At 31.9% G+C, this 72,089-nt stretch overlaps 4 protein-coding genes and 1 pseudogene across 4 annotated transcripts; 1 reads left to right on the forward strand and 4 right to left on the reverse strand.

Moving 5' to 3' along the window:
- Positions 1 to 10,744: 10,744 nt before the first annotated feature.
- LOC123685715 lies at positions 10,745 to 14,757 on the reverse strand (annotated as a pseudogene).
- Positions 14,758 to 34,772: 20,015 nt separating this feature from the next.
- Positions 34,773 to 35,277, reverse strand: LOC123686252 (histone H2A). The gene has a single exon (XM_045626269.1). The coding sequence runs from the start codon at positions 35,235 to 35,237 to the stop codon at positions 34,863 to 34,865; it is 375 nt and encodes a 124-aa protein (XP_045482225.1). The 5' UTR covers positions 35,238 to 35,277; the 3' UTR covers positions 34,773 to 34,862.
- Positions 35,278 to 41,535: 6,258 nt separating this feature from the next.
- On the reverse strand, positions 41,536 to 41,997 carry LOC123685867 (histone H2B-like). The gene has a single exon (XM_045625727.1). It carries the CDS (start codon positions 41,953 to 41,955, stop codon positions 41,584 to 41,586), a length of 372 nt encoding a protein of 123 aa, XP_045481683.1. The 5' UTR covers positions 41,956 to 41,997; the 3' UTR covers positions 41,536 to 41,583.
- Positions 41,998 to 43,643: 1,646 nt separating this feature from the next.
- On the reverse strand, positions 43,644 to 44,054 carry LOC123686655 (histone H3). Its single transcript, XM_045626868.1, has one exon. It carries the CDS (start codon positions 44,052 to 44,054, stop codon positions 43,644 to 43,646), a length of 411 nt encoding a protein of 136 aa, XP_045482824.1.
- Positions 44,055 to 44,222: 168 nt separating this feature from the next.
- Positions 44,223 to 44,617, forward strand: LOC123685696 (histone H4). The gene has a single exon (XM_045625500.1). The coding sequence runs from the start codon at positions 44,260 to 44,262 to the stop codon at positions 44,569 to 44,571; it is 312 nt and encodes a 103-aa protein (XP_045481456.1). The 5' UTR covers positions 44,223 to 44,259; the 3' UTR covers positions 44,572 to 44,617.
- The last annotated feature ends 27,472 nt before the right edge of the window (positions 44,618 to 72,089 follow it).

Genomic DNA, 72,089 nt, shown 5'->3' on the forward strand with positions numbered 1-72,089 from the left:
AGGATTTTCATAAAATTCGAGTAATTTTTGAAAATTTTATATAAATGCTTAAAAGGAAATCGCTCATAAAAAAAAAATCTATATTTTTTTGTTAGAAATTTAAATTTAAATAATTTTTAAAAATTGTGATATGGAAATTATCTAATAATTTTTTTTGAAAAAATTATTTGTTAGTGTAATAAAGTTATTTCGTTTAAAAATTTTGTGAAAAATTGTTAAAAATTTATCAAAATTTATGGATTTTTGAAAATTTTGATGATTAGGGGAGGAATTTTTTTTTTCATTTTTCATAAATTTGATTTTTATATAATTTTGAAAATTTTTAGAATAGGTTAATTTAAATATTTTAATAAAAATAGAAAATGTTTAGTTTCGGGGGGAACTAAATTAATAAATTTAAATTTAAATTTATTTTGAATTTTAAAAAATTTAATTTTTGATTATTTTATTTTATAATAAAATTATAATTTATTTTTTTAAAATTATTGTATTTATCAAGAATTTTTTAAATCCGATAATTTAAAATATTTTTGATATTTGGTAGGCTTCAGTTTATTACAAAATTTATTTTATTAAAATTAAATTTGAATAAAGCTATAACAGTCGGCAATAAGAATTGTTACAATTTATATTGTTTAGTATTGGATTTAGTGAGTAGGGTAGCACTAAATTTAAGGGTATAACTTGTAAATCCTTGGGGGAAAATTTTTTAATTTAGAGTTAAAAAGTTTAAGGTTTGGTTATTATCTAAGGGGACGTTTTTGACGGGAGGAAGTTACAAAGATTTGTTAACATAAAGTTTTTATAATTATAATTTATTTTTTAAAAATTATTGTATTTATTAAGAATTTTTTAAATCCGATAATTTAAAATATTTTTGATATTTGGTAGGCTTCAGTTTATTACAAAATTTATTTTATTAAAATTAAATTTGAATAAAGCTATAACAGTCGGCAATAAGAATTGTTACAATTTAAATTGTTTAGTATTGGATTTAGTGAGTAGGGTAGCACTAAATTTAAGGGTATAACTTGTAAATCCTTGGGGGAAAATTTTTTAATTTAGAGTTAAAAAGTTTAAGGTTTGGTTATTATCTAAGGGGACGTTTTTGACGGGAGGAAGTTACAAAGATTTGTTAACATAAAGTTTTTATAATTATAATTTATTTTTTAAAAATTATTGTATTTATTAAGAATTTTTTAAATCCGATAATTTAAAATATTTTTGATATTTGGTAGGCTTCAGTTTATTACAAAATTTATTTTATTAAAATTAAATTTGAATAAAGCTATAACAGTCGGCAATAAGAATTGTTACAATTTAAATTGTTTAGTATTGGATTTAGTGAGTAGGGTAGTACTAAATTTAAGGGTATAACTTGTAAATCCTTGGGGGAAAATTTTTTAATTTAGAGTTAAAAAGTTTAAGGTTTGGTTATTATCTAAGGGGACGCTTTTGACGGGAGGAAGTTACAAAGATTTGTTAACATAAAGTTTTTAAAATTATTAGTTTTAATAATTTAATTTTTTAAATTTAATTTAATTATTATTATTTCTAAATAAAGTTAATTTTTTTTTGTTTGAAATAAATTTTAACTAAATGTAGTCTTTTTTGGGTTTTAGTTAATTAGATATTTGATTATGGTATTAGATATATATATTCATTCGAAATTTATATGAATATTGTTTTAAATTTAATAAATTAGTAGTGTATATTTTTAATTATTAAAAAAATTTAGAATTAGTGATAAGATTTAGTATTTGCAATTTTTGTGCCAGCAGCAGCGGTTATACAAAAAATATAATATATATTTATTAGCTTTAATTAATAGAATTAAAAATTAAAAAAGAAATTTTAAGTTTTAAGGTGAAATTTTAATTTATTAATATTTTTAATTATGTTTTTATGAGGTTAAGAAATTATTATAATAAACTAGGATTAGATACCCTATTATTAATTAAGTAAATTATAAAGTTAAGTGATTAATAGTTAAGTTTTTTAAAGCTAAATGATTTGGCGGTATTTTTACTTTTCAGAGGAACCTGTTCTATAAACGATAATCCACGATTAAAATTACTTTAGTTAGAAACTTTTATATCGTCGTTGTTAAATATTTTTTTAGAAATTAATATTTAGATATTTTTTAAAAATTTAAATCAGATCAAGGTGAAGTTTATATTAAAGTAGAAATGGGTTACATTAAATTATATTTATGGATTTATATATTTTAAAAGTTTTATGAAATTGGATTTGATTGTAATTAAATATTTTTATTTTTAATGATTTAGTACTAAAATATGCACATATTGCCCGTCGCTTTCATCTAATATGGAATAAGTCGTAACATAGTAGATTTACTGGAAAGTGATTCTAGAATGTCAGTTTAGAGCTTGAATAAGCATCTTATTTACATTAAGAAGATAATTAATAATTTAAATTGAATTTTAAAATTTATTTAATTAATATATATATATATATATATATATATAATTTTATTAAATAATTAGTATTTTTATTAGATTAAGAAAAATTTTATTTTATGATAGATTAATAGTACTGAAAAGGAAAATTATATAAATTTATAAAAGAAACAATATTGTGTACCTTGTGTATCAGGGTTTATTAAAAATTTAATATTTATATATTTATCTCGAATTTAAAAGAGCTATATAGTTATAAATATTATTGTTTAATAAATATTTATAATAATTATATAGTAATGAAACGTTATTCGTTTTTAAATATATCTAGTTTTTTAAGAAAAGAATTTAATTCATTATAAAAATTATAAAAATTTAATTTTTAATTTTTTGAATTTTTATTTTAATAGTTTTAGGGATAAGCTTAAAATTAAATTATTATAATTAAATATTATAAATTAATAATTTATAGAATTAGAAATTTTTACTATTTGAAGTTTGTTAAAATTTGTTATTTAATTAAAAATATTTATATATTAATTTAATTTTTTTATTAAAGTAAATTTAATAATAAAAATTATATTGAAATAATGATAAAATTAGTATTAATTATTTTGTAAAAATATAAGTAATTACGAAAGGTATAATTAAGTAATTAGGCAAAAATATCTTTCACCTGTTTAATAAAAACATCTCTTTTTGATTATAATTTAAAGTAGGACCTGCCCACTGAATAAAATTTGAAGGGCCGCAGTATTTTGACTGTGCAAAGGTAGCATAATCATTAGTTTTTTAATTGAAAGCTTGTATGAATGGTTTGATGAGAAGATAACTTTCTAAATTTTATTATTTAAAAATTTTATTTTTAAGTTAAAAAGCTTAAATTTTTTTAAAAGACGAGAAGACCCTATAGAGTTTAATTTATAAAAGATTTTTAATTTAAAGAATTATAAAATTTAAAATTTTTGTTAAATTTGATTGGGGTGATAAAAAAATTAGATTAACTTTTTTAATTTTAACCATTAATTTATGAAAAATTGATCCATTTTTATGATTAAAAGAATAAATTACCTTAGGGATAACAGCGTTATTTTTTTTTAGAGTTCAAATCGAAAGAAAAGATTGCGACCTCGATGTTGGATTAAAGTTAAATTTAGGTGTAGAAGCTTAAATATTTGGTCTGTTCGACCATTAAAACTTTACATGATCTGAGTTTAAACCGGTGTAAGCCAGGTTGGTTTCTATCTTTAATAATTTAATAAATTTTAGTACGAAAGGACCAAGTTTATGATTTAAAATTTTATAAATGAATAAAATTATTATTTTGGCAGATTAGTGCGTTAGATTTAGAATCTTTATAAGTATTTTATACAAATAATAATTGATATAATTTTAATTTTGATAATTTTTATTTTAATAATTATTTGTATTTTAGTTAGAGTAGCTTTTTTAACTTTATTAGAACGTAAGTTATTAGGGTATATTCAAATTCGAAAAGGCCCTAATAAAGTAGGTTTTTTAGGAATTTTACAGCCTTTTAGTGATGCAATTAAATTATTTAGAAAAGAAATAATTTTTCCTTATATGGCTAATATTTTAATTTATATTATATCACCAGTTTTTAATTTAATTTTAGCATTAATATTATGAATTAGAATACCTTTTTATTGTTATTTATTTAAGTTTAATTTTTCTGTATTGTTTTTTTTTGTAATTTCTAGTTTTAGTGTGTATACAATTATATTATCGGGTTGATCTTCAAATTCGATTTATTCTTTATTAGGAAGGCTTCGTTCTGTTGCTCAAGTAATTTCTTATGAAGTAAGAATATTTTTAATTTTATTATCATTTTTAGTGTTAATTATATCTTTAAATTTAATAGATTTTATTTTTTATCAAAAATATGTTTGATTTGTTATATTTAATTTTCCTCTAAGAATAATATGATTTATTTCAAGATTAGCTGAAACTAATCGAACTCCTTTTGATTTTTCTGAGGGTGAATCAGAGTTAGTTTCAGGATTTAACGTTGAATATAGAAGTTTTGGATTTGCTTTTATTTTTATGGCTGAATATTCTAATATTATTTTTATAAGAATAATAAGAAGGTTGATTTTTATAGGAGGAGATTTTTATTCTATTATATTTTTTTTAAAATTATTATTTTTTTCTTTTATATGAATTTGGGTTCGAGGGACTTTACCTCGTTATCGATATGATAAATTAATATATTTATCTTGAAAGGTTTTTTTGCCTGTTTCTTTGAATATACTTATATTAAATTTTAGATTAAGATTATTATTTATAGTATTAATTATATAGTTAATTAAATTTTGTATAAATCAATAGAAATTTAAATTCTTTTTTATATTTTCAAAATATATGCTTTTCAAGCTCATTGATTAATTAAATATTCATCAGTCTCAAATTTTATAAATAATTGAGTTTAATATAAAGTATATGAAATAGATTAAGGTAAAAATTTGTCCTATGAAAATAAAAGGATTTTCAACTGGTTTAGCTCCGATTCATGTTAAAATTATAACTGTAACGATAAAATTTCAAAATATAATTTTATTAATATAATAAAAGCTGTTTCTTTTCATTATTTTGAAATTAATAAAAGGTATAAAATAAAGAATAGCAATTGATATTACTAAAGCAATTACACCTCCAAGTTTATTGGGAATAGAGCGAAGAATTGCATAAGCAAATAAAAAATATCATTCTGGTTGAATATGAGGAGGGGTGGAAAGAGGATTAGCTGGGATAAAATTATCAGGATCTCTTAATATATAAGGATATAGAATAATAATATTTAAAATAAAAAATATTATAATGAGAAAACCTAAAATATCTTTAAAGGAGAAATATGGATGAAAACTAATTTTATCTAGATTAGAATTAGATCCTAAAGGATTACTAGAGCCAGAGTTATGTAAAAATAGTAAATGAATTATAATTAAAGCTGAAATAATGAAAGGTAAAATAAAATGAAATGAATAAAATCGGTTTAATGTAGCATTGTCAACAGCAAAACCTCCTCATAGTCAAATAACGATAGAATTTCCTAGGTAAGGGATTGCAGAAACTAAATTTGTAATTACAGTTGCTCCTCAAAAAGATATTTGCCCTCAGGGAAGAACATAACCTAAAAAGGCTGTAGCTATAGATATAAATAAAATAGTAGTTCCTGTCATTCAAGTTTCTGTAAGTTTGTAAGAACCAAAATATAAGCCTCGCCTAATATGTAAATATAAACATATAAAAAATAAAGAGGCTCCATTTGCATGAATAGTTCGTATTAACCATCCTATATTTACGTCTCGACAAATATGAGTCACTCTATTAAAAGCTAAATCTACGTTTGCACAATAATGTATAGATAAAAATAATCCTGTAATAATTTGTATTATTAAACACAAGCCTAATAAAGATCCAAAATTTCATAAATATGAAATATTTCTTGGTGTAGGTAGATCGATTAAAGAGTTGTTAATAATTTTCGTTAAAGAATTAATTTTTCGTATTGGTATTTTCATATTTAAATTGACGTAACGGTCCAAATTTTACTTTAGTAATTTTTACAACTGCAATTATTGAAATTAATAAATAAAAAATCAAAATTAAAAATATGTTAGAATTTGGGTAATTTAAAAATTTATTTAAATTTAAATAAAAATTTCTAATTAAATCTATTTTATGTAAAATTTCATTATTAATATTTTGATTTATTAAATATAGATTTATATTATTTATAAATATAGTAATTATAAATAAACTAATTATAATAAATATAATATATTTATTAAATTTAAATTTTTCATTAGAGGCAGTTCTTGTTATATAAATAAATAAAATTAGTAAACCTCCAATTATAATTAATATTAAAATATATGAAAATCAAAAGTTTGATCTTATTAATCCTATAATGATACAAGTTATAATTGTATAAGTTAAAATAAGTAGTCCTAAGGATAGGGGGTGGGTAAGAAAAATTGCCAAAAAATTTAAAAATGTTAAAATTAAGATTTCAGAGGGTAGTTTAATAAAAAATATTAATTTTGGAGATTAAAGATATATTTGTTTTCCTCTGATATTTTAAAAGATTAAATCTTAAAGCTGGTTTACAAGACCAGTATTTATTTTAAATTATTAAAATATGGAAATAATTTTTTTAAGTATGTTTATTTTTAGAATTTTAAATTTTTTTATTAATCGAAAACATTTATTAATTAACATTATTAACATTACTTAGATTAGAATTAGTAATTTTAACTTTATTTATAATAATATATTTTTATTTATCTTATTTTAGTTATGAATTTTATTTTGTAGTAGTTTTTTTAACTATAAGTGTTTGTGAAAGAGTTTTGGGATTATCTTTATTAGTGTCAATAATTCGTTCTTATGGAAATGATTATTTTAATTCATTAAATATTTTATGATAATATTAATAATATTAGTATTTATGATTCCTTTATGTTTTATAAATAAATTTTGATTAATTAAAAATTATTTAATTTTAATAAGAATTTGATTTTTTTCAAAAATTTCTTTTTTATTTTTTAGTTCATTAAATTTTTTTATAGGTATAGATTTTTTATCATATTTTTTGTTATTATTAAGGTTTTGAATTTCTTTTTTAATATTTATAGCTAGAGAAAAACTTTTTAATTTAAAAGATTTCAGTGAGTTATTTAGTATTTTATTATTATTATTATTGCTTTTTTTATTATTAACTTTTTCTTCTATAAATATATTTTTATTTTATATATTTTTTGAGGCTAGGTTAATTCCAATTTTGATTTTGATTTTAGGTTGAGGATATCAGCCTGAACGTATTCAAGCTGGAATATATATATTTTTTTATACAATTATAGCTTCTTTACCAATAATATTGTTTATTTTTATTTATTATTCAAAGTTTAAAACATTAGATTTGACTTATATTAATGTAAATTTATTTAGTTTTATTTTATATTTTATAATAATAATAGTATTTTTAGTTAAAATGCCGATATTTTTATTTCATTTATGATTGCCTAAAGCACATGTAGAAGCTTCAGTTGCTGGGTCTATAATATTAGCAGGAGTGATATTAAAGTTAGGAAGATATGGACTTATTCGATTTTTAACTATATTTATATATCTAGGAGTTAAGGTTAATTTTTTTTTAATTAATTTATCTTTAATAGGAGGGATTTTAGTTTCTTTAAGTTGTTTACGTCAAAGAGATATAAAATCTTTAATTGCTTATTCTTCAGTTGTTCATATAGGACTTTTATTGTCAGGTTTATTAACATTTAATTCTTGAGGAATTACTGGATCTTTAATAATAATATTAGCTCATGGCTGTTGTTCTTCAGGATTATTTGTTTTAGTAAATATAAATTATGAACGTATTGTTAGTCGAAGTATTTTTATTAATAAAGGTTTAATTAATATTGTACCTTTTTTATCTTTATGGTGATTTTTGTTAGTAATTAGAAATATAGCTGCACCACCTTCTTTAAATTTGTTAAGAGAAATTTTGTTAATTAATAGTTTAATTAATTATTCTCATATTTGTATATTTATATTAATAATTATAACTTTTTTGAGAGCTTCTTATAGTTTGTATTTATATTCTTTTAGTCAACATGGAAAATTTTACAGAAGATTATATTTTTTTGAATTAATTTCTTATCGAGAATTAATTTTATTACTCATACATTGGGTTCCTTTAAATTTAATTTTATTAAAAAGAGATTTATTTTTCTTTTACTTAAATAGTTTATATAAAATATTGATTTGTGGAGTCAATGAAGTTACTTTAACTTTAAGTAATATCTTTTTGTGTAATTTTTTCTAGATTAATACTTAGGTTTTTTTTTTTTTTTTTTTGTTTTAGATTATTTTTACTTAATACAGGAAAGGTTTATTTTATTGAGTGAAGAATTTTTAATTTAAATTCAATAGAAGTAGAAATATTAATTCTTTTAGATTGAATATCTTTATTATTTGTTTCTTTTGTTTTATTTATTTCTACCATAGTAATTTTTTATAGAAAATCTTATATATCTAAGGATTTATCTATTAATCGTTTTATTATACTAGTTTTTATATTTGTTCTATCTATATTATTAATAATTTTAAGTCCAAATTTAATTTCAATTTTATTGGGTTGAGATGGGTTAGGATTAGTTTCTTATTGTTTAGTAATTTATTATCAAAATGTAAAATCTTATTCAGCTGGTATATTAACAGCTTTATCTAATCGAGTAGGAGATGCAATATTAATAATTTCTATTGCTTGGATAATAAATTTTGGAAGATGAAATTTTATATTATATATTGATTATTATTATAGAGATAAAAGAATAATAATTGTAGGTTTGTTAATTATTATTGCTGCTTTAACTAAAAGTGCACAAATTCCTTTTTCAGCTTGATTACCAGCAGCTATAGCTGCTCCTACTCCTGTTTCAGCATTAGTACATTCTTCAACTTTAGTAACAGCAGGGGTTTATTTATTAATTCGATTTCATTTATTATTGGAAAATTATTCTTTTGTGTTAATATTCATTGGATTGATAACAATATTAATCTCAGGTTTAGCAGCTAATTTTGAATATGATTTAAAAAAAATTATTGCTTTATCAACTTTAAGTCAGTTAGGTTTAATAGTTACTATTTTAAGATTAGGTTTATATGAATTAGCTTTTTTTCATTTATTAATTCATGCTTTATTTAAAGCCTTATTATTTATATGTGCAGGTAATTTTATTCATTTAATAGGAGAATGTCAAGATATTCGTTTTATAGGAGGTTTAGTTTATAAAACTCCTATAACTGTAATATATTTTAATGTAAGAAATTTATCATTATGTGGTATTCCCTTTTTTTCTGGATTTTACTCAAAAGATTTAATTATAGAGGTTTATTCTATGACAAGATTAAATATTGTAATTTATTTAATTATATTAATTTCTTTAACATTAACAGTTTCTTATACAGTGCGTTTATTAAATTATTTAATATTTACAGATTATTGTGGGTTTAGAATAAATAGAACTGAAGAATTAAGAGATGAAATAGTTTATAGAATAGGATTTATATTTATTATTGTATTATTTTCAGGAACGGTTCTTATATGATTTATATTTAAGGATATCAATTTAGTTGTATTACCTTTTTTTATGAAAATTTTAATTTTAATTATAGTAATAATTGGGGTAATTATAGGTTTTGAGATTTCTTTATTAAAATTAAATTATAATTTAATTTTTTCTAATTTAATAAAAATTTTAATTTTTTTAGTATTAATATGGAATTTGCCTTATATTTCAACTTTTGGAATAAATTATTTTTTTATTAATTTAGGAATACTAAATTATAAATTTTTAGATCAGGGTTGATCAGAGTTCTTAGGAAGTCAGGGTTTATTTAAATTTTTTAAAAAAATTTCTGTTTTATTTCAGTATATTTTTAAAAATAGTTTAAAGATTTATATAATCATATTTTTAATTTGAATTATTTTGTTATTGATTTATATATTCTACTTAAATAGCTTAATAGAGCGCAATATTGAAGATATTGAGGTAAATTAAAATATTTTTTAAGTATTTATAAGAATTAATCTTTTTTTATAATGAAAATATAATGTTTTAGATAAACTATATAAATAGAAATATTAACAAATTGCTATATATTAAGTTAGAAGCTTAAATTTTTATATTTCTTTAATTGGAGAGTTTCTCATTGGAATCATTAACAGTGACTTACCTCTAGTTTGGTTTCAATTAAATAAGGAATTTAAATTCAAATTTTTAGGTCGAAACTAAAAGCAATATTTTGCTTCTTATTTAAGATAAACTGAAAAACAGTATTTTTTAAATGCAAATTAAATGTTAATTTAACTATTATCCTATAAAGATCAGTTTAAGGCTCCTTGTTTTCATTCATGGTATAAACCTAAAATTAAGATTGCTATGAATATAAAAAATATAATGCTAATAATTATAATATTAGAATATTTTATTCTATAAATAAAAGGGATAATAAGGGTAATTTCTACATCAAAAATTAAAAAAATTAAAGCGATTAAAAAAAAGTGAATTGAGAATAGTAGGCGTGCAGAATTTTTAGGGTCAAATCCGCATTCAAAGGGAGAACTTTTTTCTCGATCTTTAAATGTTTTTATTGAGATATAATTTGCAGTAATTATTAAAATTATTATAATTCTAAGAATTATTAAAATTAAAGATGAAATTAAGAATATTATCTATACTTTTGAAAGATTTTTTGATTGGAAATCAAATGTAATATTTATACTATATAGATATCTACCTCATCAATAAATAGATATATATAGGAATAGTCATACTACGTCTACAAAATGTCAATATCATGCTGCTGCTTCAAATCCAAAATGGTGATTGTTTCTAAAATGATTAAAGTTTAATCGAGTTAAACAAACTAAAAGAAAAATAGAACCAATAATAACATGTAAACCATGGAATCCTGTAGCTATAAAGAATGTTCTTCCATAAACTGAATCGGCTATAGAAAATGGGGCTTCTAAATATTCAATTCCTTGTAGTAAAGAAAAATATATTCCTAGAAAAACAGTAATAATTAATCTTTGAAATGTTTGATTAAAATTATTTTCTATTAATCTATGGTGGGCTCAAGTTACTCTTAGGCCTGATCTTAATAGAATAATAGTGTTTAATAATGGGATTTCATTAGGATTAAAGGTATTAATTCCTTTTGGAGGTCAAGCTATTCCTAGTTCGATAGAAGGAGATAATCTTATATGATAAAATCTTCAAAAAAAACTAACAAAGAAAAAAATCTCTGAGGTAATAAATAAAATTATTCCTCATCGTAAACCAAAAGATACTAAAAGAGTGTGGTTTCCTTGAAAGGTTCTTTCTCGAATTACATCTCGTCATCATTGAAATATAATTAGTAAAAGAATTATATTTCTTAAAATAAATAAATTAGAGTTAAAAAGATGGAATCATTTAATTATTCCTATTATTGCAGTTATAGCTCTAAAAGCTCCTAAAATTGGTCAAGGACTATAATCTACTAAATGAAATGGGTGATTTTTTATCATAATTATTTTCTCTAGAATAAAGAGTTCTAAGGATAGCAAAAACATAAGATTGAATTAAAGCTACTGCTGATTCTAATAAAATTAGTATAAATTGAATTATAATAATTAATAAAATAAGCAAATTTACTATAGGACCAGTGTTTCCTAAAAGAGTTAATAAAAGGTGTCCTGCAATTATATTAGCTGATAAACGAATAGCGAGAGTTCCAGGACGAATAATATTTCTAATTGTTTCAATACATACTATAAAAGGTATTAAAATAGAAGGAGTTCCTTGAGGCATTAGATGGGCAAATGAGTGATAAGTGTGACTAATTCAACTATTTAATATAAATCTTAACCATAAAGGTAAAGCTAGGGATAGAGTAAAAATTATATGACTTGAGGCTGTAAAAATGTAAGGAAATAACCCTATTAAGTTATTAATTATAATGAAGTAAAATAATACAATAAATATTAAAGTATTATTTTTTTTTGTAATGATTTTGAATTCTTTATGTAGAGTAATTAATATATTTTGAATTAAAAAGTTAAATCGATTAGGAATTAGTCAGAATATAGAAGGAATAAATAAAAAACTAATAATTATTCTTAGTCAATTTAAAGGTAATATAAAATAAGATGAAGGATCAAAAGAAGAAAAAAGATTTATTATCATTTTCAAGAAAGTTTTTTATTTAATAATTTAAAATTTTTTAAAGGAGATTTTTTATGAGAATAAAATATTTTAATGTTTAAAATAATAAATAAAAGTGTTATAAAAATATATAAGGAAAACCAATCCATAGGTATAGTTTGAGGAATTAAAAATTATTCTGAGAATGATTTTAGTTTGACAAACTAATGTTATAGGTTAACTAAATTTTTCATTAGAAGTAGTCGTTAATTACTATAAAGTGGTTTAAGAGACCAATACTTATCTTTCAGTCATCTAATGAAAAATTTTCTACCCATTTAATGAAATTTTGGGGAGAAATTCTTTCAATAGAAATAGGTATAAATCTATGGTTTGCTCCACAAATTTCTGAACATTGACCAAAAAAAATTCCAGTTCGATTTAAATTAAATCTAAGTTGATTTAATCGCCCTGGGGAGGCATCGACTTTTACTCCTGTTGAAGGAACTGTTCAAGAATGAATTACGTCAGAAGATGAAGTTAGAATTCGAATATGAGAAAGATATGGTAAAATAGTTCGATTATCAACTTCTAGTAATCGAAAATTAAAAAGTTGATTATTATTAATTAAATATGAATCAAATTCAAGATTTTTAAAATCTGTATATTCATAGGTTCAATATCATTGATGACCAATAGTTTTAATAGTAACTAAAGGGTTACGGATTTCATCAATTAAGTAAATTAATTTTAAAGAAGGAAAAGCAATAAAAATTAAAGTTAATGCTGGTATGATAGTTCAAATTGTTTCAATATTGTGTCCTTCTAATATAAAACGATGGTTATAATTATTTAATGTTAGTCTCATTATGGTATATGTTACAATACAAGTGATTATTATTAAGATCAAAAGGGCGTGATCATGAAAAAATCTTAATTGTTCCAGTAAATATGAAGCTCTGTCTAAAAATATATATGATTTTCAAGTCGCTATTTCTAAAAAAAGGTAAATCTTTATAATTGGGGTTTAAATCCAATGCACTAATCTGCCATATTAGAATTTTTGAGCTAAGATTGGTACTTCTGAATAAGAATGTTCATTAGGGGGAGAAAGTTGGAGTCATTCAATTAAAGAGGGTACATTAGAATTAAACTTTCTTAAACGTATTGAATAAAATCTTTCTCAAATAATTAAGATTATAAAGATTATTCTAAGAGAGGAAATTATAGATCCAATAGAAGAAATTTTATTTCATTTGTAATAAGCATCAGGATAATCAGAGTATCGTCGAGGTATTCCTCTTAGTCCTAAGAAGTGTTGAGGAAAAAATGTTAAGTTTACCCCAATAAATATAATTAAAAATTGGATTTGTAATAATTTATTGTTAAGATTGAATCCTGTAATTAAAGGGAATCAATGGATAAATCCTGCTATAATGGCAAATACAGCTCCTATAGATAAAACGTAATGGAAATGAGCTACAACATAATAGGTATCATGTAAAATAATATCTATGGAAGAGTTAGCTAAAATTACTCCTGTTAATCCACCAATTGTAAATAAAAATAAAAATCCCAGGGTTCATAAAATTGAAGGTGTATAGTAAAATTGTATTCCATGTAAAGTTGCTAATCAAGAAAAAATTTTAATTCCAGTGGGTACTGCAATAATTATAGTAGCTGAAGTAAAATAAGCTCGAGTATCAACATCTATTCCCACTGTAAATATGTGATGAGCTCATACTACAAATCCTAGAAGTCCAATAGCTAATATAGCATAAATTATTCCTAAAGAACCAAAGGCAATTTTTTTCCCTCTTTCTTGTGTAATAATATGGGAAATTATACCAAATCCTGGGAGAATTAAAATATAAACTTCAGGATGGCCAAAAAATCAAAATAAATGTTGGTATAAAATTGGGTCTCCCCCACCGGTTGGATCAAAAAAAGAAGAATTTAAGTTTCGGTCAGTTAATAGTATAGTAATTGCTCCTGCAAGAACTGGTAGTGATAGTAATAAAAGAATTGCTGTAATAAGAACAGATCATACAAATAAAGGAGTTTTATCAAGTATTATACCAAATGGACGTATATTTATAATAGTTGAAATGAAATTTACTGCACCTAAAATTGAGGAAATTCCTGCTAAATGTAAACTAAAAATCACTAAATCTACTGAAGGCCCGTTATGTGTTAAATTAGAAGAAAGAGGAGGGTAAACAGTTCATCCTGTTCCTGCCCCTATTTCTACGATTGTTCTTAAAATTAAAAGAGTTAAAGCAGGGGGTAAAAGTCAAAATCTTATGTTATTTAATCGTGGAAATGCTATATCAGGAGCTCCAATTATTAAAGGAACTAATCAATTTCCAAAACCCCCAATTATAATAGGTATTACTATAAAGAAAATTATAATGAAAGCATGAGCTGTAACAATTATATTATAAATTTGGTCGTTTCCAATTAATCTTCCTCTAGTTCCTAATTCTAACCGAATTAAAATACTTAACGATGTTCCTACTATTCCTGCCCATATTCCAAATAAAAAGTATAATGTTCCAATATCTTTATGATTAGTAGAAAATAATCATTTATTCGATAAAGTGGCTGAATTAAAGCGTTAAATTGTAAATTTAATTATGAGTTTTCTCCTTTATTAAGCCTTATATTCAATTATGATTATAAATTGCAAATTTATAGGTGAATATTATTCTAAGGCTTAGAATAATTCTATTTTTAACTTTGAAGGTTACTAGTTTATTTAACTTAAATCCTTAATAAATTCTAAAAATTACAGTAAAAATGATTAATCCGTAAATATTCACTCAATTTAAAAAAATTACATAGTAAGAGTTAATATAATTAAATTTTTTATTTTCATTTAATTTTATTATTAAAGATTGAAGTATTAAGCGTATATAAATATATATACAAATTAAAGTAATAAAAATTATTATAAAAGATAGAAAATAAAAGTGATTTTCAATTAAAGTTTTTAGAATTAGTCACTTAGGAAAAAATCCTAAAAAGGGGGGGATTCCTCCTAGAGAAAAGAAATTTAAAAAAAAATAGAATTTTAAAGTTTTATTGTAATTCATATTATTTATAAGATCTTTAATGTTAAAGATTTTATATTTATTAAAAATTAAGATTATATTTAAAGAAATAAAAGTATAAATTAAAAAGTATAATATTCATAAGGATTGATTTAATATTATTATTCTTAATATTCAACCAATATGGTTAATGGAAGATAAGGCAAGAATTTTTTTTAATCTGGTTTGGTTCCATGTTTTTACACTCCCTAAGGTTATACATATCAAAATAATCAAAATAAAGAATAGGTTTAATTTAAAATTATATATAATTAAAATTATTGGGGCAATTTTTTGTCAAGTTATTAATAATAATGCATTAGCTCATCTTAGTCCTTCTAGGACTTCTGGGTATCAAAAGTGAAAAGGGGCTGCTCCTATTTTTATAAGGATAGCTCTGTTAAACAAAAATATAGAAGTAGGTATTAATTGCTCGATAGAATTGATTAAAATAAATGAATTTAAAAAAGAAAATAAAACTAGAATTGATGCAGAAACTTGAACTAAAAAATATTTCAAGGAGGATTCAGAAGAATACTTAAAATTATCTAAATTTATAATAGGAATAAAAGCTAAGAGGTTTAATTCTAAACCAATCCAGATATTAATTCATGAATAAGCAGAAATAGAAATAAGAGTTCCTCTTATTATTAAAATTAAAAATATTAATTTTATAGTTTTAATTATAAAGAAAAGGGGTATACCTTTATAAATGGGGTATGAACCCATCAGCTTCTTTAGCTTATCTTTATATTCTAGTATAAGATGTACAAGAGTTTTTGAAACTCTAAGAAATAATTTAATTTTATTGAATATAATTACAAAAAAAAATTAACAATTAAAAATTTAACTTATTAAGTTAAATTTAAAATTTAATATTTTAACCTTAAATAAAAACTATTAAATTTTCATTAATTTAAGTGTACAAAAATTAATTCACAAAGTAAAAAATCCTATAAAATAGGATTATTTATATAAATATATTCGATAAATTTGAGTTGATTTTGGTCGTCCTACTTCAGGATCAATTTCAACATTCTAAACCAATCCTGAGGCTAAGTCCAACAATCAACACCAAATCCGATAAATTTGAGTTGATTTTAGTCGTCCTACTTCAGGATCAATTTCAACATTCTAAACCAATCCTGAGACTAAGCCCAACAATCAATACCAAATCCGATAAATTTGAGTTGATTTTGGTGCCCTACTTCAGGATCAATTTCAACATTCTAAACCAATCCTGAGGCTAAGTCCAACAATCAACACCAAATCCGATAAATTTGAGTTGATTTTGGTCGTCCTACTTCAGGATCAATTTCAATATTCTAAACCAATCCTGAGGCTAAGCCCAACAATCAATACCAAATCCGATAAATTTGAGTTGATTTTGGTCGTCCTACTTCAGGATCAATTTCAACATTCTAAACTAATCCTGAGGCTAATCCAACAATCAGCACCAAATCCGATAAATTTGAGTTGATTTTGGTGCCCTACTTCAGGATCAATTTCAACATTCTAAACCAATCCTGAGGCTAAGTCCAACAATCAGCACCAAATCCGATAAATTTGAGTTGATTTTGGTGCCCTACTTCAGGATCAATTTCAACATTCTAAACCAATCCTGAGGCTAAGTCCAACAATCAACACCAAATCCGATAAATTTGAGTTGATTTTGGTGCCCTACTTCAGGATCAATTTCAACATTCTAAACCAATCCTGAGGCTAAGTCCAACAATCAGCACCAAACCCGATAAATTTGAGTTGATTTTGGTCGTCCTACTTCAGGATCAATTTCAACATTCTAAACCAATCCTGAGGCTAAGTCCAACAATCAGCACCAAATCCGATAAATTTGAGTTGATTTTGGTGCCCTACTTCAGGATCAATTTCAACATTCTAAACCAATCCTGAGGCTAAGCCCAACAATCAATACCAAATCCGATAAATTTGAGTTGATTTTGGTGCCCTACTTCAGGATCAATTTCAACATTCTAAACCAATCCTGAGGCTAAGTCCAACAATCAACACCAAACCCGATAAATTTGAGTTGATTTTAGTCGTCCTACTTCAGGATCAATTTCAACATTCTAAACCAATCCTGAGACTAAGCCCAACAATCAACACCAAATCCGATAAATTTGAGTTGATTTTGGTGCCCTACTTCAGGATCAATTTCAACATTCTAAACCAATCCTGAGGCTAAGTCCAACAATCAACACCAAACCCGATAAATTTGAGTTGATTTTGGTCGTCCTACTTCAGGATCAATTCCAATATTCTAAACCAATCCTGAGGCTAAGTCCAACAATCAACACCAAATCCGATAAATTTGAGTTGATTTTGGTGCCCTACTTCAGGATCAATTTCAACATTCTAAACCAATCCTGAGGCTAAGTCCAACAATCAACACCAAACCCGATAAATTTGAGTTGATTTTGGTCGTCCTACTTCAGGATCAATTCCAATATTCTAAACCAATCCTGAGGCTAAGTCCAACAATCAGCACCAAACCCGATAAATTTGAGTTGATTTTGGTCGTCCTACTTCAGGATCAATTTCAATATTCTAAACCAATCCTGAGGCTAAGCCCAACAATCAACACCAAACCCGATAAATTTGAGTTGATTTTAGTCGTCCTACTTCAGGATCAATTTCAACATTCTAAACTAACCCTGAGGCTAAGTCCAACAATCAGCACCAAACCCGATAAATTTGAGTTGATTTTGGTCGTCCTACTTCAGGATCAATTTCAATATTCTAAACCAATCCTGAGGCTAAGTCCAACAATCAACGTTTAAGTTTTTAAAATTATTAGTTTTTGATTTTGAATAACTAAGAAACTGACTTTTAAATTTTTAAAATTTTTAAATATCACCTTATTAATAAATTTGTATAAGAATTCTATGGGGGGGGATCAATAGAATTCAATTTACAAAAATTTGAATAAATGGATTTATATTTAAAAATCAAAAAATTTTGTAATTAAAAATTATTCCTTCAATTTTATTTTCACAGAAAAGGTTTAAATTTTCTATAAAATAAATTTTCTGTTAGACTAGAAGAAGAATTTTTTCTAAAAGTTGATTTTTCTAACAAAATAGTTTGGAAAAAGAGATTTTATGATAAATCCTTTTTTCACATAAAAAATAATCGATCCCTGTAAAATTTTGTAATCCGAAGATTTTTTCCAAATTTCATCAAATTTCACGAAATTTGGCATTTTTTTCAAAAATTTCGGGGATGGAACTAGGGGTGGGTTGCACATGTTTCATCTCATCAAAATGACCCTTTCTTCAGGCGCCCTAATAGGAATTTCCTCATACATCGGTTTTTATATCCAAGTGTTATAATTGTTTTTTAGACAATAATGTCAATTTTAAAGATCAAATTTTTTGAAAAATTTCAAAAAAAAACGAAAAAAATGCAAAATTTTGCAATTTTTTGCATTTTTTGGGTCAAAATTTGGGCGCAAAAAAATGGCCTAAAATCGATACTTTATTAGCAGTATTAATTTAAATTTTGTCTTTTAATAGGGTTTTTCTCTTGGACCCTATGCCTTTTTAATTAAAGAATTTATTTATATATATCTATAATATTTAATAATTAATAATTACTTATTAATATATAATCATTTATATATAAGGGCGAAATATATCTTACATTGGATAGTACCATTAGTAATATTCTAGGTGCTAATTTTAATTAAATAGTTAAAATAAACATTTTTAAATATATAAAAACCGATTTAATATTGGTATCTTAAGGGATATATAATAGTACTCCCGAAAAAAAGAGAAAGAATATATAAAGTAAATCAGTATATAAAAACGACGGTGAATTTCGAGAATTTCTATATTAATAAATATTTTATATATTAATAATATTTATAATATATATATAAAGAGTATAAATTATTAATAATTAATTTAACATTAAAATATTAACATTTTATTTATATAAGAATTAAATTATAATTAATCTATAATTATTAATAATATATTAAAAATTATTAGTTATTAATAAAGTTAATTTTTAATGAAAAATTCAAAATTAATGAAAAAAAAAAAAAAAAACCTAAGTATTAATGAATTAAATTATCATTAAGAAATATTATTTCTAAAGTATTATGGTATTTATCATGAAAATGAAGTTATTCTTATTTTAACTAAATCTATTAAAAATTACGTGAAAAATAGATTTAGAAAAATAAAATTAATAAAGATTTCATAAAAAATTTAAATTAAAATATCTAACAAAAAAATGTAATTTTTAAATATTTGGTTAAATTTGTCTATTTTTTGGTTGTCTCGAATAATTTTTAATTTATTGGATAAAAAGTGATCTTAAAGGGTAAAAAAATGATTTGTTAGTAAAGTAAAGTTATTATGTCAATATTTTGATTTAAATTATAATTATTTTAAGTTTAATTATTACATAGTTAAAAAAATTATGTATAAAAATTTAGGATTTTCATAAAATTCGAGTAATTTTTGAAAATTTTATATAAATGCTTAAAAGGAAATCGCTCATAAAAAAAAAATCTATATTTTTTTGTTAGAAATTTAAATTTAAATAATTTTTAAAAATTGTGATATGGAAATTATCTAATAATTTTTTTTGAAAAAATTATTTGTTAGTGTAATAAAGTTATTTCGTTTAAAAATTTTGTGAAAAATTGTTAAAAATTTATCAAAATTTATGGATTTTTGAAAATTTTGATGATTAGGGGAGGAATTTTTTTTTTCATTTTTCATAAATTTGATTTTTATATAATTTTGAAAATTTTTAGAATAGGTTAATTTAAATATTTTAATAAAAATAGAAAATGTTTAGTTTCGGGGGGAACTAAATTAATAAATTTAAAATTAAATTTATTTTGAATTTTAAAAAATTTAATTTTTGATTATTTTATTTTATAATAAAATTATAATTTATTTTTTTAAAATTATTGTATTTATCAAGAATTTTTTAAATCCGATAATTTAAAATATTTTTGATATTTGGTAGGCTTCAGTTTATTACAAAATTTATTTTATTAAAATTAAATTTGAATAAAGCTATAACAGTCGGCAATAAGAATTGTTACAATTTAAATTGTTTAGTATTGGATTTAGTGAGTAGGGTAGCACTAAATTTAAGGGTATAACTTGTAAATCCTTGGGGGAAAATTTTTTAATTTAGAGTTAAAAAGTTTAAGGTTTGGTTATTATCTAAGGGGACGTTTTTGACGGGAGGAAGTTACAAAGATTTGTTAACATAAAGTTTTTATAATTATAATTTATTTTTTAAAAATTATTGTATTTATTAAGAATTTTTTAAATCCGATAATTTAAAATATTTTTGATATTTGGTAGGCTTCAGTTTATTACAAAATTTATTTTATTAAAATTAAATTTGAATAAAGCTATAACAGTCGGCAATAAGAATTGTTACAATTTAAATTGTTTAGTATTGGATTTAGTGAGTAGGGTAGCACTAAATTTAAGGGTATAACTTGTAAATCCTTGGGGGAAAATTTTTTAATTTAGAGTTAAAAAGTTTAAGGTTTGGTTATTATCTAAGGGGACGTTTTTGACGGGAGGAAGTTACAAAGATTTGTTAACATAAAGTTTTTATAATCATAATTTATTTTTTAAAAATTATTGTATTTATTAAGAATTTTTTAAATCCGATAATTTAAAATATTTTTGATATTTGGTAGGCTTCAGTTTATTACAAAATTTATTTTATTAAAATTAAATTTGAATAAAGCTATAACAGTCGGCAATAAGAATTGTTACAATTTAAATTGTTTAGTATTGGATTTAGTGAGTAGGGTAGCACTAAATTTAAGGGTATAACTTGTAAATCCTTGGGGGAAAATTTTTTAATTTAGAGTTAAAAAGTTTAAGGTTTGGTTATTATCTAAGGGGACGTTTTTGACGGGAGGAAGTTACAAAGATTTGTTAACATAAAGTTTTTAAAATTATTAGTTTTAATAATTTAATTTTTTAAATTTAATTTAATTATTATTATTTCTAAATAAAGTTAATTTTTTTTTGTTTGAAATAAATTTTAACTAAATGTAGTCTTTTTTGGGTTTTAGTTAATTAGATATTTGATTATGGTATTAGATATATATATTCATTCAAGATTTATATGAATATTGTTTTAAATTTAATAAATTAGTAGTGTATATTTTTAATTATTAAAAAAATTTAGAATTAGTGATAAGATTTAGTATTTGCAATTTTTGTGCCAGCAGCAGCGGTTATACAAAAAATATAATATATATTTATTAGCTTTAATTAATAGAATTAAAAATTAAAAAAGAAATTTTAAGTTTTAAGGTGAAATTTTAATTTATTAATATTTTTAATTATGTTTTTATGAGGTTAAGAAATTATTATAATAAACTAGGATTAGATACCCTATTATTAATTAAGTGAATTATAAAGTTAAGTGATTAATAGTTAAAGTACGGCCCAAAGGACTGCTATACAAACTGCTTACGGCAGGTTTCCCACTCTCCATGGTCCAACTTTTAGCTTCTTACCTGCATTCTCGCAAGTTTAGAGCCAGATTTGACGGAGTATTGTCTTCAGAGAGGTCTCTTTCAGCCGGAGTTCCGCAAGGATCTCTGCTGTCTCCAATATTTTTCACAATATATGTATCCGAAATGCCAAAAACGGTGAAAAACTCCATGGCACTTTACGCTGACGATACCGCCTTTCTTGCCAGTTCTTGGTGTCCCAAAATGGCAACGAAGTACCTACAAGAAACCCTGAGAAGATCGAAGCAGTTTTTTTAGCCGAAAGAAAATAGATCCCATCGGACTCGTCGTAATGTTCGGTAGGAGGATTGTAATGGAAAAACGAGGCCAAGTATCTGGGAGTGATACTTGACACAAAGCTCACTTGGAACCAACACGTCACATCAGCTGTGACGAAGGGGAAAGACAACAGCGGCAGCGTTGCAACCGCTACTTTGCAAAAGCACAAAAATGTTTCTTTCCAACAAGCTTCTTCTTTATAAGTCCACCATCCGGCCGGTCATGTGTTACGCATGTTCGGCTTGGGGATACGCCGCAAAGACGCACCTGCAGAGACTTCAAGTCGTGCAGAATACGATCCTAAGACCAGCCGTAAATGCAGCTTGGTTTGTCAGCAAGGTACGGATAGGTACATGAAGACCTGAAAATACCATTCCTGGGCGACCATCTAAAAGATCTGAGCGTGAAGACCTTCATTGAAATGGAAAATCATGCAAACCCTTTTATAAGGAAGGCTTGCGACTACGATGAAAAAGCTCCTAGGAAACACAAACGACCGAAGATGGCACTTCTCTAAGAAGTGTGTATTAGAGCCAAACCCTTACTGGCACAGAGATTGTGTAATGATTACACAAACTTTGCCACCTGCTAGAGCAGATCAAAATAGCTCACCAGAGGTGAATTATATTGAATTATGCTATGCTATAGAATATTTATTTGAAACGCACCCTAAAAACACATTAGATGGAATTAACCCTACGTATAAATAAATAGATAACATTGATTGATAAAATCTCGAATGACTTTTAAATTATTGAATTTGGGAGCATAATAATGCTGGAACAGTACCCGCTTCATTCAATATATACTTGCGCAGAATTACCCCATCCCATGCGCGGTATTATCCCAGCACATGGGGAATTTCGCGCAATGACATTATTATTTCAGATTTTTAATATATTCTCAAAGCGATTCGTCGAATAAATGCAAAATTTCGAAGTTAAATTGTGAAAGTTTGCATTTACATAGGAAACTTTTTTGAAACCTTTTCCGTTAGGTGCGCGAAATTCCCCCGTTCTCCCCTACTCAATAGAGAAATAATAATGATACTTCCGTACACCGTTCTCTGAAACGATTCGTATCAAAGTTGGTATAAATTAAAAACCGATTGTCAAACAGTATTAATATTAGGGAGAAAAGTCTCACAATTAGACATTAGTAGGAAATCGGAGAAATTAAAGTAGAGGCGTAGGGAATAAAATTCCAGTCCTTATACCTAAAATGAACATCTGAGTCATTATTAATATTCCTACCCCTGATTTTCGATTATGTGAAAAAGGACCTTTTCTCGGAAATTCTATGGGAACTATTTGTAATATTGTTAATGTCAACTTTCAAAGAAAAAGATGGTTATTTAGCTATTGTATAGGTAGCGTTTATTATTGCATTCAAAGGATTTCAGACATGTTTTATTATATACATAGGAAAGGTTGATTTCACTTTTATATGGGTATCTTCGATTCTGAGAAGCTACCAACTTTATCTATTCAAAATATCTGCTCATTAATAACGAATTTGCCTTCTGAAAGACAGGACCTACAAATCCTTTTGTTCGAGTAATAACCAGAGGGCCAAGGGCGTAGAAATGAGAGGATACTCGGGGTAATTACTTCCCCCCCCCCAAGATTTACAAAATATAGAATTTCAGTTTATTATCGCTTTCAAGATGATTACTTTTATTGCACTGCGAGCACGTCTATGTCCGAAATTTATTATTTTCCTTTATCTACCCGCTTTCGTCGGCGTCCCTTCAGAGGAATATAAATGACTTATCATATTTCAAAATGAAAACAATCTTAACGCGTGACACCACATTTTGCTAAATTCACTATTTGAAGGAAACCTATAAATGTAAGCATTGAATTGAGTTTTACGATATCGCGCAAATACTACACCATATACGAGATATATTCTATATGTAGAACTACAAGGAACACCCTGTATCTTGAAAACAAAGCGATTGCGGTACCTCCAATTTAGGAACACCCTGTATAAGGGTTGATGATCGAATCGGTAATCAAAAAATTGCTATTATTTTGAGTGATGTTTGCTTCGAACTTCGTTATCGAACCTTTCTTTCTCACATTACAGGTATGAGTAAACGTTGTCGTCAAAAAATGTTTTCGATTTTTTTTCGGTCTATCATATCAGTTCATTTACATATTATATGTATTATTTCGCGTTATGAACTATTTCTTGTTATCGTTCGAGAAAAACAGACAAATCTGCAACATAAAAATTCCTTTTTTTTCATTTCGCAAGCTTATAATTATGATGATAATTTTGAGCAAATTTTTGTGAAATAAATATTAGGTCGGTAGGTAGGGATTTGAAGGAATAATTTTTCTGAAATATATAATTCATCCAATCAGCTGTTACATAACCATGAATTAGGAATACCTAATACATTCGAAATTTTTTTTTTATCAAACACGAAAAGCACGGAAGTTCGTTAGGAAAGATATACCTACAGGAGGTATATTTACCCCTAATATCCAGAGGAAAAGGTCATAAAAAAAGGTTATTTTTGAAAACATTTCTTCCCAGAAAAGGCGAGCGGCATTTTCAAAGAAGTGAATAACAACAATCGTAAAACCCACTAGAGTATTAGACCAGATGTAACCATTCACCAAATATTTTGCAGCAGAAAACGGTTCATTTCAATTATGTGCGTTGAGCTGATAAGTGAGTTTTAGGTGCGTCGTTATGTGAATATAATAATTCTTCATTCTACGCAGTGTTCGGAAAATAATACATAGGCTATTTTAATAAAACTGTATGAATCATTCGATGACGCTATTGAAGGTGAATAGGTAAGTCATGTAATCTGTATGTACCTATTTATCGATTAAATATTAATTTCATCAGATTTGTGGTCGATTCTAGATTTATAAAACTAGCAAACTAGAATTCTGTTCGAATCTGAAGGAATCGTTATAAGGATATAACGATCCCCCAAGATGACTCATCATTCGAAGCACTCATTGAAAAGTACATTGTTAGTGGATATCAGACGATTCATTAATAATGAAATTCCATAACATGAAGCAATATCTATATGACATATTTAATTATCAATTGCTCCACTGATCATATTTTTGTACAGTATCGTCACAGTTATTACATCAACCCATAGAAGTACAGTGACTGTCTCTGCAGTGTGCAAACAAATATGCTCCGATAACGTTTCTGATTATTCTTCATTCAAATTAATTCAATCGTCATATTTCAAGCGCCATAAATTTTTTCAATTTTGAATCCGTTTTCTCTTCTTCATATCGCCAAATTGTACATATAACAAACTTTTGATGATGACCTTTATTGTTATCTTCATTTACTTCTGAAGATGTATAATTATTTTCTCTACAAATCTATTTTAGGACCTCAAAGTATCAACTTAGGTACATGTGTGCTCTAGCTTAATATTCTAACAGTTATCAATTCATTTGATATCTGAAATTCATAAAAATTAACTTTCATATTGAATATTTGATATGATGCACCTCCAGCCCATAAACGTGTTGATGAACATCTAGAAGACAATACAAATTTATTTTCTTTCCATAACATACTATTCTCGTCATTTCAGGTTAAATGACGAGAAATTGAAGGCTCAATTTTAATTAATATTTCATATTGTAAACTATCAGATGAGTCATTTTTACTGAAGAAGGAGAATGTCTCCGAAACGTATAATTATATATTTTTTTATATGAACTAAACAACTTCATTAAAAACCTGACACTTCCAAATAAAGAAAATACTATTGACTATTAAAAAGCAGGTAAATAACATGATCAAAATATATATATATATATTTTTTTTTTTTTTTTTTTTTTTTATTCACCGACAAGCGGGATGGATCCAAGACAACCGGGTCACCACAGCGACCAAGGTTGTACTCAGGAGCTAGTAAGAAATCTTCTGACTGTCCGCGTGGTACCTAGGATGACCTCTTTCTGTGCTTGGCTAATCAGGTAAGTATCTAATTGTAGACGTTTCGTGTTTTCAATCATGTGTGTCTCCACCAGGCCATTTACCGATATTATGAGTGGGAGAATTGATGTTTTCCTCAGACCGTACATTTCTTTCAGCTCAAACGCGAGGTCATGATATTTGGTGAGTTTCTCAGTGTACGCTCGGGCGATATTATCATCGGCGGGTACCGTTATGTCTATTATCTGCACCAATTTTTCGGTCTTATTAAACAGAACTATGTCCGGCCGGTTATGCGATATTGCCCTGTCCGTGACCATAGTTGTGTCCCAGTACAGTTTGTAGACATCGTTTTCCAGGACGCTGCATGGTTGGTAAATATATATATATATATATATATATATATATATATGTCGGAAGGATAACGAGGGCAATTGTTCATAAAACAAATCATAAGGATAAGGACAGTCCCTCTCAGAGAAATACCAACCGTAGACACGTGTTTCGGGCTTTCGGCCCTCATCAGTACGGTGAACAAGTGTTAGGATGTGCAACACTTGAAAGAAACAACAAACAAACAGAGTCAACAACAGAACAACTGTTTGTTTGTTGTTTCTTTCAAGTGTTGCACATCCTAACACTTGTTCACCGTACTGATGAGGGCCGAAAGCCCGAAACACGTGTCTACGGTTGGTATTTCTCTGAGAGGGACTGTCCTTATCCTTATGATTTGTTTTATGAACAATTGCCGAATTGATTCGAATTTTGTAGAAATGAGTAAGAAGCATAGAAATAATCAGATTGCCGGAAGGACACTGCTCTTGTTATAGAAAGCTCAATTTTTATGAGCTCATCAACAGTTGAAACCATAGAAATATTGAGACTCTTAGGTAAAAAAAGGTTTTTGACCATTTTCTGTTGTTTATTTTAATACAAATCATTCAATGTTATAAATTTTTGAAATCAGGAAAAATTAAGCTTTCAAAACATGGCATAGAAATTTAGTGTTCCCTTTGAAAAAACATAACTTTGGGTCATAGCTTCGTAATTAAAAACCTTTTCGAAAACACGAGCACGCCACTGGATTCTACGTAAAAAAGTGTCTGTATAATGTTTAAATTTCGGAGCTCTAGCATCAGTATAAGCGGAGATGTAAAAGCTTTCGATATCGCCATTTTTCCAATTTTCGCTTATAACTCGAAAACAAAAGGTGGCCAAAAATGAATTCTAACCTTGTTAGTTTCTCAAAACAAGAGACCGAGAATATGGGATATCAGATTTTGTCTATCACCTCAGGTTTAGAAGTTGTAGTGCAAAAACATCGAAATTTGCCCACTCTGTTTGTGAGGAGAAAATCAAATTTTGTCCCAGATATACAACATAAATTAACTATTGAACTGCTCAAAATAGTCATCATTCATTTTTCATTGCAATTAAGTTTTGAAATCATTATACAAACGTGTTTTTTCAGATGTAAATCAGAAATATTTCTATGCAAAATAACGATTTTCTTCCTTCTGAAACATAAAAAACTAAATATTAATTATTCATCAAACTTCAAAAATCATCGAAAGTTTTACTTTCACATGGCATGTTAAAATCATTAATATTTTCCATACAAGAATCATTTGGGGAAGTTCTGGAATCATAGGGATGATGATAATTAATTTGATATTTCAGTAAAGGCCGAGGAACAGAATTTAACTTAAATCCAGTTGATTTTGAAGGAATATTATAATCGCAAGTAAGAGGGCTTTCAGATATATTAGTACATTGAAATAGGATATGAGGAAAAACCCAGTCTAATTATGTTCTAAATTTAGTTTCTCATGGATTACCTGAAACCTAAAACAGAACTTGTAATAAGCGACAATAAAAACTACTTGATCTGTTCATTGCTACCATACATGCATTACAAACACAATTAATTGTTGGCTGTTCAATCAAATACCTATTTATTGGAAACCTCGAACGCTGATTGGCTTGTTATGAGAATAAAATTTTTACATCGTGATACGTATACCGTGTAATGCTGAGTGACTGTGACGTCACATCCGTTGCCAGTGTTAGCACTAGCGGTTTCACCCCCCTGCTCTAAAGGCTGTCGTGTAACTTTGCCAAATCCCTCATTTGTAAGAATAACCCTTTTTACAGTCGCAGTTTTTGTTGCGCGTGTCACAGTATTGTTTCGCTATTTTGATCCACTCTGCTTATGTAATTGAAAGATTTGCGCGAGAATAAGTTATTATGATCCGATTTTCTAACGTTTCCATATCACATTCATTCTCAATTTCAGAAGTTCATCGCACCTGCGCCAACTCAGGAGATGGCAATAATCAAAGCAACCTGTTTTAATATGCACTGAAGGAATTCAGAAGTTACGTCACTAGGGAGACATTCTACAGGAGCATCGTTCAGAAATTTTTATTGCTCCGGAAGGAACACTTGACTTATTCGCTTTGTATCCAACATTCTGCCTTTTCAAGTATCTATGCTCGCTATTTAGCATAATGCACTGGACTTATTTCATTTTCACTCGCACACCAGTTTATAGCTTCGTACGCTTTTCGGATAGCTACTCGAAGTTCTGGTGGCGTGGATTCAAATTCACAGTCGAACATTATCCGTTGAAATCGGCGATAATTTAATTAATGACTCAACTGTCGTCAGTATTATCAAAACTTGATTATTGGTGTGATAGATCGTTAAAACTGTTCAAGTATTCTAATGAAGAGTGTTTTTGGCCACAATGGAACGTATGTTCAAAGGGAAAATTAACAATCCGCTGAAGTTTACGGTTCTTAGTGACAAATTGTAGTTTAGTTATAAGTAGATTATAACGATATACTGTGATTGGTAGGTGTTACGATTAACCTATAATGTGGTAGGTAGTGGAGGTAGTTTGAGCCCCCCTCCTTTCATCTTCACTCGCACACCAGTTTATAAAAGCTTCGTACGCTTTTCGGATAGCTACTCGAAGTTCTGGTGGCGTGGATTCAAATTCACAGGATGTGCAACACTTGAAAGAAACAACAAACAAACACAGTCAACAACACAACAACAGAACAACTGTTTGTTTGTTGTTTCTTTCAAGTGTTGCACATCCTAACACTTGTTCACCGTACTGATGAGGGCCGAAAGCCCGAAACACGTGTCTACGGTTGGTATTTCTCTGAGAGGGACTGTCCTTATCCTTATGATTTGTTTTATGAACAATTGCCGAATTGATTCGAATTTTGTAGAAATGAGTAAGAAGCATAGAAATAATCAGATTGCCGGAAGGACACTGCTCTTGTTATAGAAAGCTCAATTTTTATGAGCTCATCAACAGTTGAAACCATAGAAATATTGAGACTCTTAGGTAAAAAAAGGTTTTTGACCATTTTCTGTTGTTTATTTTAATACAAATCATTCAATGTTATAAATTTTTGAAATCAGGAAAAATTAAGCTTTCAAAACATGGCATAGAAATTTAGTGTTCCCTTTGAAAAAACATAACTTTGGGTCATAGCTTCGTAATTAAAAACCTTTTCGAAAACACGAGCACGCCACTGGATTCTACGTAAAAAAGTGTCTGTATAATGTTTAAATTTCGGAGCTCTAGCATCAGTATAAGCGGAGATGTAAAAGTTTTTCGATATCGCCATTTTTCCAATTTTCGCTTATAACTCGAAAACAAAAGGTGGCCAAAAATGAATTCTAACCTTGTTAGTTTCTCAAAACAAGAGACCAAGAATATGGGATATCAGATTTTGTCTATCACCTCAGGTTTAGAAGTTGTAGTGCAAAAACATCGAAATTTGCCCACTCTGTTTGTGAGGAGAAAATCAAATTTTGTCCCAGATATACAACATAAATTAACTATTGAACTGCTCAAAATAGTCATCATTCATTTTTCATTGCAATTAAGTTTTGAAATCATTATACAAACGTGTTTTTTCAGATGTAAATCAGAAATATTTCTATGCAAAATAACGATTTTCTTCCTTCTGAAACATAAAAAACTAAATATTAATTATTCATCAAACTTCAAAAATCATCGAAAGTTTTACTTTCACATGGCATGTTAAAATCATTAATATTTTCCATACAAGAAACATTTGGGGAAGTTCTGGAATCATAGGGATGATGATAATTAATTTGATATTTCAGTAAAGGCCGAGGAACAGAATTTAACTTAAATCCAGTTGATTTTGAAGGAATATTATAATCGCAAGTAAGAGGGCTTTCAGATATATTAGTACATTGAAATAGGATATGAGGAAAAACCCAGTCTAATTATGTTCTAAATTTAGTTTCTCATGGATTACCTGAAACCTAAAACAGAACTTGTAATAAGCGACAATAAAAACTACTTGATCTGTTCATTGCTACCATACATGCATTACAAACACAATTAATTGTTGGCTGTTCAATCAAATACCTATTTATTGGAAACCTCGAACGCTGATTGGCTTGTTATGAGAATAAAATTTTTACATCGTGATACGTATACCGTGTAATGCTGAGTGACTGTGACGTCACATCCGTTGCCAGTGTTAGCACTAGCGGTTTCACCCCCCTGCTCTAAAGGCTGTCGTGTAACTTTGCCAAACCCCTCATTTGTAAGAATAACCCTTTTTACAGTCGCAGTTTTTGTTGCGCGTGTCACAGTATTGTTTCGCTATTTTGATCCACTCTGCTTATGTAATTGAAAGATTTGCGCGAGAATAAGTTATTATGATCCGATTTTCTAACGTTTCCATATCACATTCATTCTCAATTTCAGAAGTTCATCGCACCTGCGCCAACTCAGGAGATGGCAATAATCAAAGCAACCTGTTTTAATATGCACTGAAGGAATTCAGAAGTTACGTCACTAGGGAGACATTCTACAGGAGCATCGTTCAGAAATTTTTATTGCTCCGGAAGGAACACTTGACTTATTCGCTTTGTATCCAACATTCTGCCTTTTCAAGTATCTATGCTCGCTATTTAGCATAATGCACTGGACTTATTTCATTTTCACTCGCACACCAGTTTATAGCTTCGTACGCTTTTCGGATAGCTACTCGAAGTTCTGGTGGCGTGGATTCAAATTCACAGTCGAACATTATCCGTTGAAATCGGCGATAATTTAATTAATGACTCAACTGTCGTCAGTATTATCAAAACTTGATTATTGGTGTGATAGATCGTTAAAACTGTTCAAGTATTCTAATGAAGAGTGTTTTTGGCCACAATGGAACGTATGTTCAAAGGGAAAATTAACAATCCGCTGAAGTTTACGGTTCTTAGTGACAAATTGTAGTTTAGTTATAAGTAGATTATAACGATATACTGTGATTGGTAGGTGTTACGATTAACCTATAATGTGGTAGGTAGTGGAGGTAGTTTGAGCCCCCCTCCCCAGGGACATGTTTTGCTATATATAGTTAGTAGCCTAACGTTTCTGAAGATCACATCGTTGGCGAAACGATTCGAGTGTGGTTCTACATAATTCATTAATCGTGAAACATTTTCATCATTCTCTACCTCGTTGAATTTTTCATATCGGGATGATATAAAATCATCCCGCGTGCTTTCAATTCCCGGATCCCAATTAACCGTAAAAAAATTTCCTTTTGTAGGTAAGATATCATTCACTTTACGCATTTTCAATTAGGTGTTCATGTTGTTAAGTTACGACTTTTATTCCTAGATTGTCGAACTTGTCGGATTGTCGGATTCTTCAGCAAGTAGAATTTTTGTAGCTTTTCGTCGATACATTTTCCTTACTACAACACGAACCCTAGCATTTTTCAAACCATGGGAGCGTTATTGATAGGTGTAGCTTTCCTACCTGTTAGTGTGAGTTCGAGGTATAGCGAAAGATGGTAAGTTCGCGAGTGTACAAGTGAACAATTGGTGGCTTCATTCGGAAACTCCCGCATTATTCGTCGATTTTATATTCGCTCGAACGCATTATGTTAGAGCTTTTCTACACCGCCCTTGAAAACCGAAAGTTGGAGCTGAAATACAGGGTGTTTCCTAAACATGCGGCAAAAATTCAGGGGGTTGTTCCTTGGACTATTCTAAGAATATTTTGTCCTTTGATGATTTTTGAAAAACCTATTTGTTTCGAAGATATAGGGGAAACAAAATTTCAGATAATAACATTTTATTATGAAAAATTACATGAAAATTCAACTCAACCTACAAAAACTGTTGAAAATGACCACCTCTAGCCAGCATACAAGCATCCAATCTTCTCCTCATTGACTGCCGAACCCTTTCAAAAACACCAGGATCATTTCTTATTAAGTTACACCCAGCAATGATCCGATTTCGCAAGTCTTCCACATTTTCTACTGGAGTGGTATAAACTAATGATTTTAGATGGCCCCATAGGAAATAATCTAAGGGGTTTAAGTCCGGGGAACGAGCAGGCCATAAATGAGGTCCACCTCTTCCAATCCAAATTATTATTAATTATTGAACTATTATTAATTTTAAAAATATGAAAAATGTTGTTCGCCCTGTATCTTCGAAACAAAGAGGTTTTTCAAAAATCATCCAAGGACAAAACATGCTTAAAATAGTCCAAGGAACAACCCCCTGAATTTTTGCCGTATGTTTAGGAAACACCCTGTATATCCCGCACCAAGGGCCCTGTGGAGAGGCTATGTTTTCTAACCTGACGCCCATCAGGTAAGTTATAATGTTAACCACAATTTTAGACTTTAGTATCATTTTCATATGTTTCGCTGTCGCTTATACAGTCCACCATTTCTCCACTAATTTAATGAACAATCGGACTCGACTTACCTGTTGCAACCTCGTAGTATAGTTATTTTTTATTGAGTTTGATTTCATTATCTTTTACTTTTGTTTTATTTCATTTTCAAAAGATAAAAGCACCAATTAACATAGCCCCATTAGTTGACATAACTATTGAATAATACAAAATAAATAAATTGTAGCTCGAAAGTAACTCCGAAATCCATCGTTGCCACCGGTACGATAATTATCGAATTATACGATAATTTATTCGATTCGATAAATCGAAGTTTGAAGGTCTAGTTAACTAGAATAAGTCCTTTTCTACTGTTCATAGTGGGGGACTGTTTTACAAATTTGTTCATTTTTATTCGAAAATAGACCATTATTCAGAACAACCCATTTCGTAAATTTCTTACCTGATCTCCCACTGTATTATATTAATTCTTTCGACCCGATTATCTCGTCGGTGGGTTGCGATCGACCCGGGTCTAATAGCTACCTAAGCCACTGTATATAGGGTAAATGCACTGGTTAGCCGACCGTCAGTGTCTCTCGACTCGACCATTCCGTGATTTGAGATAAAATAATAATAAAATATATCTTGTAGTGTAAAATATTTCCGCCGTACGTGTTTTCTCGACCATTGCTACCCTTTCAAGATAGTTTGCATAGTAGGGGTATAGGTCAAAGTTTTCGCGCTGAAATAGTATATTGTGCAACAAGTGGGGAAAGTCCAACTTTTCTCGCGAGTTCACACGAGCGAGAAAAGGACTTTCTCCACATGTTGCACACTGTACTTTTCCTACAACTGCACAAATTTCAATAATTCAAGTAATGGACTTGATTCAAATCAAAATGTATGTGCGAATTTATCGCGTTTCCATAGAAACGACTCAAAAGCCCAATTACATTGGTCTACCAAGCGAGGTGTGGGCAAAGTGCTGTGAGAAATAATATTTCCCACAGTATGAGCAATACATAGTTTTGAAATTGAGTAAGCTATGAAGAATACGCTACTTTTCATAGCAGTTGTGGGAAAATGTATATTATTCGGCAGTCGCGAACTGGTATTGGAAAATTTTTACCTTTTATTTCTCGACCAAAGTGGTCGACAACCAATATGTAATTTCAATAATTGTTTATTTCAACCGATATATTTCTGTTGGATCATGTTCGTTTTTTTTTTTTGAATATTAGTTTGCGACCACTGAATTAACGTTGAAACATACTTATTCTACCTTTCATTTATTCTCGGTCGAGAACCAATTTGATTGTATAGTATATACAAAGCCACTTGAACTAGTCCATAAAAACGCTCGGCCAGATGTCTCTTTGAAATGGAAACCGCGATCCGCTAAATACCGGGGGTTTATTCGAAAGTATTGTTAGGCAATAAATTCACTGGCCCCAAAGGAATTTCTGGAAACTTGGACAACCCTTGAACATATAATTGAAATATTCTGGTTCCTCCAAGTGACTTTGGATATACTATACTTAATTCTCGACCACTTGTGGTCGGTGTTTTATATACTCATTAGTTTCTGAAAAGATATTAAGAACAAAATAACCAAATAATATTATTTAATATGAGTTCCTATTTTGAAATACTTATAGAAAATGAAAACTTTTGCAGAATAATTTTTTTACGTTCCCAGTGTTTCTTACTCAATTACCTCATCTGAAATCCATCTGATTGATATAAATATAAAATTTTTAAGTGAAGACGAGAAGCGAGCGGCCACTATTATTAGTGGTCGAAAACAAACAAAAAAATGGTCGAGAACTCTGCGGCATGGTCGTGACCCGAATGTTATTCAGATTTTCTGTTTTCACATTTCGAAGGTTGAATGCGAAGAGAACGTTTAAAATTATATGACAAATTATTTAAAACTAGCCAAAGAATCGATGAACATCAACACCTTTAAAATTTGATTAGTTTATGTGTGAAAAAGTCGTACCCGAAATCGATGTTTTTGTTAATTTGGTCGAAAATCAGAGCATTTACCCTACTTACGAATGTCAGTAGGACCGTGAAATTGTCGCAATTTTATTATACCCAAAGTGATCAGATGATAAAAAAATCTTTTCAATGAGGAAATATTGTGGCCCTGAAAAGGGCCGTTTCACATACAGATTGTATTTATGATTTCTTTTCTGTCTTCTTTGGCAAGAGGACGGCTTGGATATTCGGTAAAACACCACCTTGAGCGATAGTTACTCCCGATAGCAATTTGTTCAACTCTTCGTCGTTTCTGATTGCCAGCTGAAGATGTCTGGGAATAATTCTGGTTTTCTTGTTGTCACGTGCTGCGTTACCGGCCAATTCCAAAACTTCGGCGGCTAGATATTCCATAACAGCGGCTAGATAGACGGGTGCTCCAGCTCCAACTCGTTCAGCATAATTTCCTTTGCGTAATAAACGATGAATACGACCAACTGGAAATTGTAATCCAGCTCGGTTGGAACGAGACTTTGCCTTACCCTTAACTTTTCCACCTTTACCGCGACCAGACATTATAATATAATAATATAATACGCGAATATGGGAGAGTAAAATGATTGTTGGGCTTTGATAATTCCTCGAAACTTGGAACTTGGAACTTCGTTCTCTTTTGCAGTCAGGCTATTAGCCTTTTACTGCTCAGTCTCAATATGATTTACCTCTGGTGAGCTAATTTGGTCTGCTCTAGCAGGTGGCAATATGCCACTTCAGAAGGTTTGTGTAATTATCTCTGTGCCAGTAAGGGTTTGGCTCTAATACACACTTCCTAGGGAAGTGCCATCTTCGGTCTTTTGTGTTTCCTAGGGGCTTTTTCATCATAGTCGCAAGCCTTCCTTATAAGAGGGTTTGCGTGATTTTTCATTTTGTTGAAGGTCTTCACGCTCAGATCTATTAAATGGTCGTCTAAGAATGGTATATGCAGGTCTTCATGTATCCGTACGTTGCTGACAAACCATGGTGCATTTACGGCCCGTCTCAGGATCGTACTCTGCACGACTTGAAGTCCCTGCAGATGCGTCTTTGCGGCGTATCCCCAAGCTGGGCATGCGTAAGACATGACCGGCCGAATGGTGGACTTATAGAGAAGAAGCTTGTTGGAAAGAGACATTTTGCTGCTTTTGCAAAGTAGCGGTTGCAACGCTGCCGCTGCTGTCTTTCCCTTCGTCACAGCTGATGTGACGTGTTGTTTCCAAGTAAGCTTCTTGTCAAGTATCACTCCCAGATACTTGGCCTCGTCTTTCCATTCGATCCTCCTACCGAACATTACGACATGTCCTATGGGATCTTTTTTCTTTCGACTGAAAAGAACGGCTTCGCTCTTCTCAGGGTTTACTTCGATTCTCCATCGAGCAAACCAGGATTGAAGTCTATAGATGGCTTCCTGTAGATACTTCGTTGCCATTTTGGGACACCATGAACTGGCAAGAATGGCAGTGTCGTCAGCGTACAGTGCCATGGAGGTTTTCACCGTTTTTGGCATGTCGGATACATATATTGTGAATAATATTGGAGACAGCAGAGATCCTTGCGGAACTCCGGCTGAAAGAGACCTCTCTGAAGACAATACTCCGTCAACTCTGGCTCTAAACTTGCGAGAATGCAGGTAAGAAGCTAGAAGTTGGACCATGGAGAGTGGAAATCCGGCCGCGAGCAGTTTGTATAGCAATCCTTTGTGCCATACTTTATCAAACGCTTTGGCCACATCCAAGAACACAGCTCCTGTGACTTGTTTGCGGTTATATCCATCCGTGATTTGTTCCACTACTCGGAGCACCTGTTGCACAGTGGAGTGTTGGCTTTGAAAACCAAACTGTTCCAACTGTATAATCTTCTTTTCTTCTGTTATTGTCTTCAGTCTTTTCAGAATGACCGCTTCCGTAATCTTCCCTATGCACGAGAGAAGACTGATAGGACGGTAGTTCTGCGGGAATTTAGCATCTTTGCCGGCCTTGTGGATTGAAACCACGTTGGCTTTCTTCCATTCCTTCGGAAAGTACCTTAGTCGTAGCGTAGCATTGACTATATTCGTCAATGCTACTAAGGCTGAATTCCTCGAAAATGTCCTCGTATACATATATATATACTCGCGGTTTTGACCAATCAGCGTAGTACGTTCCATACTCTGAATGAGGTAGGGCTTAGTATACTAATTTCATACATTGAATGCCATTGATTGCCATCCATAGAGTTTGAATTATTATTTGTTTTTTGTTTGTTTTTTTATTTGCATACAGTCCCAATATATTTGATAATTGGTTCCGCAAACAGCTAGAAATTAACAGGAAGAAAAATACAATCGCACAGTTGACTATGCAGGTTTAGTCATTTCATTTGAATCTTTCACCTTAATGAAACATTCGTCTGTAATATATAAATCATCTAGTGCTGCGATCACTATTCTGTAAATGACATCTATCATCTGCGTATAGAGCTAGCATATTCCTTGACCTTTTTGGGGCGTTGCATATGCAGATGTTGTTGATTTTGGGCTTAGAACTGAACCTTGAGGCACTCCTGCTTCCATTTGTCTGGTGGGGATATTACGTCGTCTATTTTGACATAAAAACTCTTCAGAATCCGAAAAGCTCGAGCGTTCTATCAGATACGGATCAAAATAATGATTTTGACTTATTTATTCGGTGTGATGTCATTTTGATGATGACATCAGCATATTGGATTCCCTTCACTTCTAGGTACTGTTGTTGCCTAGTGATACCGGCAGCTAGATAGGTCAGGAGAGGAGTTTTTTTTCATCTTTCGTAGAAGTAGATTGTGTGATATTAACTACGTCCTTTGGGGAGACCTCTGATTGCTTACGGGCTCTAGAGTTTCCGTTAATTGAAGAACACGTAATGATTGTAACAGCATGATATATGTAATCTTTTAGCGTTAGTTACTCTGAGAAATACAGAGTTGAAAATTACTACACAGCAGAAAGGATGCCCCAAGAATAGGATCGAAAGAACAGCTAATAGACATCCTAATTAGGAAAAAATCTGGGTAAATCTTTTTACGACATACATATTTAAATTTTGAGAATATACAAGATCCGACCCCAATTAAAATAAACTTCCTGGAGTATGCGACTGGAGAACTATGATATCATCTAACATTCTAAGGCAAACATAACCACTAAGCAGATCCCCAATTAATGGGGGCCATTTCTATCGAGACTCCTCCACCCCTACTCAACTCTATAAACAACTGAACGGCTACTGAAACGAAAAAAAAAGGTTTCAATATCAGAGGCAACAATCTACACAACAGTTGTAGAATCTATTTTAACTTATGGCTGTGAATGCTGGCAACTTCCAGAAAAAAAAAGACCATAGACAAATTAGAGATGGACATTTCGATAAGATCTTGTAGAGTTTCCAGATTGCAACATATCAGGAACGAAGAGATAAGAAGGGAAACTGGGCGGGATTTTACAACGGTAGAACGCATGGAAACTAAACAGTTACTGATATTATTTATATATATATATATATATATATATATATATATATATATATATATATATATATATATATATATAAATCGAGGTGTATGTTTGGTTGTCTCGTCTTGAATCATGATTTTCTTTGTTGGTTGAAATATACTATATATATATATATATATATATATATATATATATATATATATATATATATATATATATATATATATATATATATATATATATATATATATATATATATACAGGGTGAGTCTTTGACTTGTACATATATTTTAACCCAAGATTCCTGAGGTCAAAAGAAACACTTTTTTCCTTTACCATTTTTTCCGATTCGGCCCGGTTAAAAAGATACAGGCTGTTGAAAATCGTTAAAAAAATGTGATTATCGGCTATATCTCGGAAATGGTTGTATCGAAGGAAATGATTTTTGAAATATAGCTTTTTTTTGATGTGATACATCTTCTCCGAACACCAGATTCCATACACATTCTTCTGTTTCTATGTTATGAACATAACATACCATCAAAATACCAGAAATTCGAAGAAACCAACTCTTAATAGTAATTTGAACGTTCATTGAAGAATATTTGGCTAATTTGAAAAATAAAAGTATTCTTCATATTTTCTCGTACAAAGCGCCGTTTTCGAATAACTTGATCTTAAAAAAAAAAAATTATCTGTGAAATTCAAAAAATTGGGTACTTTGGCTGAATGCAACTCTGTTCTATTGTGGAAAAAAAACCACAGAAATGAATATTTACTATGAAGTCATGTCTCAGATTTAAGAATTGAAGTACTAGCCAACTTAGTTTGAAAATGAAGTTATTTGAATAAGCTCACCTCAACTCCTCGATTTGATTAAAAATCACTGAGCTTTGGCACAGCTCTGATAATAAGAAGATACTTCACTAAAATCAACATTCTTTTTGAAAAGTCCAGATTATTCATAAAACCCATGTTTAAAAAAGTTTTCACAAAATAGTCCCATTATAATGACAACAATCAATATCCCACTAAAGACTGCTGCTATCGAACAATACTGTATTCTTCTTCGGCTCATTCTAACTCACATCGAAACATACCACACACATCGAAACATACCACTAGGTACATACTAGACAAATTTTCATGTGATTGAGATTGAATACTTTTATTCTTTTGCTATTCCATAAATTCATCCTAAGAGCTTATGATTGACATACTTCCAAGAGGGCCATAATTGTTTTAATGTGAAAACAAATCAGGTGAGTTGAAAGAAACCAAATATTCTATTGTGGATAATTATATTGAATACTTCTCATTTATTTTCAATGCCAAAATCAAGATGAATTAAGTAGTAAAGTTGGCTATAATGTAGGTACACATTAACAACAAATTTGATAACAAGTGGAGTCTAACATTTTCCATTGATTACAGAGCCAGAATATTTTACATATTTCCATATTTTCATACTGATGGTTTCAAAAATATTGATGCATTTCAATATTTTTATGAGATAGTTGGAACAAATCAAATGCTTCATTTCATAACAAATATCTTATAACAATAACAGTGTAAACTGTAAATGAAAATTTTAGGTTAGAACATAGATTATTCGAACCGAACTGCTGTGTTTATATTTGGCATCACTCGAAATTTGAAATTCAAACTTAAAACCACAGATTACTATAGTCTGTGTTAGATCTTTCATAGATGAATATTATTTATTTGAGATTTTAAGGTTAATTCTTGCACGAAAAATAAACAACGATATCATATAAATGAAATATAATGAATGAATGGATATGAGTATCAGAACTAATATGGCTGGTAGCGAGCTCAATTCGTTATAATTATCGAAAATGAAATAGAAATCAAGAGAAGAATATTTAATCTTTAGCGTCAACGAAATTGGAATAACTCATTTATTTGATTATAAACACTACTTTGTTCAACAAATGGAATGTTAAACGTAAGTTTATGATGGTTTTTCTAATTTAGTAGCTTATTTCCAAGGTTCGAGAGGTATATCTTATGCTTGAGAAAACTTCAGTGTTCCGGTTTTCAGGGGTGAATTAGCTCATTTTGAAAATTTAAAATGGCTATATCTTTTTAACAGGGCCGAATCGGAAAAAATGGTAAATGAAAAAAGTGTTTCTTTTGACCTCAAGAACCTTCGGTTAAAATATATGTACAAGTCAAAGACTCACCCTGTATATATATATATATATATATATATATATATATATATATAGATATATGTCGGAAGGATAACGAGGGTAATTGTTCATAAAACAAATCATAAGGATAAGGACAGTCCCTCTCAGAGAACTGTCCTTATCCTTATGATTTGTTTTATGAACAATTACCCTCGTTATCCTTCCGACATGTTATTATTCCTGGATTCGGATGTCACGCAGTTAGTTATAGCTTTTCGCGTGGTGATGTCGGTTGTTGCCCGAAAACACATTGGGTCTTCCTGCTGAAACCACAAATGGATTGCTGGCTTCTGTTGTTGACTCTGTTTGTTTGTTGTTTCTTTCAAGTGTTGCACATCCTAACACTTGTTCACCGTACTGATGAGGGCCGAAAGCCCGAAACACGTGTCTACGGTTAGTATTTCTCTGAGAGGGACTGTCCTTATCCTTATATAGATATATATATATATATAGATATATATATTGATATATATATATAGATATATATATATATATATATATATATATATATATATATATATATATATATATATATATATATATATATATATATATATATATATATATTTTTAACAATCACTGTTTGCAACAGGTTTATATATATATATATATATATATATATATATATATATATATATATATATATATATGTATATATATATATATATATATATATATATATATATATATATATATATATATATATATATCTACTCACACCACGAATGGGCTGGTTGAGATGCATCTAACTGGGAACACAGCCAAACTTGGACTTCACGAAGATCTAATAGAGAAGGCGCAAAAGGAGATGATCTTGTGGACCACGAGAATTGTGAGAAGTTTCCTCAGAAGCAATTGAGTGTTGCCTTGTTCTGAGAGGAACCGGCAACCTCTAAGCCTTACCCTGCAACGGTATAAATATATATTTATATATATATATAGTAACAATTGAAAAGCAGGTAAATAACATTGAACCGAATATATATACATATATACATATATATATGATATTGGTGTGCAAAATTATCAGACATGGTATAGGAAGTTGACGAACATATTCGAATTATATTAGTATGGATTATTTCAAATTGATAAATCTACATGTCGTTAACGGTGAAATTAGAGATCAGACTATAATTATAAGTTTTAAAAATTTGTGGTTCTGAAAAGAACCGTTTGATATGCAACAACAATTCCTGCTTTATTTGGAACTGGTGTATTTTGTTACTGCTTTAGTTCCTTCGCTGACGGCGTGTTTTGCCAACTCACCGGGCAAGAGAAGGCGCACTGCTGTTTGAATTTCCCTGCTGGTTATTGTCGAACGTTTGTTGTAGTGAGCAAGTCTACTCGCCTCGGCGGCGATGCGTTCGAAAATATCATTAACGAAACTGTTCATGATGCTCATAGCCTTGCTTGAAATACCCGTATCCGGATGGACTTGTTTCAATACTTTATAAATGTAGATAGCGTAACTTTCCTTCCTCTTGCGTTTCTTCTTCTTGTCGCTTTTAGAAATGTTTTTTTGGGCCTTGCCAGCTTTCTTGGCAGCTTTTCCGCTAGTTTTAGGAGGCATCTTCAATCGATCAATCTGACGATAAGTGAAAACTAAAAAATTACCTTCTCAGTGTAAACTTTTTATTTGAGATCGTACCACCTAAATTGACTCCACCTATTTAAGTTCGGGTATATACCCGAACCTACAAACTTCAAAAGAAAATAGAAGTTGGTCCCGGGTCATCTCCGACAAAACCATTTAGGAACCATAGCACTGCCTTTCACAACACTGCTGACGCATCACCTGAATAATCAACTGATGGACATTTCATCAAACCCGAAGAATTAAAGCTTAGCACAGAGTTCGATGGACTCTAGCAATGGCGAGTGTCTGCAAAAACTACCGCCATCTCATCGTCTATGGTATTCCAAACATGTCGCAAGCTAGATTGTTGTACATTAACCCTTACTGGTGATGGGATGTTATTTACAACTTGTATGCTCATTATCCTCTTCAAAATGTTATGAAACAGTCGGTGGAATGCTGATTAGAGAAGAGCGATATTTCACGAACTGTGATTTAATCACTGAGATCAGAATGTCACAGGTAGTCACGGTTCCGAAAAACGAATACAGAGCGTGACGGGATCACAGTTTGAACATTTCACAGATCTTTTCAGGGCATATCATCGTCCGTTGCAATCGTAAATTATGAAGGCAGCCTGATGTTTTTATTGCTTCGGAACCTTTTTCGACTAACATAATTGCATATTTTTATGACAATCCCAGCATCGTAGGCAACTTCGCATGCTGTAGGAAGTATTTTTGTAGAACTAGTTGAACAATAAATACTTGCTGCAAACTAATAACTACTGCATTACTGCATAATTGGTGGTGGCAATAAAATTCTATTTTATGCTTATCTTTGATAAACAACCCCAAAGAAATTCTTTCTATATTGAAGTTGTCGACCGAAGCAATAAATGGTACTCTGTATTATAAAAAATAAACGAAAACACGTCAGCGACATAATAATAATAGGCGAAAGAATAATAACAGGCGAAAGACCAGCAATCTTTGGGCTTTCTTCACAAAAGTTGATGTAAATTATGCTACTTGTAATTTATGCAAGTTGAAATTATCTTTCAAAATCACCTCTTCAAATTTGAGGAAACATTTGAAAAATCGATATCCTTCTGTTACGTTCCTAACTAAATCTGAAATAAGGAAAAGAGTTGAATATGTAAGAAAAATGGATGTTTTCATAACAATTTTGCTTTGAATGAGTGACCAATTCGAGTTGCAAAGATAAACGAACTAAGGTTTGGGTGATTCATACAAATATTATTAACAAGCAACCTAAACAGTGATCACGTCACGCTTTAATTTCACTGATATCATAAAGTAACGTTCACGTTTCACAACGTGATCTAGAAATCACGGTATCGCTTCTCTCTAATGCTGGTCATCAGAATCTTTTGCAGTTGAATGATCGAATTGGAAATAAGACGGCATAATTTGCTTCCAGCTTAAAATAAGCTATTGCGCCAAGATATAGAGGATATCAAAAGACTGATGGAAAATCCATAATCAAAATTGAAATTCGTAACGCATTTTGTTGGAAGAAATTAAGTAAGGTTATATTGCACTATTGATATCGGATCTTTAATTTGGGATACCTTATAAGAAATCAATCAATTGTATAAATGTAAAAAAAAAAGTTGTGGTTCTGAAAAGAACCGATTTTAAACTTTGTGAAAAAGATGCTTAAGCACGTTCGCCACGGATACGTCGAGCAAGTTGAATGTCCTTCGGCATAATGGTTACTCTCTTGGCGTGAATGGCACATAAATTTGTATCTTCGAATAGACCGACCAGATAAGCTTCGCTAGCTTCTTGAAGGGCCATCACGGCGGAGCTCTGGAAACGGAGATCGGTCTTGAAGTCTTGGGCAATTTCGCGCACTAACCTTTGGAAAGGAAGTTTGCGAATCAACAGCTCGGTACTTTTCTGATAACGACGGATCTCACGAAGAGCTACGGTACCTGGACGGTAACGATGAGGTTTTTTTACGCCACCAGTAGCGGGTGCACTTTTACGTGCCGCTTTTGTGGCAAGTTGCTTACGCGGTGCCTTTCCGCCAGTGGATTTTCTTGCGGTTTGCTTCGTACGGGCCATCTCGAGTATGGGTATAAACTAGTTGAGGGAAATCTTAGATTCATCTATTTATAGCGGAATAGGTAGGCGGTTCCACTGCACATTCTCGCAATATCATTGGTTGGTCGTGTAGATCTAGTGGTGGGGAAAACTGTGATGGTATAAAAGCCGTATTTTCCGCTAAAACCTTTAGTTAATTCTTGTTATTGTAGTCGTTAACTGAAAAATGACTGGCAGAGGCAAAGGTGGTAAGGGTTTGGGAAAAGGTGGCGCTAAGCGTCACAGGAAAGTTCTACGAGACAATATCCAAGGAATCACGAAGCCCGCTATCAGAAGATTGGCCCGCCGCGGTGGGGTGAAACGTATCTCTGGTTTGATTTACGAAGAAACTAGAGGTGTACTTAAGGTATTCCTAGAAAACGTTATTAGAGACGCTGTAACTTACACCGAACACGCAAAAAGGAAGACTGTAACAGCAATGGACGTCGTATATGCTTTGAAACGCCAAGGTCGTACGTTGTACGGTTTCGGAGGTTAAATTTCACCATCGAAATATTGCTATCGGTCCTTTTCAGGACCACAAAGTTAACTTTTTCTCGTTTTTTCCATTACACAAATATCATACAATCCGAAAGCAAACAAAATTCCCACAAAGCCTAAGCCTGTCCGTGAGATGGGCAACCAAATTACTATGACGAGATAATTCTTTTGGAATTCAGCGTTAAGGGTAAACAGCTAACATTTTCATTCACCTAACTATAAATATTATTTATTAATTTTTTTTTTACTTGGAATTGCTGTGAACATACGATCGCAAAATGTAAAAATATTCCGAGGACAAACAAAAGTGTTATCTATTCAAGTTTATAAGCATTTGGTTAGTAGTGCACTAGGAGTAACATTTCTCATCCAAATTTTATTGCCACCTTATTTTATCAATTTGAACAAATTAAGAAATGGGCTTATATAAATTATTCCATAAAATATTTTCACAGAATCGATGACGGTAGGCGGCGATAAGATATATAATTATTTTTTCTGCGCGTTCCGTTCATCAACTTTACATCGACAACAGAATGGTAAAGAGTCGAAACAATTTCGTACCTCGGCATGGGATCATTCGAGGGAAATCCGCTGTAGGATTGAAAAGGCAAGAGCAGCTTCCATTAAAATGAAAAAACTTTTCACGATTCAGGACCTGAACAAGAAGACCAAAATACGACTTCTGAAGTGCTATGTCTTTCCTGTGCTTCTGTATGGGTGGAGTCATGGACGCTTACTGAAGCTTCGTGTAAGAGGCTTGAAGTATTCGAGATGTGGCTCTACAGAAGAATACTCCGAATCAATTGGACAGAGCACATGACCAATGAGAGGGTTCTAATATTAGTCAACAAGAAAACTGAAATTGTTGACACCGTGAAGAGGAGGAAACTGGAGTACTTGGGCCACATCATGCGGAATGAACAAAGATACAGCCTTCTCCAGCTTATACAGCAGGGCATGGTTGGGGGAAGGAGAGGTCCCGGCAGGAGGAGAATTTCGTGGCTCAGAAATTTGAGGGTCTGGTTCTGGGAAACAACAATTGGACTGTTTCGTGCAACAGTGAATAAGGTCACAATAGCCAGAATGGTCTCCAATATCCGATAACGGATTGGCACTATCAAGAAGAAGAAGTTCCGTTCATCCCACCCGTTTGAGTTGATAATTCTCGCTAAGTTAATCCCCTCCGCGTATAACGAGATCACACATTTTCTAATCGAGAAGCCAATTTTCTCATTCCTATCCCGTATTGCACAATATTTCACACACGGTACAATCCATATTATATTTACAAAGAAAAAACATATATATCAACCGTTGAACTTATCTCTCATAAGGGTGTCAAATATGAACCGATGGGTTCATATATATATATATATATATATATATATATATATATATATATATAGAATGTTTATTTTTTCTCTTTATTGTAACTGATAATTTTTGTTGATATCTTGTAGAAGCCCTGAGGATGGATTGAATAAAATCCGAAAGCTCGGCAAAGAAAACAGAGTATTTTTTTGGTGTTCACACCGATTCCCTGAGAAATCATTCTGTATAAATCACGACCATTATTGCGTCTAAGTTATATATATATATATATATATATATATATATATATATATATATATATATATATATATATATATATATATATATACAGAACGCCACAATGCCATGGCTAAGGCATACCATCAGGCCATCGCCATAAAATACGGGTTGCTGAAAACATCCAAAAAAATACATGAATACTTACCTCGGGATTTCATGGAGAATGATAAGGTAAAACTCTACTGGGACCATCCTTTCGCCACGGACAGATCGATTGCCCACAACCGACCTGACATCGTCATCTTCGAAAAAGATCCAAAGAAGGTGACAATACTCGACATAACCATACCAGCGGATGATAATGCTGACAAAGCGCATACTGAAAAAATTGTCAAATATCATGACCTCGCTTTTGAGCTGAAGGAAATAAACCATCTTACCTCAACAACAATTCTTCCTCTCATCATCACCACCAATGGACTTGTTGAAAAGCATCTGGCGGAAAACACGGAAAGGCTGGGACTTGACGAAAAACTGATTGAAAAAGCACAGAAGGAGGTCATCTTATGGACCACCCGAATAGTCCGAAGTTTCCTGACCACCAGCTGATAAATGTCTTGATCCGACCGATCCGGCATTATCGACAGCCAAACCCTATTAAGGTGATTAAAAAAAAAAAAAAAAAAAAAAAAAAAATATATATATATATATATATATATATATATATCAACAATTTTTAATTCCCAATATACAACAATAGTTATAAGTATGATAAGGGGTGTGGGAAAATTGATAAGTGTTATAATTTCATTCTTCTTTATTTCATTTAGTCGACGTTTCGATCCCGATGGGGACCATCTTCAGGACTACAATAGCAATAGAAAACAGTCAAAAACGTGGCAACCACAAAACATGTAAAAATAGTATAAGTCCCACCTATGTGGGACAGACATCTCAATGGTTAAAGAGTCGATTAACGTTACATAAGAGTGATATCCGGACAATGAACCCACGATGTGCTTTAGCTGTACACTCAATGAAAAAGGATCATAAAATTGATTTTGAAAATACAGAAGTATTATGTACGGAAGGTAAATATAATAAAAGACTGATACAAGAAATGATCAACATAAGAAATCAAGAAAATCCAATAAATAAAAAAACTGACGTACAAAGATTAAGCAATGTTTACACGTTCCTGTTAACATATCCAAACCGGGAACGATTCTATGATGGACCACTAGACGAATAAAAATAAGAAGAAAAAGTAAACCAAAGTTGACGCGATGCGATTCTGTGATATGTACCAAAGAAAATAATTAAGTTAGGTTAGACACACTGTTTATACTTCACATCCAATTGACAAAGAAAGATTAATCCAACTGATAGAGTATTTGAGACTAATTTACTTAAAAATTTGCGTTAATTGATGAATTTTAACTTATTAAGGAGACAACCTCAAATTCTGTGACTGTTTTTAAAGATTTGGGATAGTTCTTTTTGTATATGTAATTTTAATTTTAATTGTTAAAATTGTAGTAACCCTGAGAAAGGAACCAACCAGTTCCGAAAGCTTGGTATGAATAAAGAGTAAAACTGAAATCCTTCTTATCAGTCGAATTCCCTTAATAGATTCACGATATATATATATAAATATATATATATATATATATATATATATATATATATATATATATATATGTATTTATCTCAAGGAGCTGAATCTGCCTAAGAACACGATCACATGGATGCAGAAGGCTGTGATTTTGGGAACCGTGAATATCTTACGGAAGGTCGTATACCCCCATTGATCAAAAAGAGGGTTATCCTTGATGCCTTGGCGTCCGGATAACTCTACCAAACCCACTAATGAGTGTTCAGATGTTCATTTCTGTTCTATATTGTTAACAAGTGTCGGGGACGTGGCACATCTTTGTATTAATGCTTTTTGAACAATATTCCTTATTCTTCATATAGGGATCTTGTTTTCGCTGTATATTTCATTACTCCGATCAACAATAACATTGCATAAACCTGCAAATATTCTTCATTGCTCACCTCTTTCTTTCTTCTTTTCTTCAATAACAGATTTATGGAAAATTACATTACGGCACTATTATGACCGTTAATAACAATAAAAATTAAATCTGCCAGTATGTACTCATCATCATAAACATTTCAGGCTCTCTTCATCGTTCAGCTTAATGACGAGTTGATGGAAATTTATACTTTCGATTCTATGACCATTCAATCTGCCAGTGAGTTATCAGACTCATCATCAAGACATTCCATATCCATTATAATATAATTATAATACAATATTATTATAATATAATAATAATAATGAGTGGCGTGTGAAGCAACTTTACCTAGACATTCTTCCAGTGCCCATTGGACTGTCAATATTATACTTGAGATTTATACTCTCCCGTGTTACTTAAGTTTCACATGTTTGAAGTGCAGAATTAACAATTTACTATTTCACTTGAATTATTAAAAGTAGTTTACTTACTGAATTATTTGATATCTTAATTAAATGAGGTAATATAGTTTTGTTTGCACGATATCGCTGGTTCCCATTTATATCATTCGCTGATTCCTGCTTCCAGTATGGAATTACAAATTTTTTTTTTTTATGGAGATTTTATATTATCCTTTTTTTTTTTCAAACTATTAATTTGTATGATTCGTTCTTCAGGTAATTCATCCGTTAGTGCGTGTCTAACATTAATCGAGTTTTCATATTAGATTGACTACTTTTTCCGAACGCGCTTTTGTATTACGGCATTATTTAGCGGAAAAGCTTTTCTATGAATTTATGAACAATCAGCTACATTTCCAGCCTGCTCCAAAATACGATTATTATCCTTTCCTGTCTGTTATTTCTCACGAGTTGATTTAAAATTGTCTTCATTGAACAGTTAGAAGATTCATCCACACTAGATCACCCTACCGACTCGCCACTTTCAGAACTATAATAACCCTAATTGTAGGAAAGTTATCGATTATATCAAGTATGCTTTGAATTAACGAAAATTCGAACAATTTACGTTCCCTGAAATACAATTGATTATATTTCCTCTTAATCAAATTACATGGAGAAAACTGAGGCCAATACTCCGGCTCGAAGGACCACCTTTGTTAACGATAGCGTTTTATACCGGAATTCACATTCCTTCTTTCGAATGTCGTGTATTATCGATTATGGGAAATTTTCCGGGAATATTTCTAGACGAGATGGTGCAGAAATTTTCTATTTTTGATTTTTCCATTCGGAAATTTCAAGGATTGATCAATTGAGCATTTTGCTCGAAATAATCCTCATATTCATACATTTCTAGCCAAAGTTCCGTCGACTTCAGTTTTAATGCATTAATTTTCAGTATTTTTCCTGCAGAAAGTGTATCTAACGTTTTTGAAATATATACAGTGTAACGATTTCATCAATTATCACGATAATGTCTTCTGCCGATACAGAGGTGCAACAAAGCGGTGCGTCCGTTCCAATCGGTGCGAAAACTGCGAAGAAATCCGAGAAAAAGACTGCGACCGCGAAACAGGCCAAACCCAACCATCCTCCGACTTCAGAGATGGTTAATAACGCCATCAAAGATTTGAAAGAAAGAAGTGGATCGTCATTGCAGGCCATCAAGAAATTTATAGCTTCCAACTATAAAGTAGATTCGGAAAAATTGGCTCCTTTCATTAAGAAATACCTCAAATCAGCTGTGCAATCTGGATCTTTAGTTCAGACAAAAGGAAAAGGCGCATCTGGTTCGTTCAAATTGGCAGCTGGTGGTTCGACATCGGGATCCCAGAAGAAAGTGATTAAAAAAGCCACCTCCAAGTCCAAAGATGATCTTAAAAAATCCACTTCGGCATCAGCTGTGGTGACCGACAAGAAGAAAAAGAAGTCTACTGTTGCCAAAAAACAAGCCGCTGTAACGAAAACGAAGAAAGCAGTTGCAACAACCGAGAAGAAGAGCCCCAAAGCCGCCAAGTCCCCTTCTAAAGCTAAGAAGATTGCGAAATCGCCAACTAAGAAACCGAAAGCTCCAAAACCCAAATCAGTCAAGTCTGTGGCAACTCCGAAAAAAGCAGCACCTTTGAAGAAGAAGAAGTGAATAAATATATAAAAATTACTGTTGTGATGAGAATGGTTCGTCTAACTAATCGGTCCTTCTCAGGACCTTCAAAAATTATCGATCAAATTTGAAATATTCATCTTGTTCTCCAATTTTTCTGATTCCCCATTTCTCTGTCCACCTTGAAACCGAAAGTCCTTACCGTATTGATTGTTGTCCTTCAATTTATTTTAGAATGAGACTACAAAAATTTTTTTTACAAATTTTGCCTTGAAAATGGTCTTCATTTCATTTCAGGGATCTTAGGGCTTGATGTGCTCTGAGGTAGATGAAAGACTCTGGCATTCTTGTATCGTCAGGTTCTGCGTGCCGACCAGATCTGTCCCCTATTAATTGTACTTGACTTCTCTCTTCGCCTGAACCACGGCACATTCATCTTTCCCCGGCTTCATTCCGATAGCCTCAAAGAACGCTACCACATTTCCCAATTGCTCGTCGTTAGCGGAGTAGAGCTTGAGGTCGTCGATGTATCTAACTGGCTTCTCAGTAGGTTTAGCGCCAAACAAAACCAGAAGAGACTCTGCGTGTCCCCCTGAAAAATATCTATCCTGATTTTGATTTCGACAGTTTTAACATAGATCTTGTTCTTATCCAAAAACATGTGGACAAGAGGTGGCGGGTCAGGTTTTTTTACCTTTAAAACAAAGTCAGTACTTGCAATCAATCATTACCGAATACATATAGGTACTTCAAATAAATATATAATTCAAGCGGAATATCGAAAAAATGCCAATATTCACGTAACAATAAATCGGACAAATGCAGGTACCGAATGAATAATATAAGGCTGCTAATTTCACACATACTTTCTGAAGGACTAATTGATACGTAAGTATCTATCACTTTGCAATCACAAATAAACGTTTCAGAAACTATAATTGATCATTTCAAAGAGCGATTAATATTTGTTATTCATATTTAATACCTATATATGTGTGCTCGTTAAATCGCTCTTTGAAATGATCAATTATAGTTTCTGAAACGTTTATTTGTGATTGCAAAGTGATAGATACTTACGTGTTCATTAGTCCTTTAGGATGTCTGTGTAAAATTAGAAGGTTTTTTCTTATTCCTGCATTTCAAACAGCTGAAAATAGAAAACATGAAATTCGAGCGATTCTTGGGTGTTATTGGTGGTAATAACCTATTGATGGCGGAGCTTATCAGAGAGAAGCACTCTAGCTCAACGATAGAGTCAAGGAGGCTCTCAGAAAGGTCCGGAATGATAGTTGGGAAGAGAAACTACTTTCTCTTTCCACAGAAGACAACAGTGTTTGGCGGATGGCCAAAGCATTGCACTCAGATAGGAAACCAACCCCGCCGATTCACGGTTTACGAGGAATGGTATACAGTCCAGAAGAAAAGTCTGAAGCTTTCGCAGATAACCTCCAACGCCAATGCAGCTGTAGTTACAACTATGCGGAATTGGACCACATTGAGGACGTCAACCGCAAAGTGAAAAATGAATCAACGGAAGCTATTGGTTTCGAACCGTTCAGGAAATCCAGAACACTATTATGTCGAGTAAAGTGAGAACGGCACCAGGACCGGACGGCATTACTAACTTGACGTTGCGGAACCTCCCTCGAAAAGCTTTAGTAGCACTGACGAATATAGTCAATGCTAAAGATTCAACACAATAACGAAAGAAAAGAATATCATACAGTAGGAACAGTTCGGTTTTTAAAGCCAACATTCCACTGTGCAACAAGTGCTCCGAGTAGTGGAACCAATCACGGATGGATATAACCGGAAACAAGTCACAGTTGCTGTGTTTTTGGATGTAGCCAAATCGTTTGATAAAGTACGGCCCAAAGGACTGCTATACAAACTGCTTACGGCAGGTTTCCCACTCTCCATGGTCCAACTTTTAGCTTCTTACCTGCATTCTCGCAAGTTTAGAGCCAGATTTGACGGAGTATTGTCTTCAGAGAGGTCTCTTTCAGCCGGAGTTCCGCAAGGATCTCTGCTGTCTCCAATATTTTTCACAATATATGTATCCGAAATGCCAAAAACGGTGAAAAACTCCATGGCACTTTACGCTGACGATACCGCCTTTCTTGCCAGTTCTTGGTGTCCCAAAATGGCAACGAAGTACCTACAAGAAACCCTGAGAAGATCGAAGCAGTTTTTTTTAGCCGAAAGAAAATAGATCCCATCGGACTCGTCGTAATGTTCGGTAGGAGGATTGTAATGGAAAAACGAGGCCAAGTATCTGGGAGTGATACTTGACAAAAAGCTCACTTGGAACCAACACGTCACATCAGCTGTGACGAAGGGGAAAGACAACAGCGGCAGCGTTGCAACCGCTACTTTGCAAAAGCACAAAAATGTTTCTTTCCAACAAGCTTCTTCTTTATAAGGCCACCATCCGGCCGGTCATGTGTTACGCATGTTCGGCTTGGGGATACGCCGCAAAGACGCACCTGCAGAGACTTCAAGTCGTGCAGAATACGATCCTAAGACCAGCCGTAAATGCAGCTTGGTTTGTCAGCAAGGTACGGATAGGTACATGAAGACCTGAAAATACCATTCCTGGGCGACCATCTAAAAGATCTGAGCGTGAAGACCTTCATTGAAATGGAAAATCATGCAAACCCTTTTATAAGGAAGGCTTGCGACTACGATGAAAAAGCTCCTAGGAAACACAAACGACCGAAGATGGCACTTCTCTAGGAAGTGTGTATTAGAGCCAAACCCTTACTGGCACAGAGATTGTGTAATGATTACACAAACTTTGCCACCTGCTAGAGCAGATCAAAATAGCTCACCAGAGGTGAATTATATTGAGATGGAGCAGTAAAAGGCTAATTTATAGCCTGACTGCAAAAGAGAAAGAAGTTGTTAGCTCTTCACTGTATTTAATAAGTAGAGCGAGTATGGACTGTATTTTTATTATAGATGTTGCGATGGCAAAAACAATTCACAGATTTTCCGCTAATGAGAAACTGAATATAAAAGCTCCTTTTCTTTCGTAGGCCTGGAGGGATCCCTCAATGATGGCACACCAGTGGTCATGCACTTGATATTCTTGAACCTTATAACTAATTACTGTCTCTATCAGTTACTAACACTTGAATTAATTTGCCACACACAGCGAAGTTAATAAACTTATCGAAATTAGCGATAATGCGAATACTATTGTTTATAGCGACGAAATATGCGGAGAACAAGAAAGTATATCACTCTCATTAACAGTTCCAATTAATAATAATGTTTTTGCTGTTATAAAAAACCGCTCGTTCCATATTGGCTCATATTGCCAATATTTTCAAATCATTTTATGAGTCAGCAACCCACAATACAGAAAAGTGCAATTGTGTGCTGCCGACACAACAGAAGTTGTAAGTTAAAAAAATTCATACTACCTTTTTTTCTCAAAAATAAAGGGGGAATTCATTTGTTTCAAATTTGATTCACAATGCATTGGGGAGAAGACACAGTAATAACACTAAGAAGTTTTAACACATGATTTATTACAATTTCGATAAGTATGACAGCTTCATGATTTTTCTTTTTGGGTTGAAGGAATCAATAAGGTCAATTGGCTTGAAAAACATTTATGTATGATAATCAAAAAAACAGTTCCTCTGTCCGAAATGATCAATGAGCCTCTCCTCCAACGGAATCGTTCTTCTAATTCTTTCTTTCTACTGATTACTGGTTTTGGAGTTATCTACTAAAAATCTACCATCATCGTTCAGAAATCTATCAAAAATCTACTGACATACTTTTCAGAAAAAATTCCACAGTTGGCACTGCATTACAATTTCACATTATTCAGATTACACTTCATTCTAGTGTCTCTTATGGTTAAATTTTACTTCATGAATAGGATAGATATTAGAGATGCGTATAGATTCGAACATAAAACAAGAAAATTTTTAGGAAATCGTTGAAGAATGGATCGAATTTTTTAGACGAGATATATTCTACGCCTATGGACTCAAAACGCGAACTTACCTATGATAGGTTAGGTTTTCATTTCCGGATGTTTTACACACTATACATGTTTTTCGAGGTTTTACCATGATTAAAATTAACAATATGTAACTTTAAATTCACAAACTTGTATAAAATAACGACGATTACAAACGTGAAATTAAAATGAACAGTTAACCCTTAACGTCCCTCTAGTTGTCACGTGCAATAACAACAACAGAACCGTGTTGCCAAATCCCCACAATATTCGCAAAACATCTATGCCACAGAACGGAGAAAAGTTTACTTCTTCCTCAGAATGGCAACGCAGTACATTATAAGTGTTTGTAAACAAAAATGTTATAGCGATGTCAACAAATGCTATAAGGCACCTCTATATTTTCTTTCCTCTGACGTATTCACCATAAAATCGTACTCAACTTATTATATTTTTCTGTTTATCAATAAGAATTTTCCTTTTATTTACTGTTTTGAACTTGTGACCAATAGATTTTATGTAATGTTGTCTTTGATTTATTGAAATTCAGATGCTTTTTGGTCAAATTTTATCCGGACTGATATATTGGTTGCTTTTGGTAACGATCAAATCATTCAATGATTCTTTGAAGGTGAAATCGTATTGCACAGATTTTCTTCCTCTAATAATCCAGGCTGTAATGACTTGCCTTCTTTTTTCAAACAGTACTGTGAGAAATACTCAAATAAACTAATCAATGTGTGTTTGAAATTGATACAACTTTTTAGTTTCAAAATTTCTTGGATCAAAACCAATAATACAAACAAACTGAATAATCTAACCTCCTGTCAATGACATTTCCAATGCCAACCCGAAATCTGCAATTCAAAATGTTACTGATCGAATGAGCCATTACCAACTTAATTTCGATTTTCCACCAGCCACCCGGGATGTCAATAATTCCTGAACGGACTATATTCTAAAACAAGTTGCAGAATGGGCTTCTATTCTAACACGAATGCGAAATTCGAACGCATGAGTGTTGGAATTGCCTTCTGCAACGAGTATTAGACGATATTTTCTCTATTTCAGTCAAGTTTTGTGAATTATTGTCGAAATTAAATGAAAACTTTAGATTGAATATCCTAGTGACATTTGTATTGTATCATTGCAGTTGGTGTGACTGTTACGAACATTGACAGATTACGGAATTTGAATATGAATCGTACATTTAGAATTTTGAAATAATTTACAATTACAATTACAAGCCGCTGTAACGAAAACGAAGAAAGCAGTTGCAACAACCGAGAAGAAGAGCCCCAAAGCCGCCAAGTCCCCTTCTAAAGCTAAGAAGATTGCGAAATCGCCAACTAAGAAACCGAAAGCTCCAAAACCCAAATCAGTCAAGTCTGTGGCAACTCCGAAAAAAGCAGCACCTTTGAAGAAGAAGAAGTGAATAAATATATAAAAATTACTGTTGTGATGAGAATGGTTCGTCTAACTAATCGGTCCTTCTCAGGACCTTCAAAAATTATCGATCAAATTTGAAATATTCATCTTGTTCTCCAATTTTTCTGATTCCCCATTTCTCTGTCCACCTTGAAACCGAAAGTCCTTACCGTATTGATTGTTGTCCTTCAATTTATTTTAGAATGAGACTACAAAAATTTTTTTTACAAATTTTGCCTTGAAAATGTTCTTCATTTCATTTCAGGGATCTTAGGGCTTGATGTGCTCTGAGGTAGATGAAAGACTCTGGCATTCTTGTATCGTCAGGTTCTGCGTGCCGACCAGATCTGTCCCCTATTGATTGTACTTGACTTCTCTCTTCGCCTGAACCACGGCACATTCATCTTTCCCCGGCTTCATTCCGATAGCCTCAAAGAACGCTACCACATTTCCCAATTGCTCGTCGTTAGCGGAGTAGAGCTTGAGGTCGTCGATGTATCTAACTGGCTTCTCAGTAGGTTTAGCGCCAAACAAAACCAGAAGAGACTCTGCGTGTCCCCCTGAAAAATATCTATCCTGATTTTGATTTCGACAGTTTTAACATAGATCTTGTTCTTATCCAAAAACATGTGGACAAGAGGTGGCGGGTCAGGTTTTTTTACCTTTAAAACAAAGTCAGTACTTGCAATCAATCATTACCGAATACATATAGGTACTTCAAATAAATATATAATTCAAGCGGAATATCGAAAAAATGCCAATATTCACGTAACAATAAATCGGACAAATGCAGGTACCGAATGAATAATATAAGGCTGCTAATTTCACACATACTTTCTGAAGGACTAATTGATACGTAAGTATCTATCACTTTGCAATCACAAATAAACGTTTCAGAAACTATAATTGATCATTTCAAAGAGCGATTAATATTTGTTATTCATATTTAATACCTATATATGTGTGCTCGTTAAATCGCTCTTTGAAATGATCAATTATAGTTTCTGAAAGGTTCTGTGTTTGCAAAATGAAAGGTACCTACGTGTTCATTAGTCCTTTAGGATGTCTGTGTAAAATTAGAAGGTTTTTTCTTATTCCTGCATTTCAAACAGCTGAAAATAGAAAACATGAAATTCGAGCGATTCTTGGGTGTTATTGGTGGTAATAACCTATTGATGGCGGAGCTTATCAGAGAGAAGCACTCTAGCTCAACGATAGAGTCAAGGAGGCTCTCAGAAAGGTCCGGAATGATAGTTGGGAAGAGAAACTACTTTCTCTTTCCACAGAAGACAACAGTGTTTGGCGGATGGCCAAAGCATTGCACTCAGATAGGAAACCAACCCCGCCGATTCACGGTTTACGAGGAATGGTATACAGTCCAGAAGAAAAGTCTGAAGCTTTCGCAGATAACCTCCAACGCCAATGCAGCTGTAGTTACAACTATGCGGAATTGGACCACATTGAGGACGTCAACCGCAAAGTGAAAAATGAATCAACGGAAGCTATTGGTTTCGAACCGTTCAGGAAATCCAGAACACTATTATGTCGAGTAAAGTGAGAACGGCACCAGGACCGGACGGCATAACTAACTTGACGTTGCGGAACCTCCCTCGAAAAGCTTTAGTAGCACTGACGAATATAGTCAATGCTAAAGATTCAACACAATAACGAAAGAAAAGAATATCATACAGTAGGAACAGTTCGGTTTTTAAAGCCAACATTCCACTGTGCAACAAGTGCTCCGAGTAGTGGAACCAATCACGGATGGATATAACCGGAAACAAGTCACAGTTGCTGTGTTTTTGGATGTAGCCAAATCGTTTGATAAAGTACGGCCCAAAGGACTGCTATACAAACTGCTTACGGCAGGTTTCCCACTCTCCATGGTCCAACTTTTAGCTTCTTACCTGCATTCTCGCAAGTTTAGAGCCAGATTTGACGGAGTATTGTCTTCAGAGAGGTCTCTTTCAGCCGGAGTTCCGCAAGGATCTCTGCTGTCTCCAATATTTTTCACAATATATGTATCCGAAATGCCAAAAACGGTGAAAAACTCCATGGCACTTTACGCTGACGATACCGCCTTTCTTGCCAGTTCTTGGTGTCCCAAAATGGCAACGAAGTACCTACAAGAAACCCTGAGAAGATCGAAGCAGTTTTTTTTAGCCGAAAGAAAATAGATCCCATCGGACTCGTCGTAATGTTCGGTAGGAGGATTGTAATGGAAAAACGAGGCCAAGTATCTGGGAGTGATACTTGACAAAAAGCTCACTTGGAACCAACACGTCACATCAGCTGTGACGAAGGGGAAAGACAACAGCGGCAGCGTTGCAACCGCTACTTTGCAAAAGCACAAAAATGTTTCTTTCCAACAAGCTTCTTCTTTATAAGTCCACCATCCGGCCGGTCATGTGTTACGCATGTTCGGCTTGGGGATACGCCGCAAAGACGCACCTGCAGAGACTTCAAGTCGTGCAGAATACGATCCTAAGACCAGCCGTAAATGCAGCTTGGTTTGTCAGCAAGGTACGGATAGGTACATGAAGACCTGAAAATACCATTCCTGGGCGACCATCTAAAAGATCTGAGCGTGAAGACCTTCATTGAAATGGAAAATCATGCAAACCCTTTTATAAGGAAGGCTTGCGACTACGATGAAAAAGCTCCTAGGAAACACAAACGACCGAAGATGGCACTTCTCTAGGAAGTGTGTATTAGAGCCAAACCCTTACTGGCACAGAGATTGTGTAATGATTACACAAACTTTGCCACCTGCTAGAGCAGATCAAAATAGCTCACCAGAGGTGAATTATATTGAGATGGAGCAGTAAAAGGCTAATTTATAGCCTGACTGCAAAAGAGAAAGAAGTTGTTAGCTCTTCACTGTATTTAATAAGTAGAGCGAGTATGGACTGTATTTTTATTATAGATGTTGCGATGGCAAAAACAATTCACAGATTTTCCGCTAATGAGAAACTGAATATAAAAGCTCCTTTTCTTTCGTAGGCCTGGAGGGATCCCTCAATGATGGCACACCAGTGGTCATGCACTTGATATTCTTGAACCTTATAACTAATTACTGTCTCTATCAGTTACTAACACTTGAATTAATTTGCCACACACAGCGAAGTTAATAAACTTATCGAAATTAGCGATAATGCGAATACTATTGTTTATAGCGACGAAATATGCGGAGAACAAGAAAGTATATCACTCTCATTAACAGTTCCAATTAATAATAATGTTTTTGCTGTTATAAAAAACCGCTCGTTCCATATTGGCTCATATTGCCAATATTTTCAAATCATTTTATGAGTCAGCAACCCACAATACAGAAAAGTGCAATTGTGTGCTGCCGACACAACAGAAGTTGTAAGTTAAAAAAATTCATACTACCTTTTTTTCTCAAAAATAAAGGGGGAATTCATTTGTTTCAAATTTGATTCACAATGCATTGGGGAGAAGACACAGTAATAACACTAAGAAGTTTTAACACATGATTTATTACAATTTCGATAAGTATGACAGCTTCATGATTTTTCTTTTTGGGTTGAAGGAATCAATAAGGTCAATTGGCTTGAAAAACATTTATGTATGATAATCAAAAAAACAGTTCCTCTGTCCGAAATGATCAATGAGCCTCTCCTCCAACGGAATCGTTCTTCTAATTCTTTCTTTCTACTGATTACTGGTTTTGGAGTTATCTACTAAAAATCTACCATCATCGTTCAGAAATCTATCAAAAATCTACTGACATACTTTTTAGAAAAAATTCCACAGTTGGCACTGCATTACAATTTCACATTATTCAGATTACACTTCATTCTAGTGTCTCTTATGGTTAAATTTTACTTCATGAATAGGATAGATATTAGAGATGCGTATAGATTCGAACATAAAACAAGAAAATTTTTAGGAAATCGTTGAAGAATGGATCGAATTTTTTAGACGAGATATATTCTACGCCTATGGACTCAAAACGCGAACTTACCTATGATAGGTTAGGTTTTCATTTCCGGATGTTTTACACACTATACATGTTTTTCGAGGTTTTACCATGATTAAAATTAACAATATGTAACTTTAAATTCACAAACTTGTATAAAATAACGACGATTACAAACGTGAAATTAAAATGAACAGTTAACCCTTAACGTCCCTCTAGTTGTCACGTGCAATAACAACAACAGAACCGTGTTGCCAAATCCCCACAATATTCGCAAAACATCTATGCCACAGAACGGAGAAAAGTTTACTTCTTCCTCAGAATGGCAACGCAGTACATTATAAGTGTTTGTAAACAAAAATGTTATAGCGATGTCAACAAATGCTATAAGGCACCTCTATATTTTCTTTCCTCTGACGTATTCACCATAAAATCGTACTCAACTTATTATATTTTTCTGTTTATCAATAAGAATTTTCCTTTTATTTACTGTTTTGAACTTGTGACCAATAGATTTTATGTAATGTTGTCTTTGATTTATTGAAATTCAGATGCTTTTTGGTCAAATTTTATCCGGACTGATATATTGGTTGCTTTTGGTAACGATCAAATCATTCAATGATTCTTTGAAGGTGAAATCGTATTGCACAGATTTTCTTCCTCTAATAATCCAGGCTGTAATGACTTGCCTTCTTTTTTCAAACAGTACTGTGAGAAATACTCAAATAAACTAATCAATGTGTGTTTGAAATTGATACAACTTTTTAGTTTCAAAATTTCTTGGATCAAAACCAATAATACAAACAAACTGAATAATCTAACCTCCTGTCAATGACATTTCCAATGCCAACCCGAAATCTGCAATTCAAAATGTTACTGATCGAATGAGCCATTACCAACTTAATTTCGATTTTCCACCAGCCACCCGGGATGTCAATAATTCCTGAACGGACTATATTCTAAAACAAGTTGCAGAATGGGCTTCTATTCTAACACGAATGCGAAATTCGAACGCATGAGTGTTGGAATTGCCTTCTGCAACGAGTATTAGACGATATTTTCTCTATTTCAGTCAAGTTTTGTGAATTATTGTCGAAATTAAATGAAAACTTTAGATTGAATATCCTAGTGACATTTGTATTGTATCATTGCAGTTGGTGTGACTGTTACGAACATTGACAGATTACGGAATTTGAATATGAATCGTACATTTAGAATTTTGAAATAATTTACAATTACAATTACAAGCCGCTGTAACGAAAACGAAGAAAGCAGTTGCAACAACCGAGAAGAAGAGCCCCAAAGCCGCCAAGTCTCCTTCTAAAGCTAAGAAGATTGCGAAATCGCCAACTAAGAAACCGAAAGCTCCAAAACCCAAATCAGTCAAGTCTGTGGCAACTCCGAAAAAAGCAGCACCTTTGAAGAAGAAGAAGTGAATAAATATATAAAAATTACTGTTGTGATGAGAATGGTTCGTCTAACTAATCGGTCCTTCTCAGGACCTTCAAAAATTATCGATCAAATTTGAAATATTCATCTTGTTCTCCAATTTTTCTGATTCCCCATTTCTCTGTCCACCTTGAAACCGAAAGTCCTTACCGTATTGATTGTTGTCCTTCAATTTATTTTAGAATGAGACTACAAAAATTTTTTTTACAAATTTTGCCTTGAAAATGTTCTTCATTTCATTTCAGGGATCTTAGGGCTTGATGTGCTCTGAGGTAGATGAAAGACTCTGGCATTCTTGTATCGTCAGGTTCTGCGTGCCGACCAGATCTGTCCCCTATTAATTGTACTTGACTTCTCTCTTCGCCTGAACCACGGCACATTCATCTTTCCCCGGCTTCATTCCGATAGCCTCAAAGAACGCTACCACATTTCCCAATTGCTCGTCGTTAGCGGAGTAGAGCTTGAGGTCGTCGATGTATCTAACTGGCTTCTCAGTAGGTTTAGCGCCAAACAAAACCAGAAGAGACTCTGCGTGTCCCCCTGAAAAATATCTATCCTGATTTTGATTTCGACAGTTTTAACATAGATCTTGTTCTTATCCAAAAACATGTGGACAAGAGGTGGCGGGTCAGGTTTTTTTACCTTTAAAACAAAGTCAGTACTTGCAATCAATCATTACCGAATACATATAGGTACTTCAAATAAATATATAATTCAAGCGGAATATCGAAAAAATGCCAATATTCACGTAACAATAAATCGGACAAATGCAGGTACCGAATGAATAATATAAGGCTGCTAATTTCACACATACTTTCTGAAGGACTAATTGATACGTAAGTATCTATCACTTTGCAATCACAAATAAACGTTTCAGAAACTATAATTGATCATTTCAAAGAGCGATTAATATTTGTTATTCATATTTAATACCTATATATGTGTGCTCGTTAAATCGCTCTTTGAAATGATCAATTATAGTTTCTGAAAGGTTCTGTGTTTGCAAAATGAAAGGTACCTACGTGTTCATTAGTCCTTTAGGATGTCTGTGTAAAATTAGAAGGTTTTTTCTTATTCCTGCATTTCAAACAGCTGAAAATAGAAAACATGAAATTCGAGCGATTCTTGGGTGTTATTGGTGGTAATAACCTATTGATGGCGGAGCTTATCAGAGAGAAGCACTCTAGCTCAACGATAGAGTCAAGGAGGCTCTCAGAAAGGTCCGGAATGATAGTTGGGAAGAGAAACTACTTTCTCTTTCCACAGAAGACAACAGTGTTTGGCGGATGGCCAAAGCATTGCACTCAGATAGGAAACCAACCCCGCCGATTCACGGTTTACGAGGAATGGTATACAGTCCAGAAGAAAAGTCTGAAGCTTTCGCAGATAACCTCCAACGCCAATGCAGCTGTAGTTACAACTATGCGGAATTGGACCACATTGAGGACGTCAACCGCAAAGTGAAAAATGAATCAACGGAAGCTATTGGTTTCGAACCGTTCAGGAAATCCAGAACACTATTATGTCGAGTAAAGTGAGAACGGCACCAGGACCGGACGGCATAACTAACTTGACGTTGCGGAACCTCCCTCGAAAAGCTTTAGTAGCACTGACGAATATAGTCAATGCTAAAGATTCAACACAATAACGAAAGAAAAGAATATCATACAGTAGGAACAGTTCGGTTTTTAAAGCCAACATTCCACTGTGCAACAAGTGCTCCGAGTAGTGGAACCAATCACGGATGGATATAACCGGAAACAAGTCACAGGAGCTGTGTTTTTGGATGTAGCCAAATCGTTTGATAAAGTACGGCCCAAAGGACTGCTATACAAACTGCTTACGGCAGGTTTCCCACTCTCCATGGTCCAACTTTTAGCTTCTTACCTGCATTCTCGCAAGTTTAGAGCCAGATTTGACGGAGTATTGTCTTCAGAGAGGTCTCTTTTAGCCGGAGTTCCGCAAGGATCTCTGCTGTCTCCAATATTTTTCACAATATATGTATCCGAAATGCCAAAAACGGTGAAAAACTCCATGGCACTTTACGCTGACGATACCGCCTTTCTTGCCAGTTCTTGGTGTCCCAAAATGGCAACGAAGTACCTACAAGAAACCCTGAGAAGATCGAAGCAGTTTTTTTAGCCGAAAGAAAATAGATCCCATCGGACTCGTCGTAATGTTCGGTAGGAGGATTGTAATGGAAAAACGAGGCCAAGTATCTGGGAGTGATACTTGACAAAAAGCTCACTTGGAACCAACACGTCACATCAGCTGTGACGAAGGGGAAAGACAACAGCGGCAGCGTTGCAACCGCTACTTTGCAAAAGCACAAAAATGTTTCTTTCCAACAAGCTTCTTCTTTATAAGTCCACCATCCGGCCGGTCATGTGTTACGCATGTTCGGCTTGGGGATACGCCGCAAAGACGCACCTGCAGAGACTTCAAGTCGTGCAGAATACGATCCTAAGACCAGCCGTAAATGCAGCTTGGTTTGTCAGCAAGGTACGGATAGGTACATGAAGACCTGAAAATACCATTCCTGGGCGACCATCTAAAAGATCTGAGCGTGAAGACCTTCATTGAAATGGAAAATCATGCAAACCCTTTTATAAGGAAGGCTTGCGACTACGATGAAAAAGCTCCTAGGAAACACAAACGACCGAAGATGGCACTTCTCTAAGAAGTGTGTATTAGAGCCAAACCCTTACTGGCACAGAGATTGTGTAATGATTACACAAACTTTGCCACCTGCTAGAGCAGATCAAAATAGCTCACCAGAGGTGAATTATATTGAGATGGAGCAGTAAAAGGCTAATTTATAGCCTGACTGCAAAAGAGAAAGAAGTTGTTAGCTCTTCACTGTATTTAATAAGTAGAGCGAGTATGGACTGTATTTTTATTATAGATGTTGCGATGGCAAAAACAATTCACAGATTTTCCGCTAATGAGAAACTGAATATAAAAGCTCCTTTTCTTTCGTAGGCCTGGAGGGATCCCTCAATGATGGCACACCAGTGGTCATGCACTTGATATTCTTGAACCTTATAACTAATTACTGTCTCTATCAGTTACTTACACTTGAATTAATTTGCCACACACAGCGAAGTCAATAAACTTATCGAAATTAGCGATAATGCGAATACTATTGTTTATAGCGACGAAATATGCGGAGAACAAGAAAGTATATCACTCTCATTAACAGTTCCAATTAATAATAATGTTTTTGCTGTTATAAAAAACCGCTCGTTCCATATTGGCTCATATTGCCAATATTTTCAAATCATTTTATGAGTCAGCAACCCACAATACAGAAAAGTGCAATTGTGTGCTGCCGACACAACAGAAGTTGTAAGTTGAAAAAATTCATACTACCTTTTTTTCTCAAAAATAAAGGGGGAATTCATTTGTTTCAAATTTGATTCACAATGCATTGGGGAGAAGACACAGTAATAACACCAAGAAGTTTTAACACATGATTTATTACAATTTCGATAAGTATGACAGCTTCATGATTTTTCTTTTTGGGTTGAAGGAATCAATAAGGTCAATTGGCTTGAAAAACATTTATGTATGATAATCAAAAAAACAGTTCCTCTGTCCGAAATGATCAATGAGCCTCTCCTCCAACGGAATCGTTCTTCTAATTCTTTCTTTCTACTGATTACTGGTTTTGGAGTTATCTACTAAAAATCTACCATCATCGTTCAGAAATCTATCAAAAATCTACTGACATACTTTTTAGAAAAAATTCCACAGTTGGCACTGCATTACAATTTCACATTATTCAGATTACACTTCATTCTAGTGTCTCTTATGGTTAAATTTTACTTCATGAATAGGATAGATATTAGAGATGCGTATAGATTCGAACATAAAACAAGAAAATTTTTAGGAAATCGTTAAAGAATGGATCGAATTTTTTAGACGAGATATATTCTACGCCTATGGACTCAAAACGCGAACTTACCTATGATAGGTTAGGTTTTCATTTCCGGATGTTTTACACACTATACATGTTTTTCGAGGTTTTACCATGATTAAAATTAACAATATGTAACTTTAAATTCACAAACTTGTATAAAATAACGACGATTACAAACGTGAAATTAAAATGAACAGTTAACCCTTAACGTCCCTCTAGTTGTCACGTGCAATAACAACAACAGAACCGTGTTGCCAAATCCCCACAATATTCGCAAAACATCTATGCCACAGAACGGAGAAAAGTTTACTTCTTCCTCAGAATGGCAACGCAGTACATTATAAGTGTTTGTAAACAAAAATGTTATAGCGATGTCAACAAATGCTATAAGGCACCTCTATATTTTCTTTCCTCTGACGTATTCACCATAAAATCGTACTCAACTTATTATATTTTTCTGTTTATCAATAAGAATTTTCCTTTTATTTACTGTTTTGAACTTGTGACCAATAGATTTTATGTAATGTTGTCTTTGATTTATTGAAATTCAGATGCTTTTTGGTCAAATTTTATCCGGACTGATATATTGGTTGCTTTTGGTAACGATCAAATCATTCAATGATTCTTTGAAGGTGAAATCGTATTGCACAGATTTTCTTCCTCTAATAATCCAGGCTGTAATGACTTGCCTTCTTTTTTCAAACAGTACTGTGAGAAATACTCAAATAAACTAATCAATGTGTGTTTGAAATTGATACAACTTTTTAGTTTCAAAATTTCTTGGATCAAAACCAATAATACAAACAAACTGAATAATCTAACCTCCTGTCAATGACATTTCCAATGCCAACCCGAAATCTGCAATTCAAAATGTTACTGATCGAATGAGCCATTACCAACTTAATTTCGATTTTCCACCAGCCACCCGGGATGTCAATAATTCCTGAACGGACTATATTCTAAAACAAGTTGCAGAATGGGCTTCTATTCTAACACGAATGCGAAATTCGAACGCATGAGTGTTGGAATTGCCTTCTGCAACGAGTATTAGACGATATTTTCTCTATTTCAGTCAAGTTTTGTGAATTATTGTCGAAATTAAATGAAAATTTTAGATTGAATATCCTAGTGACATTTGTATTGTATCATTGCAGTTGGTGTGACTGTTACGAACATTGACAGATTACGGAATTTGAATATGAATCGTACATTTAGAATTTTGAAATAATTTACAATTACTCATTAAATTCGTTAGTTATGTCTGACGAAATCGATTTAACACCACCAGAATTAAGAGAAATTGCGATTAATGTTGCAAATCATTTCACTATATCCGAATTACTGTCTCCAATGAGTAACGTCATAAAATTCGTACACTCGCTCATAGATGTCCCTAGCCCTAGCAGTATTAAAAATACGATATATCAAATATGATAATTAATGCAGTTAAGAGTTAACTCGTATAACTCGAAACACCACGGGAGCAAGATTTTTCGTCGAGTTACGTATAGTTCGACATAGGCGTAGTTCGAGTTATACAATTCGTTCTTGATTAAATTCGACTTACGGGAGAGTTGGATAATACCGAGCCCCTAAGGACTTGGACCTATAATTAGGAAACTATTTGATATTGAAAGAAACAATATTGAGTAATTAGTAGGACATTTATTCAGGTACAATAACCGCATAACAAAAACTTCTGAAATTTAATCAAAAAGTATTTATTGTCAATTTATAAAAAAAAATAGAGGCGCGGTATTATCGAACTGATTCGATATTATCGTGCCCAGGTTTGACAAAATCGTGCCCACATTATTTGCTCGCGAATGGGTAAGTAACAAAAGTATCTAATAATAAAAAAATTGATATCTTTCTGAGTAATTTTTCTGCGTGAAGATAGGGAGAGCCGAATCTTCTTCTCAAAATTAAATCAGTATATAAAATATCACGCAATAAGTATTGATGGAAACTTAAAGTCTATATGACAACAAAACGTAAATATTTTTTTATAACATGAAGTCTAAGTAAATTTTCGTCTGAAGTTTCTAGCAGATGTCTTTATTTTATTTCCGTTTCGAATAGCCTCAAGTACAGACTTCATATTTTACGGATTGATAATATCGCGCCCCGGCGCGGAATAATCAATCTTGATAATTTTATTTTTTAAGCTCAAAATTTTATGGGAAATATTATAGTACGTAAAAAAGTATTCGGTCAATAATTCTACAGTGTACAAGCATTAGAAATTTATAGTATCAAAGTATTACAATATAAATACAGTATTACTTACCTCTTACTGAAAGTACGCGAAAAATTATAAGGAGTGACGAAAAAAACTTCTACAGGGCGTGCTATTGTCGTCGTTTCAGGGACCGTGATGGCATTGCGCGGAGAAGGATGTAGGCATGTCCAGCTTTGATGTATACACACTACATCAAAGAAAAAGTGGATAGTTTTTGAATAATACTGAAGCGCGGAATTATCAACCGCGCGGTATTATCCAACTCTCCCCTACAAGATAATATAGACCTAAACCGCTTTATAGAGGTAAAGAATAGTGATATTTATTCCCTATAATAGGAGTAGATCGTACATATTTGATGAATTTACTGAAAAATGAATTGACAGTGAAAAATTTTATAATGAGATAGACCAATATGTCTCTCTGTGTTGACAAATTCTGAACATTTTAAGAGTTTGTCTAATGGTGGAGTCTGATTTAGACTCTAAAACAAAGGTTAATTAATTCAAAGTGTAAGTATTCCATTTTTTCGTCAACATTTTTTTCAATCCAAGAGCGTAGAAATGGGGAGGTACAGGGTGTGATTACCCCACCCCAAGATTTTCAAAATATAAAATTCTAGAAATATCGCGAATACGAATAACGAAAATTTCTCCATCAAATGAACCAATAATAATAATCATTTTTCTTTCCTTTGAAATCGACACGTCAGTAAAAAATCGGACCCCTTTACCGTTTATGAGTTTATTATCGCTTTCAAAATGAGTACATTAATTGCATTTCAGCTCGTCTTTGTCCGAGGTTTATTATTTTCCTTCATCTATCCGTTTTCTCGGCATCGCCCCTTTTTTGTTACCTGTGATTTTTGCATTCGTCATCGGTATACACTTACCTACCCGTTGTTTTCGGTTTTTTGTATAATTTTCGTCACAATACTGTACTTGTCGAAGAACTGAACTGAGTAATTCCCATCTGAAAATTGTCTGGGCTGTGTTATATAATTTATTGTGGATCATTCAAATTGCAATTTTTTTTGTGAATATATCAGTTTTGAATTGATTATATCTGAACGGTGTTCCTAAATTGGAGGTACAAATGAAAATGACAGATTTCTCGGATCCTATTAGGAAAAAAAGTCCTAACACGATTACGCAAACGCTTTGTTTTTGAGATGCCGGTGTTAAAGTTCAAGTTTTTTTCTCATATCACCTATCCTTCACAAGATATTCAATTTGAATTGGCATAGATCTTCCGATTTAAAGTTTTCAGCTTGTGATATGCTTGCAAATCTGCAGTGTGATATTTTTTGTGGAAGGGTACCTGCTTCTTTCCACCAGAACTATTTTTTGGTGAAGCACTGGTTCTATAGAAAAATGTGGAAAGAAACTCTTGTCTAGTACAACACTTTTTGGTTTGTTATAGTTTTGTCGTATCTGCTATCGATTTCGAAAAAAAAATTCAAACAGCTCTCTGGTAATCCTCAGGAAAATCCAAATTATTATAAAAATCCAGTTAGTAAGCTGTGATGAATAAATTGATTATAACTTCTGGTACTTATCAACAAATTCTGTAGCGAAGATTAATAAAGATTCGATAAACTAATAAATATAAGCATCACTAAAAAGTATGACTATACAAGAAACACCCTGTATCTCGAAAACAAAGCGTTTGCGGTCTCATGTTTATAGGACTTTTTTTTCTTAAAATTATCCAAGGAATATTTTCCTTCGTAACTCCTTTTTAGGAAAACCCAGTATAAGGTGAGAACAATCGAATTGGTAATAAAAAAAAATATTGAGTAATTAAGATTCAACTTCGTTATCAAACTTTTTTCCCACATTACAGATATGAGTAAACGTTGTTGTAAAAAAAAATTTTGTTCGAGAATACCCCCCCCCCCCAAGAAAAAAGAAAGATCTCCGTCCTTGGTTTCCAGATTCCTCGTCATTGCTCGTTGCGAGGCGTATACTTGAAAACCGAGTTGTGATCTTTCGAATTATTATGTGTGGTGCTCCAATTATTTTTTCTCTTGATATTTTTGGGCGCCCCTGCAGACCTTGCGCCCGTGACAAGTGCACCTTTGCCACGCCCTAGATACGGCACTGGTATTGCCTATTACCCTAACTGAATCAGGGATGTAATGTATTTCACAAAGACGAAAAACAACACTTCGAATTACGTGGAAGTTGTTTACACATTTAACATATGGAAATTTCCTACGATTCTGCGTTCGAAACTAGTTACTGACAAAGGCTAAGTGTTTTCAGCGGAACATATGTTTTTAATCTCATTTAGTTTTCGAAGCTTTGCATGCCTTACCGCCCTTTGTATCAAGGCACTTAAACATGAGCCCGCAAACGCTTTGGTTTCGAGATACAGGGTGTTTCTTGTAGTCCTACTTTTTGTGATGCTTAACCAGTTTATCGAATCTTTATTAATCTTCGCTACACAGTTGGTAAATAAGTATCAAAACTTATAATTAATTTATTCATCACAGCTACCTAACTGGATCTTTATAATCATTTGGATTTTCCTGAGAATTGCTATAGAGAGCTGTTTGAATTTTTTTCTCGAAATCGAATGCAAATACGACAAAACTATAACAAACCAAAGTGTAGTACTGAACAAGAGTTTCTTTCTTATTTTTTTTAAACTACCAGTGGTTCACAAAAAAGCCTAATTTACATTTTCTTGATATCTCTTTTTGTTAAAAAGTTATTACCATCGGAACACCTTACCCCGGGAACTTCCAGCCCCACTCTCCCCTAATCTCATACCGCCAGTACGTGAAAAATGCAAATCGAATATGAATTCTAACATATGAGTTTAGCAATAAAGAGTTCTAATAATAATAACATAAGATTCTACGGATAGAAAATACATTCGGAAAGATCAGTATGATATGGGTTCTTTGGTTTTTTCAATGAAATAAATTCTACGAAAGTAAGAAAGATAATGGAAAATAAAAAAAATATACCTGTATAGCTATAATGGGTTCATATACCTGTATACCTGTAATGGGTCTATGTAGATTGTAGTGTCCCAGCGCAGGTTTTACTGCGTCTACTTAAAGATCTATTGTATTTTGTACGTTGTCATGGAATAGAACTAATTGCTGGATTTTCCAAACGACAATTTGATTATAAAAATATAAGTAACCATTTTTTCGGTAAAACCAGGGTACTCTCGACTTTCCAAGAATAACGAACATTTTTACATTTATCCATCAGATAACAGTAAACTGTGTTCAGTATTACCTGTTCATTCAATAAATCTGTTGAATAATTATGCATATTTTTCTGCTATGGAAATTGATGGCATGGTGGCTATGTTGGAATATCGTGATATTGATGGAGATTCTGTGCCAGTTTTAAAGGCATTCAAACATGGATTGGAGGAAGAAAGTCTAGATGACTTTAATAGCAAAATATTATTTATGACAATTCCATCTTTTTTCAATTGTGAAATGCTCATTATTTTTTAAACCACCGGAAATATATTTATTTATTTAAAGATATCAACAAAGTTCCAGTCATAGGTGGCTAGGTTTTTTGAGTGGAATACTGGAATATTCGAATAAGTATTAACAAAATAATCATTGAATATTCACTTAATATTCATTGAATGATCAGTTATTATGTCATAAGAGCATATATAATATTCGATTAAACACTGAGACACGAGAGTGCAACTCGCGTGGTGTTTCCCGATATACGACGAGATGAAAAGGTCCGCATAATCGAAATATATAGTCTACACTCTGGTATTCGTTATGATTATATCACGAAAAATAATTTCAATTTCTTATTTATTAATGGACCTATAACCAAAGCGCTGCCTTTTAAAAAATTCAATGACATTTCAGTGAGCTTGACTTTTTTTTTTTTCCAAGTACGTTACTATGGAAATAATCACAATCTGACAGGAGGCGAAACACCAAAACGATTATACCAAGTCGTCAAAGGTGTATTTACTTATCAAAACGCCGGAATAGGGTGATAAATTAGTTTGAATAGAGCCTAAAATTATTATGTTATTTAAATTATTCTGAGGAGTATAGTTACGATTGGGTTCCGCTAGCTCAACCGTAAAGCTCGCAGAACCCGCGATTTCTCCGACAATTCAAGAAAAAAAAATTTTTGAATAAGGTAATAATAAATAAGCCTACAAAATCAAAATAAAAATCAAAAATTCGAAAGTCTTTCTGCTAGCTTAACGATGGTGCACCTTCTCCCCACAAGATATTTAACTGAATTTGGCATAGATATTCCAATTTAAAGTTTTTGTGATATTTTTTCTGGAAGAGTGCCCGCTTCTTTTCACCAGACCTTTTTGATGAACCACTGGTTGTTTAGAAAAATGTGAAAAGAATCTCTGGTCCAGTACTACACTTTACGGTTTCTTGTCAAACAAATTTTCAGAAATCCCAAGGAAAATTCAAATTATTATAGGATCCAGTGATAAATAATTAATTATAATTTTTGGTATTTATTTATTCAATCTGTAGAGAGGATCAATAAGAGATTCGATAAAATGTTATATGCATCACAAAAAAGTAGGACTACAAGAAACGTAGGTACCCTCTATCCAGAAAACATAGCATTTGCGGGCCCATGTATAGGACATTTGCTCCTTAAAATTATTCAGGGAATTTATCATTTTTCTTCGCACCTCCAATTTAGGAACAATCGAATGGTATGAACAATCGAATTAGAAAAATTCTATTTTAATTTTTGCTTCAAACTTCATTATCGAACTTTTTCTCACATTACAGATATGAGTAAACGTCGTCAACAATTTTTTTTTGATACGCACATTTATCTGGTTATCTAGAACTTCAAATATATCCTTTTCAGAATTTCTAGATGCTTCAACTGTTCCAAAACTTAGAAAGTTTGCGACATACTTCCAAAA

Source organism: Harmonia axyridis, chromosome X, assembly GCF_914767665.1.
Source record: "Harmonia axyridis chromosome X, icHarAxyr1.1, whole genome shotgun sequence".
NCBI classification, from domain to species: Eukaryota; Metazoa; Arthropoda; class Insecta; order Coleoptera; family Coccinellidae; genus Harmonia; species Harmonia axyridis.

Bases quoted from the DNA above. Each gene is read 5' to 3' on its own strand.
- LOC123686252 (XM_045626269.1), bottom strand. From the start codon at position 35,237: ATGTCTGGTCGCGGTAAAGGTGGAAAAGTTAAGGGTAAGGCAAAGTCT.
- LOC123685867 (XM_045625727.1), bottom strand. From the start codon at position 41,955: ATGCCTCCTAAAACTAGCGGAAAAGCTGCCAAGAAAGCTGGCAAGGCC.
- LOC123686655 (XM_045626868.1), bottom strand. From the start codon at position 44,054: ATGGCCCGTACGAAGCAAACCGCAAGAAAATCCACTGGCGGAAAGGCA.
- LOC123685696 (XM_045625500.1), top strand. From the start codon at position 44,260: ATGACTGGCAGAGGCAAAGGTGGTAAGGGTTTGGGAAAAGGTGGCGCT.